Source organism: Balaenoptera borealis, assembly GCF_965194805.1.
Source record: "Balaenoptera borealis genome assembly, chromosome: 4".
Classification (NCBI taxonomy): domain Eukaryota; kingdom Metazoa; phylum Chordata; class Mammalia; order Artiodactyla; family Balaenopteridae; genus Balaenoptera; species Balaenoptera borealis.
Window position 1 is genome coordinate 63,259,401 of NC_138861.1, and position 51,219 is coordinate 63,310,619.

General features: G+C 34.2%; 1 protein-coding gene across 1 annotated transcript; it reads right to left on the bottom strand.

Annotated features, from left to right (window-relative positions):
• Positions 1–12,141: 12,141 nt before the first annotated feature.
• LOC309628530 (alpha-S2-casein-like) lies at positions 12,142–42,818 on the bottom strand. Its single transcript, XM_082391618.1, has 11 exons — positions 25,097–42,818; positions 23,624–23,650; positions 22,820–22,843; positions 22,695–22,736; positions 20,732–20,755; positions 20,590–20,634; positions 18,762–19,004; positions 17,359–17,472; positions 15,884–15,907; positions 15,751–15,795; positions 12,142–14,853 (listed from the first exon to the last, which is right to left on the bottom strand). Exons 1-11 carry the CDS (start codon positions 25,145–25,147, stop codon positions 14,704–14,706), a joined length of 789 nt encoding a protein of 262 aa, XP_082247744.1. The 5' UTR covers positions 25,148–42,818; the 3' UTR covers positions 12,142–14,703.
• Positions 42,819–51,219: the final 8,401 nt, after the last annotated feature.

A 51,219-nucleotide genomic window follows, 5' to 3' on the forward strand; every position in this document is an offset into this window, starting at 1 on the left:
TACATAATATCTTGAACTAATTCCCTAATCAATATCCTTTTATCTTATATAAGAGTAAAACAAATAAAAGCCCCAAAGAATATAGCTGTAGACAGGGTTTAACTCAACATTTAAGCCTTTTAATTTCCTTGGCAAAGCTGCTGTTAAGAGGCATCATCAACAGTACTAAAAGCTATCAAGTTTGGTCTTCAATTCTACTTTAAGTACTGATGTCACCTCAGTAGAAATTCTGGTTTGGCTGACAGTCAAATAAATCCTTGCCATTCTCCTGTCCAGTGAATATTTATAACAGTAAAATTGGAACAGCTTTACAAAGGGATAAAGGAATAAGAGCTTGGAATGAGTGTAACCAATGAGCTGGTTGACCAGTGCCTTTCTTCCCAGGACAGTGTGTAATGACAAGTGGGAGGCAAGGCTGGGGCAGGGGAGGAGGTGGGGACAGGAGATTTGAGATCTAAATTGTCTCTTTGTTTATTTGTTTTCTAAAGCAGTGGTTCTCAGTGTGGGGTAAGAATGGCAGTTGAATAAATAACATACAAAATGATCTGTGAGAACTTTAAAAATGGTTTCTTTCACCCATAACTCAACCCCCTTCCCCCTATGGAAGTTTCTTCCCTATATTGACCTCTATTATTTTAGGATATTCAAGTCATAATCCATTTGGATCAATGTCAGGAAGAACTGTCCAAAAGTTGCCTGAGTTTCTTACACAGGGTATGAGTTCCTAATTTCAGAGATCTTAGGCACAGACTAGCAGTATTTCTTCATACCCCACTTTGTGAATTTCATATAGTAAAAATATATCCAAAAGTGGGTTCAGAAGATGACATCTATATAATTCATGATTTTAAAATCTCATGATCACGTATGACTTACAGAAGCAAATGCATGGTACTCTCTTCTCTTGAAAATTTCATTTCTTTACCTAAAAAACAAAACAAAACAAACAAACAACAACAACAGCAAAATGATAAAATGTACTTCATTTCCTAGTATTGGACCTATCTTTTCTGGGTAATCTTTATTCCTTAAGAAGTTGTGCCCTGGTGATTTCTTCAAACTCATATTTAGAATCCTCTAAGCCATCAGACTTAGCTTTTGGAAACAAAGAACTGGTCCAATTACTCAGTGAAGGTCCTTTATAAATTCCTTTGGCTACAGGAAACAGTCTAAGATATTTAGCAGTGTTTTCAAGGCCCTCTTTTATCAATTTCTTTTTATCCATACTTTCTTAAATTTCTCTCTACCTTCGTGTGAGTCATGAACTACAGGTATGTATATACTGGTAGAAGGAGAGTGCTTTGTGTCAAAGAAACCTACTGAAGAAACATGTTAATGTGTGGAGTATTGGAAAATAAGGATGGCTCTTCAGACTTCTCTGGAGTCGTTCCAAGCAACCATTTAACTTGGTCCTGATCCCTATCAGAACAAGGGAACAAGAAGGAAAGTTGGTACCCCCTTCTAGGAAACAACTACTAGGAGTATTCAATTAGTAACAATATACTTTAGAAATTATTCACTGTTGGATTTAAGCTCTCATTTGTTTGTCTGAACCCTGGGCAGAGGGTTCAGAGTATCTTCAAAGTACTTTGGAATCCCACTTTCCCTTTTATAAAATAGGCACATTTACTAAAACTTGGGGACAAAGTGCTTCTATATGTTTTTCAAAAAATCATTGTTTTTAAAAAGTTTAGAGAACTATTCTTTAGGTCAATATGAGTAACAGAAACAGGATATACCCCCTTGCCTGAAACAAATTTTAAAAATAACAGAAATATCAGAAGCAACAGTTCCTCAAGATCTAAACATCAAGTTATGAAGAACAGCAATCCCTAAGAGACAGGAAGCAAAGGAGATGAACCCTATGATTGTCCTATCTTACTGCCTGGATTGTTTCCAGGACTTAGTGAAGGGAGATGGACCTGGGTGCCCAGGAAGACCAAGATAGCTGAAATTCACAGGGCAGAGAATCTGAAGGAAAAAGGGGAACAAAGACATAGATACAAAGATCTAAAAAGGTTAGCCTATGTTCATAGCAGCATTATTTACAATAGCCAAGATATGGAAACAATGCACGTGTCCATCAATAGAGGAATGGATAAAGATGTGATATATATATATATATATATATATATATATATATATATATATACACACACACACACACACACACAATTGAATATTACTTAGCCATAATCAAGAATGAAATTCTCCCATCTGCAACAACGTGAATGGACGTAGGAGTATTATGCTTAGTGAAATAAGTCAGACAGAGAAAGACAAATACTCTATGTTATCACTTATATATGGGATCTAAAAATTAAAACAAATGAATGTATATAACAAAACAGAAAAAGACTTACAATTATAGAGAACAAACTAGTGGTTATCAATGGGGAGAAGGAAGGGAGGAGGGGCAAGATAGGGGTATGGGATTAGGAGATACAAGCTACTATGTATAAAATAGATAAGCAAAAAAATATATTGTACAGCACAGGGAAATATAGCCACTGTTTTGTAATAACTTTTTTTTTCTTTCTACTTTTTTTTCTTATTAGTTATCTATTTTATACATATTAGTGTCTATGGAGTATAATCTATAAAAATATCAAATCACTATGATGTATACCTAAAACTAATATATCATAAATCAACTATACTTTAATATAAATAAATAGTTAGTAAATAAATAAATAAATAAATAAATAGGTTATCCTAAGATTTTCGACCAAGTATATATTATTCATATGAAGATACTACCTCAGGTCAGGTAAAGAACCACCTGAAAGGACAAAATGGAACAATATATAGTGCTCACACAGGGCAGGAAAAAGTTTTTGATCACATAAGCCAGAGTAAAAAAAGCTCAGAATTCACAGGGCACTCAGAATAGTTTGATCTCTGCAATGGGAAAAATTAGCCTTAGATCAAAATGTTTCCCTGTTTCTGTTTACTAAAGGTGAAAATCACAGTAACCTAATGGTATCCTAGAATAAAAGCTTTCCCCTAATGTCAGAAACAAGGCAGGGCTGTCCATCTAATCACTTTTATTTAATATTGGACTGTGCAATTTAAGCCAGTACAGTATGCAATATATAATTGGATATAAATAAATGGCATCAAGTTTGGAAATTAAAATGTTCATCAGCAAATGAATGGGTAAAAAATTATGATAACATCCATATAATCTAATACTACTTTCCAAAAAAAATAAAAAGACTGAACTATTGATATGCATAACTACATGGATAAATCTCAAAATAATTGTGCTGAGTGAAAGAAGCCAGACATGAAAAAGTATATACAGTATGATTCTACCTATATCAAATTCTGGAAAATGCAAACCAATCTGTACTGACAGAAAATAGATCAAGGACAGGAAAAAAGGGGAGGGTGGGAATATTAAAAAAAAACAGGAGGAAACTTCTGGCTGTGGTGGATCTATTCATTATCCTGGTGATTTTTTTCATGGGTGTATATATATGTCAAAAACTTACCAAAATATACACTTTCAGTATTGGTAGTTTGCTGTATGTCATTGTATCTCAATAAAGCTGTTCAGAATATTTCAGCTGATACAGTATATGTTTGCTTGTGGAGAGACTGTGTTTCTTTCCTGCTCCTACACCTCTCACGATCACAGGATTAAGACTGAGGCAACCCACCTGGTCAAGAGAAGTAGAGGGCTGAGGTCCTGGGGCAGCTGCTGCAGGCTCTGCTTCATCAGGCTCTGTCACAGCAGGTGGCTCAATCTCTGGGCTAGTAGGTGGGTTTGTAGTAAGTGGGGCAAGAGGCTTAGGTACATGTGGATCGGCTGCAGTAGGTGCAGCTGTATCAGGTGGGAAATAAGGTCCCATAGGTCTTTTTGAGGGAGGAACAAGGCGGAAAGCCCAAGGAAGGAGAGGATGACGGGACAACCAAGAAGGTATGGGAAAACTAGGAATGTGGTAGAGGGGAGCTCCAGGAGCAGTGAGAACCCAGGGATATGAGGGTACTCCGGCATCACGGTCAGGATTCCCAGGGTAACTGGGGAACTTATTCCTTGTAGGATAGACAGGAAGAGCGAAATCACTGTCTGGCATGGGATAAGGAATATTCAGAGCTGGGTTAACTGGGTAACGACCGCCAGGATTGCCGCTGTAATCCTAAACGAGAGCAAAGAAGTCAGTTAAAGTTGATTACCTCTATCTTATCTCTACATTACTTATGTTATGACTGTGATGATGTACAATGAGTGAAGGTTATTTTTTAAAGAATTCCAATTTAGTCTCATTCTCAAGGCTAATGTGCTTACAACACTTACAAAATAAGAACTAATCATTTCTGAAGAAAATGGAATAAACCTCAATGTAGAAGGAAATATTTCGTGTGTCGGTGAATTGGAGTGTTATAAACTGCACAACATGCCAGCTAGGCCAGGACAACAATAGAAGAAAAGAAGATGCACAGCATAGGATCAGTCCTTCCAAGCCTCCTTATCTGCACAGCACACCTAGCTGGATGCCCTCAGGACCCGCTGAGTCTCTAAAGTGCCCCAGGGGTGCATTCACTTAGTTATACCTTTTCTAGGTGTCCTTCTGAATTCCTCCCACCCTTCCTCAAAGCTTCTACTCCTTCAAGGCTAGGCATCTTAAATTGCTATTAAGAAGGAAAGCAGACTGGATGTGGATGATGACTGCTGGCTTTTTTTTTTTTTTTTCCAATTGAGATATAATTGGCTATGGTGAACAATACTGTATTGTGTGTTTAACAGTTGCTAAGAGAGCAGATCTTAAACGTTTTCATCACGAGAAAAAAGTGTAACTATACGTGGTGATGGATGTTAACTAATGTGATGATCATTTCATAATATATACTATGGGCTTTTCATATTTAATTTTCCTGATAGTGTTTGTGTTTTTTTAGTGTTTGTGTTTTAAATGAGAAAATTCTAAATATTACTAATGCATTTACTATTACATTTCACATGATTATTTTTTGGTAGAAGGACCTCCTCATTTTCCTTTAATTTCTCTAGGTTTGTCTATTACACGTATGTAAAACTGTCAGGGAGCTCCAAGGTCACAACCTTATGTAAGAATTTATAGAAAATTAAGACATTTCTTAGTCTCACACACATGAAGTTTTATTTCCTATTATAACTTTGTCAGTTTTCTGAGCAAATTTGGTACATATTTGCTTATATATTAAGACTCTAGATTCTTTGATTCATTGCATAGCCCAATTATAATTCAAGAAAGTAAAAATTTATATATCATAAATATCATTTAAAATATAATAAGCCTTGTTTAATATTTCTTATCATATGTTTATTTTAATGGTAACTGGTGGATGGAGCTATTTTCTTTTCATGTATTCCAAGTTAATCTGTCAGTAACATGCACTATTGATAAACATAGACCCAATTTTCATATTTGTTGGAAAATACTGCCTTTTTAAAATCAGCAATACATTTCTATGATATAAAACTTTATATAATTTTCATTTAAAAGTATTTACCTAATGAATTGGCAGTGAAATTGGGCAGGATATCAATATGAATAAAAAATTACAGTATGTGTAAATATAAATATGCTCATCCTTATAGATGCATTTTTAAATGAGACCATCACAGCAAGAAAAGATAACATGTTCTGAAATTACTTAGCTTTTCAGGGAAAAACTTAATAATACTGAATTATTTAACGTTATTAGGCAGAAAATGCTATTTTAAAAAGAAAATTAATAATATAGAATATATTTCTTAAAATATATGTATATTTCTTAAAATATAAACAAATATAGATATATTTTACCTCTTCACTGGATGAGACAAAATTCTAAAACAACAAAGAAAACAAAGTTGGTTTTAAGTTTCAGGCCCCTGAAAAAAATCTTTCTTTAGATCTCTACTGGCATTCAGAGTGACTATAAGTGCCAAAACTCTCTGAGTAACCTGGAATTTTCTTTCTTAAGCGATATAGTTGTTTGCCTTGTTTTCCTATGACTGTGTAGACCCAGTCCTGTTATTCTAAATACCTTATTACAAAGTAGATCGGCAATGACCGATTTTAATGTCCTACTGGTCCCAGCGTTTCTACACTCTCTTTAAATTTTCTTGTTCATAACTACTTATAAATACTTATGTACAGGGAACCAAATGTTTTGATTAATTCTGTGGCTAGTGACTTATTTACACCAGATATTTACATTAGATCATCATTTAGGTTTATCACAGAATCCCTAGGGACTAAACAAGGCTTTGCAATATAACTTCTCAATGAATGTAGATTTTTCCTCAGTAGCTTTGGGATATTTTGTTTTTCTTGATAGATTTTCAAGAATTTTTTTTTAAAAAGGATAAAATAAGTGCCTCCTCTGTGCTGTCCACATGCTAGATCTTAGGTATTGGAAAGAACAGACAAGGTTTCTTTGCTTGTATCTGGGTTACTGTTTCCCAGCTATCAAGCTTCTTCATTAAAATTTAATATTGTGTACCATATTCTTTCCAATTTTAGGTTGGTTTCCTGAATTACTGAGATAAAATATTTGCTCTTGGATCATATTGTCACCTGAAGGTATGGTGCATAATACACAAGTGATAGATGTTCCAGAGTGTTCACAGAGACAAATGTCAATGATTCATACTGTGACCAGAGAGCCCTAGATTCTTATGATTAAAATCTTAACTCTTATAAGAAATTCAAAGTAGTATCTCATATTGTTTTCATTTTTAAAATTATTTTCACAACCTTTCTACTTCTTCTCCATATATCTAATGGTATTTGGTTCAAACTGTGCACATCAGATCATATCTCTTGGCCTTTCCTTGCTAGATTGTCATGTTTATCTACTGCATGCTTGTGGATAGATACAAGTATCATTTTATTAGCATGCTCCTGTCATCAGAATTGAGGCAAAAATGACAAAGAACTAAAAAAATTCTAATATCAGTCAAGTGATGAATGTTTTGGTGTCCTGTGTAGAGATAATTTATGAGTATTTGCTGCACAGAAGTCATCTAACATTTTGGGACATACTTCTCCTGCTGGTGGTTCCTAGGTCATGCTTTCTTCTGCTCTAATCTTTCATACAGGCAAAGCCTTCCCAGATTCATCATTTAGTTTGCTGAAGTAAACTTAGTACAATACTGTCATAAAATTTTATAGAGGCATGAGGAGGAAACCTGGGTATAGCAAAAATTTTATCACACTCTAAAGGGAGTACACTTACTTAATGCTTCTGCTCATTTAAAAGAAATAAAGACCTTACAGTAAATATGTTTAACACAAATATATTTATACTCCACAAATATTTTTCTATCAAATAAGAAGAGATTAATAGCATTAATATTTTAACAGCAATAGTTGTCACAAAATTGCCTTGTAAAAAATCAGAGTTTTAAAACATAAAATATACTTTAAGGTAAAAACAAATACATTTATACACAGATGAAAAAAAAGTTTTACCTCATCAATGAAGTAGAAACACTTCTAAAACAAAAGGAAAAAAATTAATTCACTATGGTTATTCATTTGAAAACATCTGTACCCAGATTTTATTACTGAAGAATTTGTACAACTGTATTATTAATATAGTTAATTTCTTCTTGAAATATAAATCACTAGTATAAATTATTTTTTTATTATTGTTATCATCATCATATGTTTTTAACATAGACCATTGTCTCAGGAAATTTTATACTGGCTGATAGATTTTGGTTTGTAATTTTCTACATGTACATAAATCTTACCATCTGAAAAATCATTGTCTTTTTCATATATCTTGTTTTGCTGTTTTCTTTCACCTCTCAGGTTTTGTTTGCATTTGTGTGTGTGTTTGTGTGTATATATGTGGTTTGTAGCCACCTCTTAACAGTTGCAGAAGGACCATACGTCCACTTGTTTTCCAGTTAAGCTTCAATATCTTTTATGAATTTCTCACAGATTATACAATAGAGCATGAGATAAGAATGACAAGATAGTGTAGGAAACTCATCATTTACTATTTTAGCAATTAGAATTTAATTCAGGTGATTTTAGGAGATTGGAAGATATCTTGAAATTTGCACAGGGTGCTAATTAGTAGTATCAGTCAATAATCAGATAATAATAGTTAATAATAACAAGTAGCATTTGAGCTCCTACTGTATCCTAGGTGCTCTGTTAAGTACTTTATATAATTATCATATTTAATCTTCAAAGCCATCCTATGTAGTAGATGTCATAATTTTCTCTTTTTCCAAAAGAGGATATTTAGCTCACTTGTTGGCTAGGATTAAGAATTTTCCATCAGCTATTTCTTACATTAGAGGCTCATCTATTTATAATACACTGGTAGTCATTATGTCCATTTACTTTAACTCCATCAAGTATTCCTTGTGACTCTACATAAATACCTCCAGCAGTGGGACTTCACTGCCAGAGGAAGCCTAATCCAGTTTTCTATAATTTGAAGACATAACCAGTGAAGATCATCTACATGGAATTCTGGTTCCCTTTAATTTTATCTTTCTCCAGCCCACTGCATTTCTGAATTCACTTCTTCTCCTTGCTGTTTATTCATTTTCAGATTACACAACTTTTTAAATTCAGACTTTTAAAAATTTCTTTTGAAAAGTTTGGCACAGCAAACCACATGCCCATTAACATATCTCTCTGCTGCATCATTATCAACACTATAATAATTTATATCATTAACACGAATCCCTGTCTATAATTAATTGTTGGGTATATTATTGCTGTAATTTAAAAAGTCCATTTACTCACCCTTGCAGAAGCGACACACACAATGCAGGCCCAAAATAAAAGCTTCATTTTGATTGACCCTATGAACATTAATATTATAAATTGGTTGTTTCAGAAAATATACAATATATTTTGTACTTCTCTTCTAGAGAGTGACAAAAGAATGTATGGCTTTATTAGTCTGACTAGGAAGACCCTTCACATAAAATCTGGTCCCGCTATTTAACTACTGTCAGCATTACCTAACATAAATGACATCAAAGCCAAAACTATGTTTTTTGGCAGATGTCTTTCAACAACTAATTGGCTTCTGGCTAAACTTCCTTAAGTGGAAGTCACCTCATTTACTTACCTAGGGCTACACTTTGCAATTAATTTGTCTTGGAGGGCTTACCAGGAAATAAAATTGCTTAAAAGTAGCCATTCTATGGGTGCTTTATTGAGATTTTCTTTTTATAGATTCACCGGGAGATTGGTATCACCTACTGGGAAACATTTCAGGTCCTAAAGGTGTTTTCACCATGTGCTATTGCATAAAATTTTAGGAGCTATGATAAATGCTATGCTCCAGTTTAATTTACTGTAATAAAATATTAGGTCTGAAATATATGGAATTCATCCAAATACCAGATAATGTTTTAACACTGGGGACTCAAGTGAAGTTCTGCTTACATGTTACCCCTAATATTGCTTACAATTTAATTTGGGAAGCTAACCATATATAGAGAGTTTCAGAAGTCAATTGGGTATGTCTGTCTAATATTGGGGGACAGCAATTTAGAGCTGAAGTTATCTAGATAATTAGGAGTTGATTTTAATCAGCTGATTGTATGTGGCAATTAAAATGTTTAAAGTGGATAAGATCATTTAGGAAAAAATATGTTGAATTTGAAAAGAAGTGGCTGAGGTCAGAGCCCTAGAGAACATCAATGTTTGTGCAGGAGAAAGAAAAGAAGTCCTGCAAAATACCTATAAAAAGTAGCTAGATAAAGACCGTTATAAGAATTACCAGGAAGTAAATATCAACAGGTCCAAATAGAATGATGCCCCTGGGGACAACTTATTCTTTTTCTACTAAAATTTCCTGATCTGCAAAGTATAATATTAATAGCTATTAGAAATATAAGAGTAATATTAATAATTGTAAGGATAATTGAGACAAATATATAAATTACCCTGCACATAGCTGTTCAATTGGTTTTAGATATGATAATCATCATTATTACTTTGCCCCACTGAACATTATTGAAAAGGATAGATTACAGAGGAAAATTTAAAAAGCACCAAAAATGCTGTTAGCTTTGAACTAGAGGAAGATCACCACATCCCTTGAGACTTGAAGGAGACAGTTAAAGTTACATTCAGAGTTAGATCAAGTTATTGAAGTGTCATACTAGGGAGGTGGATAGTGTTTAGACTTGATGGACACAATATTTGTCAATAAAGTAGAAAGGCAAATTTTTTTCCAGTGAGATAATTGGAAGTTTAGGGAGTGTTGAAGGAGGCAGCTAACTCTAATGCCAACAAGACAAAGTCTGACAAGTAGTCTTTGGTGACCAACAATGTTAGAAAACAAACTTACTTTAATGCTCAGCTCCTTGCATGGAGTGGCAATAGAAATTTAGTTCCTGGTTGGATTTTTTCCAGTAGGATTAAGTGCAGAGGTGCAAAAACTTACATGAGTTATCAAGATGATATTTTAAAAAATCAAGGGTGAATTCTGAGCTGTGCAAGAAAGGAAGTGAGGCGAATAAGAAATAGAGAGAGTGGAATGTAATCAGAGTGTTAAGGGATGGAGTGTTCTACGAAGACAAAGAAAAATTCTCTTAGCGTCTACCTCTTACCCTTTCAAAATATATGGCATATGTTACCTCCTTCTGAAAACCCCTTCAGTGTTCAGCTTGAATAAGAAGTGAGCCTAAAGAGGGCTTGGATAGAATGGAATACAATGAGAGGGTTAAAGGATTGGAGTATTCTACCGTGTCAAAGACAAAGTCTCCAATTTTCAAATCTTTTCACCAAAGGTACATATCATATAATGTCACTCCCCTGTGAAAACTCCTCCAATGTCTTCCCATCATAAGCAGATGCTTAACACAAATTTCTAAGCTCAAATAATTTTCATCTTTATCCCTTCCTCCTAAATCCACTTTCCTTTATCTTTCCCTATCCCTTTGTCTTCTTGGACATGTCACCCCCTTCGAGTTTTCCCTTACATTCCATGCATGAAGCCACTTATTTGCTTTTCCTGTTTCTCCATTTGTTGATACCATTAATGGGGGGCCTTGGAAGGTTTATGTTCTCAATGCCTGACTCCCTACTTTAGTGTGACAATGTGACCTGGGAGAGGAAGATTGAGGGCTCTGGTGAAGGTTTGGGATTAATGCTGTGGCAGATTAAATAAATAAATCAAAAGTTGGTAAAACAATGGTTGAATAGTACTGTAAACCTAGCTGTGTTTGGAAAATATAATTTATAGTGTTCAAGGTTATCCATTATGAGAAGTAAAATTGCATTACCCAGAAAGTGTACAGTTATTTTGGTGGTAGCCAAGCTGGTTTAAAGTGATTGTTAAAGGACTGCTAATATTATCATCCATAGCCTAGTGAGCCAGTATGAACAATGGAAATGATGATTACACACCAAAGAGTGCACTTGAAATTTTATTTTCAGAGGAAAAGAAATGTAGTTCTGCAACCCAGAAAGAGTAGGGAAAGCATTTTAAATAATCATCAGCTAAGTTTTATGAAACCACCATACAAACCCAGGATATTCAACATGAACTAACAGGGAGAATATAAATAATTCAGGAAATATTCTGCACAGTCTTCCTTTCCGTCAACACTTCTGTCTTATTAGTGGGCCTCTCCAAACATGTTGGCAGTATGAAGTAAAGTGGTAGATAAGAAAATATAGAACATAGATTTTCCAGTCAAGCCTAAAAAGCAAAAGATAATACTATATTATCTATTAGATTTATATTCAAGAAATAATGTATGCTTGTATACAGAACCCACACATACCCATCCATCCTATTCTAGCAGAATGTTGTTATTTATAATGATTATTAGTTAATATTTTTTAGTGCCCAACATGACACCTAGCACATAGTAAGGTTTTTTTTTTGTTTTTTGTTTTAATTTTATTTATTTATTTATTTTTGGCTGTGTTGGGTCTTCGTTTCTGTGCGAGGGCTTTCTCTAGTGGCGGCGAGCGGGGACCACTCTTCATCGCGGTGCGCGGGCCTCTCACTGTCGCGGCCTCTCGTTGCGAAGCACGGCTCCAGACGCGCAGGCTCAGTAGTTTGTGGCTCTGCGGCATGTGGGATCTTCCCAGACCAGGGCTCGAACCCGTGTCCCCTGCATCGGCAGGCAGACTCTCAACCACTGCGCCACCAGGGAAGCCCCATAGTAAGGTTTTAATAACTATTTGTGGAACAATTTAATGAACGAGTGAAAATTGATAGCCAGGTTCTTCAATCCAGCATATAAAAGTAATATTTATATTTATTCATTAAGTGGTAAATATTTACATTTTCAGCCAGTTTTGAAGGAAAATTTATTCTTGTTTTCTAAATAGTTTATTAGACATCAAATGCTTTCTACATTTAAAACCCTTTTATCTAATTGAAATCTAGGTTTTAGGAAAAAAAATTCATTATGCATAATGACCTTGGGTTGATACTTTAAGAAACTGCTTAAAATTATTAAATTCTTTAAAATCTATTGTGCATATTTTGGTTTCTCTATTTCTTTTGTAATTTTCCTGCCAATTCAATACCTTTTGACTTTTTTTTTCTCTGCCATTGCTTTGCTTAGTCTAGTTCTAATTATCTGAAAGACTTAGTTTATGACTTAAGTCTGATGCATCACTTGACCTTTTTGTACTACCAGATACTTCTCATGCCTCTAATTTAGCATCTGGCACCTCGTATTGCCATTCCTATGTCTTTGTCTAGAATAGAGCTTAATGAGGATAAGTTTGTTACCTTATTTCTGTCTCCCTCATGTCTCTCACAGTATAGAACACATGATCAGCTTTTTAAAAGTGTAAAATAAATGTATAAATAACTATAGCAATGGAAATACTGCTATTTATAAAATACAGCTTAATTTCAGCTCTTATTCATAATAGTTATTATTTTTCTCACATAAAATCATTTTGTGAAGTTGTCTGACCCCTTTTCATCATTTGGAGAGCCAAAATGACATGACAAAGCAAATCATGTTTGTGACAATGTACTTAAAGCCAAAAAATACCCTAGCTGGACTTTAGGTGTAGTTTGGCATCAATAGTGGTGTGTTGGAGTCCTAGAGCTGGAAATCTGTGTTAGAGTCTTGGCTCTTCCACTTTTGCAGGGTGATTATGAACAATTTTTTTAACTTCCATGGGCCTCAGTTTCCTTATCTCAAATTGGCTGATAATATTAACCACCTCCTCGGTTTTTTGTGAATATGAAATTTGTTAATATAGGCAAAGGGCTTAGAATTGTGACTAGCATTGTAAGGCCTCAGTAAATTACTACCACTGTTATTACTCATTTCTCTGAAACCTACTTTGTCTCACTGCAGGACATATAAAAGGAACAAGAAGATAACTTGAGTGAGACAGAATTCCAAGACTGGAGATGACCTATATACTGCAAGGACAAGGTAAGAAAAAGAAAAGGTGACTGCACAAAAAAGCAATATTGTTGTATATTCGTTTCCTTGGCCCTTCATCATGGCTTTAAAGCAATGGTTAAAATGTCAAAGAGAGCCACTAAGAAAAGTAGGTTTTTTGTGTTTAAAACAGTGGTGATTTTTCCAGAGAAAATAATGCAGAGAATTTGTTTTAAACTAGCTTGTGTAAGAAAACTCTCTTCCACCAAACTGAAATTCTGAGTCTGAACTCGAAGGTGATAAGTTAACATCCCTGTGACCATTACACTTGTGACAATTTCCACCCAGAGCTGTTGCTTCTGGCTGAATGTGTTATCAGCTATAGAGAAACTTTCCTATAATTTATTTTCAAAATATTTATAAGATGCATGCAAATACACAGATCACTTACATTTGTGAATCGAAAAGGTGTAAGCAAAATTTAAAATATTTCATAAACCAAGTATGACTTAATTAAAGTTGAAACTCTATTAACAACATTATGCATTCTTCATACAAAACTCCTATTTATTATTTAAATTATAAGCCTAAAGATACTTACCATAATCAAGTGGAAGCAGTTAATTCAAGAATCTTAAAGGTATCTCTTTAAAAGAGAAAGGAATAATATATTTTAGCTGTGTGCTTATAATAAAAAACAAAAAGAATATTTACCACTCCATGGAAATATTTAGAGCATCATTTTGGCATCTCATATTCAAACTACAGATGCTAAATTCTTATTTTCTCTTATCATGGGGCAGATATCTTTAAATGCTACATTTATATCTAATAAATTAAATCATATTTAAAAAATCCTGATAAATGAAGTGACTTGACCAAAGTCAAAAGCTTATTTATGTCAGGGCTTCTGATTCCAATCCTATATTTTTATGTTAAACTGTCAGTTCTCTGGGTGCAATTTCCTGCTCTCCCACTTATTCCTAATGTTAAAAAAGTTTACTAAGTCACATTTTAAAAAAAATGAAATAAAGGAGAAGTGTTAATTAGAGCTTTGTCAGGCTACTTTTTGGAATTTCAGATACTTTTGTGGAATGGAAGTCATATTCTCTATGCTGACCCACCTTGAAGAATTGCTATAGGAATAAACTGAAATATTATAAGCAAACACTTAAGAAATTTAAATCTAATGTAAACACAATTTATCATTATAATTATTTCTGCTTATTGTAACTATATTTGTACTATATGATTAATTTAATTTAATTTAATTTCCAGCCTAGAATTTTTACTTAATTTTGTTTCAGCTTCTCCTTGAGAGCTTGTTGGAATTTAATTTCCCTATCTTATTTTTACTATAAAAGATAACCCGGTTTTTAAAATTGAAAATAAAAGGGAGAACTCACCAGATAGGGGATAACATTTGTCTTAACGTGATTCCACGGCTTCATAGTTTTCTGATACTGAGAAATAGTCTTGAGATACTGGGGCCAGGTTAATTTCTGATAATATTGGTTGATTTTGTTCTAGAAAAAATTATAATTTTTCCATTATCCGATGTGTCAGAGCACACTTGGACATAACCAAATAAACTAAAGCTTTATTTATTTGGATAAATTCTAAATGATACCAAACAGACTTAAGCAAAGGAGAGGTTATTCACATAAAATTAACTCTATGTTTACATTCATAAAATAAACTGTAGGATTAAGAATATTCTTTGGTTATTTCAGACCCCAATGCCAAAATACTTAAGCAGAAAAAAAAAAAAGAGAAAAGAAAAAAAAGGTGTGTGTAAGAAGGCAAGGGGATAATTTCTTAATTTACTAAATAAGTGTCTCAGATTGTGGCTTCTTTTCCATGTCTGGTGGAAACACCCTTGTCCTTAGAGTCATATAGAATATGTGATTTATCTTAGAAGAATCTGTGACACTGAGTCAATTGTTAATCTCTGAGTGTCACTTACCTTGTAGAAGTAAATGAATTAACATAGAGAGAGCACTTGGTATAGTGCCTGTCACCTATTAACAAATATCCCTTTCCTCTGTGTTGTATTTTGAACCATCTATATGGGTCCAACTATAGATTATTATAGAGATTAAAATTGGAATTAAACACAGTGGCATCTGCCTTCAGGATAATTTCCTGTTTTCACAAAATGAAAAATCAATGGATTTTTAGAATACCTGGGGAATAATGGTTGGGTGGATACATGGCAATGATCCAATTAGTACAATGGGAGAATGTTTTTGTAATAGTTTTGACAAAGTATAGGGAAAACTTTTATAAAAATTAGACTTTATTAAAAATAGCGGTTTTCTGTTTTTTTTTTTGTTTTGTTTTTTGTTTTTTGAGAGGATCACAGTTCAGCAGTGTCCAAGCTGAGACTGGTTGCGCTACAAAGGCTTGCATGGAAAATTTACCAGAAATTTTAGGTGATTCTTTTCTTCTTCAGTCAATGTAGTTTTCTGTTAATAATAAAAATAAACTGCGATAAATACAAAAGAAAATATGGGATAATATGTAATTAATTTTGTTTGAATGGAAATTACTTACCTTAGTGAGTACTTCCGTTGATTCCTTAGGGAAAGAAAATGAGAATCAGCTTGACTTAGATAGCCCACGAGTAATTTTGTCTATATCATTATAGTAGAGAACTAGAACTAATTATTTTAATAATTCAAGGCCAAACCACTGTTACCAAAAAAGAAAGTTCTACTTTATAGGAATTTATTATGGATTTAATGAGTTTAAATATTCATTATCAGAGCATTCTCTGTGTCCATATGATATTTGACTGAAAATATGTTTTGAATTTTCCATTTACCTATATTGTTCATATAATGTCAAATTCTCATGGAGTATATGCCGATGCAAAGGTGGGGGAGAGAGAGAGAGAGAGAAAGGAGAAAAATTAAACTAATCAGGCTGTTGAGGTATGTGGCAGAGCCTGCATGCCCTTTCTGGGAAGACCATTGTTTTCTTTTTTTTAGTGCCCGGGTACCCCCAATTTGAGAGAAAGGGTAAAGCATGCTTCCTCCTTCCTTGAGGAGGAAGATGTTGGGCTGTGCCTCAGGCCACAAGACTGTGGGTCACAATCCATGCTTCATCCTCTCCCAGGAAGTTTTCCTATTGTGCTTACGCACTTGGCTCATTGTAACACAGCAAGTGTTCTTGTACCTGTGATTTACACAACTCATAACCCAATCCAGTATTCAACCCCTTAAACAGCGAGAGAGACTCAGGGTAGAACTATGGTGAAGGCAATTGACAGGATGTTGATTTGGCTTTGGCTTATTTTAAAAATGCCTATTACCAATGAACCAGAGTCCAGCTGAACATTATCAAAAGCATGGGATAAAACAGCTACTCTTGGCTATGTATCTACTTCATTTCACACCTCTAAAATGACTCTGTGTATATTTCTTACATGTGTTTTTCATGTCTACTGGCTATTTTGATGTGGCTCTGTTAAAAAATTATCAATACCAAATTTACTTAAAATAATTAACAGCAGAAAAGTACAGTATTTCTCAATAAACTAGTTGTTTTCTATTAAAAGTACCATTCTCCTCACTATATGAGCTACTAGAAGATTCCTTGAAAAATAAAAAAAAGTAGTCAAAATCTGGAGACCAGGATAATTGAATCCTTAGCAGTATGTTTTTGATATTTGTGGAATTAAAGATCTTTCTCATATTACAAAAAGGATATTAGTATGACAGGTAAAAAAGAAAAAGTAAAATTTCCAGTTCAAAAAATAGTAAAAGTTTTATTAAAAAAAAGAAAGAGGCAGTGGAAACTATATAAAAATTATGTGGAAAGTCTGGCTTACATGGAAGGATTAATTGAAAGAATTCAGGGCAATTGAGAGAAACAAATTAAAAGGTGGAGAGAAATTATATTTTTAAGTAACTTACAAATATAACTCTATTTTATTAAAAGCAGAACATTTCAGATAGACCTAACTATTCATATTAATTTTTGAAAATATGAACTAAATAGAGCTTCATATAGAAATAATACCTTACCATATCAACAGTCTTCTTTGGATTTTCCTTAAAAAAATTTAATAAAGAATTAGATATTTTATTCTCACTGTATTGGTTATACATAATTTCATCTTGAATATATGCAGAAAACCCCTCTTTTATAAAGAAGAATAATTAATTTTATTTTTATTGTGTTTTAAATCGCTGTTGTATCCCAAAGATCTAAGATCATGTAAGGACATAATACTTGCTAAATACATATTTCTTAAGTGAGTGATGAATGACATATCTTATCAATGAACCAATAAAAATATAAATACATTTTATCTGACTGGATGCATAGCCACATTGTTTCCTGCTTATATTTATGCAAAATAAGTAATATTTACTTTATAACCATAACAAACTAAAAAGTAATTTCTTAACTATATTTAATATAAGTGGTTTTGACTTACTTCCTGAGAGGAGCTGGCAGATTCCTTAAAAAAAATTGAAATGATGCATTTAATCTTACTTGTAAAATTGTTATTTCTCTTTTCTGAACTTTTTTAGTCATTATTAAGTAGGAGTAAAACTAGGCAATTTCTTGTGTGATGTGAAAATGTATTTAATCATGTGTGATATGCCGGAAGACGTTTGGATAACGGCAGTTTGTATGGATCTGGATGAATTAGAGTTCTTATTTCAGAATGATACATTGGATTCCTCCCACTCTGTTTATAAAATGTAAGATCTACACCATGTCTTCTGGTGTGATAGCAATATTAATGGTGATCTTTAAAAAAGAAGTAGTATTAAGATTTTTGGCAAGGTCTACTAGCACAGATCTAATCTTTGTATCCTTGGATGTGTACATTTTTGTTCTGCCTTCCCCAGATTTTTCTTAGAGATCTGAAGATCCGATTTTCCTATATTATGTAAATCTAGATTTATTGCTTAAAAACTACATCAAAGACTGTCTAGTACAGTGTATAGTAAGTGTATAATATCTTGCTAGTTACCAAGGTATTGCCTTTATAGTAAAATGCCTTACCTCACTGGTAGAGAGATGCTGTCTTCTCTGAAACCAAAAAAAGTGTCAAGAAAACTTTTGTTATTTATTCCTCATATGAGAAAAAGTTCCTTAAGACAGACTGTTTTATGAAACAAAATGGTAGAGAATACTTGGAACTTGGGCAAGTTACTTCACTTCCTTGTATTTTCTTAACAATACAATATTTTTATTACATAAAATTAATGATTACTATCCCCTCCTATATTAGAGACTTGTATGAGGAGCCAAGCAAAATGATGTAGGAACATACACTTAGGACAATTCAAATTAAATTACTTATTTGTCACTATGGTTACTATTGTTATTTGTTACTACATTTGGGCTATTTTTTGTTTGCTATTTAATCTCTGGACTACAAGATTTTATTCTCATTTGTTCTGCTTTCTCAGTTAAAACTTGTTGGGGACATTTTGTCTCTAGCTATTTTACATATATTTATCCTGAACTCATCCCTCACCAAAAACAAAAAGAAAAACAAACAAACAACAAATAAAAAAGCAGCACTCACCGCAGTGGGAATAAAGGGCACGGCACTTCTCTTAACTTGACCCCATGGGTCCATAACAGTTGGACCTTGATATAGAGCCTGGATATATTGGGGGAACTTCTGATAAAACTGACTGATTTTGCTCTAGAGAGAAAGAAAATTATCAATATTTACTCCAATGCTGAATTTCCTCCTTGTGTCAAAAGCAGATTTTGAAAGAACCAAGTTACTTAGAACTTTATTGAATTAGATAATTTATAAATGGTGGCAAATTTACCTAACAAGCATAGTTTAGTAACATAACATTTACTGTAACTGTTCCTACATTTATAATAAATTGCAAAATTAAAGAAATTGTCTGATTATTAAGGCCTCCAGAACAATATCTATGTGGAAAAAACAAAAATATGTATAAGAAAGGAAAGGAACATTTCTTGAATTAGAAGGTAAGTGTCTGTCATTTTCTTTTCCATGTATGTAAGAAGTCTGGTCTTTGGAGTCAGATAGAACCGAACTTTAATTCCCTTAATCCTGGGTATTGGAATCCATGACCCTGCTCAAACTGCTTAATTTATCTGAGCATTATTTACCATGTAGGATTATATCTGTTAAAATATAAAATATATAGCAGTTTTCATAGTGCCTGCTATGTCTATCTATCTATCTATCTACTATCTATCTATCAGGCTCAGTAAATAGTCTAGTAAATTCCAGAGCCTTTGATCTGACTCTGATGATTTTTTTAGAGATTAAATATAAAGCCACAGTGGCATCTTCACTCAGGAGAATTTTAATTTCATAGAGATTTGAAAATAAATGGGCATGTAGAATGTCGATTGGTCTTTAGAATTGCCTGGGAATAACTATTGGATGAATTCAGAATTACCTTAAAAGAGTGGTACAAAAGGAAAATGCTACTAGAAGCATTTTGGCAAAGTTAAGAATGGCCTTTCTAGCAGTCAGAATTTCCTAAAAAGAGAGGTCTTATCTGGGGAGTCCCAATTTTTAAGTATTCAAAGAAAGACTGTTTCTGTTCTAAAGGTTTTAGCAGGTATGTCTGCTCTGTGTAGGGATATGATAACAATAATTGTTATCTTCTTTTTACATGCACCTAACTACTGTGCTCCAAGCATTTTTTGCATAATTGAAATACATATCATCTAACGTAATTCCACAGGGTCAATATAACTATCTTCATTTTTAGTTGAGGAAACTGTAGCTTGGAAGGTTAAGTAATGATTTGTGAAGTTGTGGTTGGAGTACAAGTTGCTAACTCCAAAGCAGGTGCTCTTTCCTTGTGCACACAGCAAGCTTCTCTAGTCCACAGAGGATGGGTTACATGACCTCCTATATATGGCCTGGAAACCTTTACACTTGTGATATCTTTCTATGACACTGTTGTCAAACAGAAGTTGAGTGGACAAAAATGTGATACCTCAACTACACTGGTATCTCACTTACACCATTTAAACTTGAAACACATTTTCTAAAGTTTGTAATTCCTTCAAAATCAGTTGGATAATTGCTCAACACTCATTTTTCTTAAACTATAAATCCACAAGTTTGATAAGATAATAGCTGGAAATTAAAGTAACAAAAAATATATTACTTACTATAAATTGGGGGTAAATAACTCACTGGGATGGAATGAGTTGTGTGAACATTTGGGAGAAGAAACAGCAATACTATCATGGTTTACTTGAAATTATAATTTGTATGAGAAATTTACCAGTTGTTTCAGGTGTTGCTTATCTTCCACAGTAACCTTAACTTTCTGTTAAGAAAACAAAAGCACTTGCTATAAAAATACACAAAAAGAAAACAGGGCTGGGTGATATGAATTTCATTTTGTTTGAATGAAAATTACTTACCTCCCTGGGAACTTCAGCGGTTTCCTTAGGGGAAGAAAAGAAGAATTAACTTAACTTGCATGATTTAGCCTTAGAGTTGTACTAGAGTAGAAGGGGCAGTTAATTAAATATATTTATGGCCCAAGCTATTACTACTGAGAAATTACGTTATTTATTACAGATTAAATAAATTATTGAGAGCCCTCACTCTATCAAATTAATAACATGTGACTGAAAATATGTTTCATTTTAAAGTTTTCATCAATTCTATGTTATTCATATAATATCAGATGCCTAGGGAGTGTAGACAGGTGACAAAAATATTACAAAGTAGGACTAGTGAGGTGTGTTGCAAACTAAATCCTGCAAACCCTTTCTACAGGACACAATTGTTATTTATGAGAGGCCGCCATTGGCTCTCCGTTTGAGACAGACCTGAAGCTTAGAGAAACAGTAAAGCAGGCTTCCTAGACACTAAGTAGGAAGTCTTCAGGCTATGCCGCAGGACACAAGGCTCCGGGCCATGGCTATGCTTCTTCCTTTCCAGACACTTTTTCCCATTGTGCTCATTGCTTGGCTATTTCTACCACAGCATGTCTTTATTATACTAGTGACTATTCCCTCTTTCACCCCCCTTAAACAAGAGGTTCTCAAATTTTAAAGTGCATAAGCATGCCCAGGTGATGCTGATACTGCTAGCTGAAGGGTAGCACTTTGAGAAACACTGCCCTAAGCAATATTGAGAGGTTTTTCAGGCTAAAACTACATTGAAGGTGAATGGTAGGTTCTTGATTTGACACTGGCTTGATTTAAAATGTACTTTCCTCTGGAGTCAGATACCTGATATCTCTGTCAAAGAGCACCAATGTACATTGTAAGAGTTTTGTATGAATTATAATAGAATTTTCTATTTGGTGATAAACATACAACCAGTGGTATTTATCATTGTTTATTCTATTTATTGTTGTATCCCCAGAGACTATCGTATTTATTATTGTATTCCTAGAGGCTAAGGTAGTGTTGGGGACATAGTTCTTGTTGAATAAATGCTTTGTCAAGGGAATGAATGAATGCACAAGATAATTTTAGGCAAGGCATGGATAAGTTTTCTTTCTCATTTTAATAGTCCTTACTTATTTTATTAGGAAAAATAAATCACTAGCCCAACTAACATGCTTTTGGAAGTAAATATATATTGTTTCTGTGATAAACAAATTGATTGAGTCAATTTTAAGAAAATATTGCAATAGAAAAATAATTTTATAAAGAAGAAAATAAGTTTGAGACTTCAGGAATGAAAACCATTAAAAGACAAGTTCTTCATTCCTCATAGAATCTGGGAATCAAATGTATTTGTTGATTCATGCGAAGATATATTTTCTTCATTTGAATTAGTCATAGAATTAAGAGAAGACGGTATACTTTTGGTCTCATTCTTTAAAGATAATCTTGGTTTTCAAATTTGATTGACTTGAAATATTTTTTCCAAATCCAGGTTAATTTCAATGTGGTTCTAATACTATATTTTACTTCACATTGTACTACCGATGTGAAATCAATATATACCTCACAGAATGTGGAACAAATGTTCTCCTAAAAGAAAACAAAACCAAAAGGATATAGCATTTACTGAAATCCAGGGTAATATTCTTGAGCATAAAGTGATAGCAAAGAAAATATAATTTTTTGAACAAAAGGGTACAGAATTAAGGAAGAAAAGTAAAGGTGATGAACCTTTAACAAGAAATTCTTTCTAAGATATTCTGCTTTAACACTGTGGCTCAAAAATGGCTCACAAGTCTTTTCCTGGAATTCCTTTCATGTTAGTCCATAGCATTTTGGCAAAACAATGAAAACATCACCATTTTCACAATCATAATTAAAAATAATACTCTTTTTGGCTGAATGAGAAAGTGACCCATGTTTGATAGAAAAAGCAATCTCATCAGTCGAAGATTAACAGACTAAAGTAATCAGGATTTACCTTGCTGGGATGAAGGACCACATTCTTTCCCTGCTTATGTTTCTACAAAGTAAATAAATTCATTTTATAACTTTGATTAAAAAAAGAAAGTTAAAATATATTTAATTTACGAATTTAGGACTTACTTCCTGGGACATGCTGATAGATTCCTTAGAAAGAGAAAGACAATATTACTTATTTACCTAGACTGAATTCATTCTAGTGTAATAAAATATCAATCTACAACCATTATCCATTGGGTAGATAACGTATTAGTTTTTACCTGAATTACACAACAAAGTTAGCCTAAGTTTCACTCCCTCTACATAATTATTATATTTCAGACAACTAACTAATTTCACATTGTGCTTTGGTTTATGAATAACTGAATCAAAAGCTCTCCAAAATATCATCCACAGAGAAGAAAGAAAATATTTCCTATTTCCTCTGTACAATTTCCAATGTTCTTTTTTTAATTGTTATCATGTTTTTTCTTTTGTCTTTTTAAAAGAGATTAAATACATCACAGGAAAACAAGAAAATGCTTAGGTGACCTTGGAGTTGTCTGTGGGCATCTGTTATGGCCAGGAAGTCATTTGGAAAGTAACATTTAACATAGTTCCAGAAAAGGTTGAGTCCTCATTGCAGAAACATAGAATGGATTCCTGTCATTGTACTCACAAAATGTTCATCACGACTTGTGAACAAACATCATTAATATTGAGAGGACTTTAGAAAAAAATGCACAAATCTAATCTTGGTGATTTGAATGTGTAGATTTTTTGGTCTTTACTCCTCCATATCTACTTTTTTTTTATGGCTTCACTTCTAATTGTCTCTGAGTGTAGTTCTAGACTCACTGGTGAAAAACTATTTTAAGGACAAGAGTTTAGGGCATATTATGTTTTTACTAAGTGAAAGGATTTTATGTTGACACCAAAGTGTCTTACCTCACTGGAGGAGACATGTTCCATCTCCTATAAAAGAAACAAAAACAAATACAAGTTTCAGTTTTATGGTATATTTAAATTGCCAAGCTATCTCACTATTTTTGTTGTTTTGTTTTGTTTTTATTGTTCTTGTTTTGATGGCAAGAGACTTTTAGAAATTTGTTTCTGGAAATGTGTAGTGTTTAGTTGAATTTTTTCATTATTATTGTAATATTATATGCTATAATATTAATAAGCAAATCATTCTGTACTTCAAATGAATCCTTTTTATGGCTTAATGTATTTATTGCTTTTAGGAAGTGTTGGGTTCTTAGTTTTTAAGTATTTGATATTAATCCTGTCACAGTTTAAAATATAATATGATGTATGTGCAGATGTGCTACAGAATCTTAAAATATTATAATACCATCACATTTTGTTTTATTTCATTTATGTTAATTGCTAGATTTAATTAATCTTAAGGGAAAGACTGACAATTACTGATTTAGAGAGAAAAGGAGAAGAGTAGTTAAGACTAGGAGATTGTAAACAGAAGAAAGAAACAATGAAGCTTGATGTAAGACTTATCACTGAAGCATTATTACTATATTTTTCTGTTTGCCTAACTAGAATTCTTACTCTGGCTATGCTCTTGGATTGGCTCTAAACTTAATAACAAAAACTTTTCAAGATTGATGTGTGAGATGTGGTAATGCAAAGGAGGCAAAGAACTCTGGTTACCCTGATGATATAGCGCACTTGTAGGGAGTGAGACCCTCGGTATGGGAGAGGGATTCGCAGCTCAGGCTGCAGGGTAAGGGAAAAACTGAGTTACTCCTGAGGAAGTTAATAGATTATGTGCCTGTGTCTTCAAAGCACTTCACTTGAAGAATCTAGTCCTTCTTTATCATCGTGCGATATGAATATTATTATTACATTCTCACTAGAAGAATACGATGCTTTGAGAAGTTAAGGGATGACTTTGCATTAGGTTATCTGGCAAGTAATTTTCAAAGTTAGCACTCTTCAACACATGCTTGTTTCCTGTCTAAACGTCATATTTGCGGAGATACTGTAGTCAAGAATGACGGAATTCTGACATGTGCTTGAGAGATGGTTTGGAATCTACATTTTACCTGTCGCTCTCCTGAACTTTGAAAGATGTCCGTGTTATGGTTTAATATGTTTCTAACTTTTAGGAAGTGGTTCTTGGAGTGAAAATAGTTCCCCAGTAAATTCAAACAGATATGGAAGAAAGTGTATGCCTTTTAACCTAGGACTAAAACCTTTCCAACCCTACAAGGAGAACACTTTATAAAAAGTATTTTTGTCCACCTTGATATCTTGTGTAAGGTGAGGCCAACGCCATCTTTGATTATAGGTTTTAAAGGTCACACTTCCTTGCTGCCTACCCCTGCCGTTGTCTGCATAAAAGATTCACTATTCTTACATTCAGGTAATAATAGATACTCATAAATATCTTATTATACTTACATGCTTTGCAAGAGCAACAGCCAAAAGGCAGGTAAAAAGGATGAACTTCATGTTTACTTGGTCCTGTGAAATAGATATGGAGCTAATCAATAATAGTTTTACTCTCCTTAAAATCACATATTTCCTCGTTAATTATGTGTTAATTTATCTTTGTACCAGATAATTAGGAAAGGGAAATGAAGACTGATAAAAGCAGATTCACTGAGAAACACATGGATATGAATATGGTGAGTTTTTTATAAGGAGAAATTAACACAACATAATGAAAAATCTTAGTTTCTAAATTGTGGAAGTTCTTTTTGGGATAGCAAGTTAGTAGAATAATTGACCCTATGTATAAATGGTTAATTTATTTATTAATTTACTCACTTATTCAATGAATACCTGCTACCCTGTGTCAGGTACCATTCTAGACATGAAGATACAGTGGTGAAAATAATAAATTATGCTTATACTAATAAGGCCATATAATTTACAATTCTTCTTTAATCTTGTGGAGAATCACTATCAGAAATGCAAAATCATTTTGAAATCAGATTTCAGGTGAGGCAAAAAGAGCCTGGCTCCCTCATAAGGGGAAGAATTAGCAGGTGGAAATAACACTGTGATGGGTACAAGGAGGCCTGCTGATCCCAGCTCAGCCTGGGACAGGCTGCTGAACCTTGAGCAAGTCACTGAACATCACTGAACCTCACTTTGAATATCTAGCAAAAGAGAGGTTTAACTAAAAAGATTTGATTAATAAGATCCCCTCCAGCTCCATCTCTAATACTGTGACTACATATAAGTCCCCCAGGTTTGCTGACCACATGTCAATTCAACTTTTCCAGTGGATAAACAGAGAACTGAAAAGTGGAATAAAGTTATTCTAATGCCTTTTTGACATGTAACAGTGTTTTACTCTGTAGATCTACAAATATGAAATTAATTATTCTTAAAGGGCAAGATTTTATTTGACTCAAACTGTTAAATTTACTGGTGATCTTTACCTATGCACATCTAGAGAATGTTTATGCACGGGAATTATTCTCTATCTTAAGATTTGCATTGCCTGATTTTGTTATTAATTTCTCATTCCTACTAAAGAATCTCAGATATGTTTGTTTACTCTTACAGGATGAGGCATATGACACTCACTTTAGAAGCATTTCATAATGAGTATGTTTTAAAATAAGATTAGATATATATTAAATTTTATAATTTAAAATTTTGAAATAAGTTTATTATATATAGCCATTTACCTCAATTTTACTTAAGACATTTTATTTTCCATGGATGAAAGAAATGGGAACATGGGCAAATGTTAACTAAAAGTTAAAGAAATGCTTTTAGCATGTTGATAAATGAGAACCATAGAAATAGTTTTAGTTACTAAGCAACTGCTATTGCCAGACATTGTGCTAGGTATGTTGTAAATTCTTTCTCTAGTCTCTGGAACCATTTTGTTAGGTACATGAGTCTGATTAACAGATGAAGAAAATGATTCCGGAGGTCATACATCAAATACGCAGTGCCCTGGATTTCCCAAAGCCTCATTATGACGAGCTCATCCTTAAAATAAGATTGTGGCATTTCATCATAAGACAGAGCACTATAATAGTTTCCAGTGTCTATATGCTGATTATATTCAGAAGCACTGAAAAGGAGATAAATCAGTAGCTATGTTAGTTACCAATGTCCCAAAGAATCTTAAGGTACACTGACATTAGTTTCTTTAAAAATACTTTTTAGAACAATGTTATTAGGTTTTACAATATTACAAGTTATATAGAATAACAAAGAAGATAAATGAAAGTATTACCTTGTTTCCTAAAAGGAAGACAAGTAGTCCAGACAGCGGGAGATCTATGATGGGTTATCACAGTGCTATTTAAACCTTGTTCCTCCATCACATGGTAATTCTGTGGTTTGAAATTCCTAAACAGAATTCAAATTCTAAGAAGTCATGAAGATTAGAATTGTTTTTCCATCCAATTTTTGTACCACATAGTCCAAGGAGTGCTTCCACTCAGGTTGATTTAGAACATGATAACAGGTAAGGGGGAGTTTACAATGTATAGTGATTATCTATACTTCATGTTTGTGTAGCTCACCTCTTCCATGTACTAGTTGGGTGGTTCAGGGTAAGTTCTTTTGTTTGTTTGTTTTCCTGGAAGTACCTCAGTGCCTCTTCTAATCTAAAATATTTTAAATAAATATCTCAAATGACATTTTGGATATGTTCACTAAAATTTCATTAATATGTGAAAAAATACATTTTCCATATTCATTGCTTATCATTTACCAACACTAAAAATATGGTTAGCCATATGCAAGTCTATGTGATATACTGGAAAACTCAGCTCTCCTACTAGTTAGCAGTAACTTTCATAAGCATTTACTTTCTTAACTTTTCTCAGTATTTTCTGAATCTTTAAAATAATAATATTCATATTGAATCCATTTTATAAAATTGTAATGATTAGAAATAATTTATGTAAAGTGAATTGGTATCTACATGGCACCTACTTTTTCAGAAATCACAGAATTAAATGGCTATAATAACCAGGCAGGTAACCTAATTGCCTGAAGTAGGTCTAGGTTTAAGGAGAAGAATGTATCACAGCGACTGTAATGTGGTCTTCCTGCAAGTGCAAGTCTGGAAATGCTCAGCTCCAGTCAATTTTGACATGTAATATATATGCCCCATTGTTGCCAAATCTTCCACTTTTTAGGCTAGTCTAAGTGTCTTATTATTTATTCAGAACATTTTTGTATATTGATTGTCAATAAGTTAAAACTATTTAAAAATATTGTGTCTGAAGACAGAACCCATGTGCAGTTAGATTTTGCCCAAGTGCTGCCAATCTGAGATCTTTGGAGAGAATGTTAGTTTCTAGATGCATGTAATTATTGAAAAATGAATCATTTTGGAAAACCACATATTCTGGTTAACCAAAGCATTAATGTTTAGGCATCAAGTTATTAAAATTCCTAAGTTTCCATAGAAATCTTTGTGAAATTTACTACAGTGTGACTGCATTCTTAAAACTAAAGAAAACCAATTATTACACATGGTATTTAAGAGCTTAAAGCTGTTTCCCCCATAGGATTATGTTTCATGAACCTGCTCTTTTTAAATCTGTTTCTGATTTCTATGTCTCCTTTGCTGCTGCTTAGCAATCATCTTGTTTTTATGGAATTATTTAAATCACTTTGTCCTTCGGAGGAGAAGAAATCTGGCTTTTCATCTTTGCATATTTGCTGTTTAAGTTGGCCTGACACTTGGTGGATACTTAGTAAACACTTTAATTTCCCTTAACAATCAGGACTACTTGCCTTAAGAAGCCACAGTTTTCCATTGCTTTTAACTTTTGAGAGCGTGAAAATCAGACAACCATGCTTGTTCACTTCTGTGACTCTCCAGTAACTGTTTTATGAGTAGCTTCTCTATGAGATGTGGGTCCACCTGCTTCTCTCTCATCCTCTAAGCACTTACCTATATGTTTATCTCCTTTTCCTCTTGCAGTTTTATTTGCTTCATTTGTACTTGCTCCTTTGCTTAGCTTACAACATCCTGAATTCGCCTTCATTCTACAGATACCATTTCATCATTCTGTCACTAACTGGACACCACACCCATTTTTTTCCTTTCACTCTCCACCAAACTTTTTGGAAGTCTTCATACTTGTGACTTATTCTTCCTAACCTCTTCAGTCTATTGTTTCTGTGCCAGTTTATCTTCCACTGCTTAGATAACTACAGTTTCTAATAGATCTTGTAACCTCTCATCTGTTATCTCCAAAATACATTTTCCATAAATTCCACAAATATTTCCTTTCTATAATCGATGTAATAAGTAATTTTACTGAATCAAAACATTTCTATGTTTTTTTATACTGTCGAGAGTAATGTTCAAGATATTTAACATAGAATTCAAAGTCATTCAAAATCTTCCCAGGAGATTTTTCTGGCCTCATTTCCTGACATGTCGTATTCCTCATTCACAATCTTTCCAGGGCACCATGAAATGTCCCATGATCCTTCTGACTGGAAATGCCCTTCTATCACATTATCTGCCTTGCAAATGCCCAAGTGTTCCTGAAGATACAGTTGAAATTTGAGCCATCTGTGAAAAGATTTCCCAAATCTTTGATGTACTTGAACTTGTTAATATATGCTATGAATGAAATATTTGGACAGTTGTTGAAGTTGGAAATGTAGTTAAGATATAATCAGTGAATAATTCTTGAGTGTTTGCCAGGAATTATTCTAAGCATCTAGGAGAAAGCCATAAACAAAAGAGAAATCTCTGCTTTCATGGGGCTTATATTTCAACTGGCTGAGAGAGATGGACCCATGATAAGTAAGACATTGTTGGTTTGATTATGATGCATGCTAAGGAAAAAACTGGAGAAAGAGGATAGGAAGTATTAGTAGGGATGGGGTGGTCACTGTGAGACAGTGTGGCCAGGAAATGTCTCCATGAGCAAAAGAGTAAAAACTTGAAGGAAGTAAACCTTGTACTGTAGATCGTTCAGGAAGAACTCATCTGCAAAGGCCCTGATTTATGAGTATTCCTGGCAAGTTTGAAAATTTTTGGATAAACCAGCATGGTTGAAAAATAGTGAATTTGGTGGAAACAAAGTCAAAGGGACAAATGGGACCAATAAGGCAAAGTTCTTAGGTATTGAAAAGACTTTAGGAAACAGTTACACTGACTGGAAAGTGATGTCAAGTAGAAGATAGCTTGGGATTACCTACTAAAAAGTAGACTGAAAGGGTCAAGGGAAGAAATATGATCAATTTGGAGCCTATTGTAATCATCTAGACATGTGTTTATGCCAGCAGAGGGTATGGTGAGAAATTGTAATATTCTAGATATACTTTGAAACATAGAGAAGATAGAATTTAATAGATTAAAGGTGAGGTGTGAGAGAAAGGAAAAGGTCAACAATTACTCCAAATTTTTGGTCTGATCACCTGGAATAATGTAGTTACTACCTACTGATATGACAAATACTGAGAGAGGAGATAGTTTAGGGGAAAACTATTAGGAGCTTAGTTTTTTTCCCCCTTATTTTATTTAATTTTTAATTTTTAAATTTTTATTTTACATGGGAGTTACAATGTTGTGTTATTTTAGGTGTACAGCAAAGTGATTCAGTTATATATACATATATATCTATTCTTTTAGGAGCTTAGTTTTATAAAAGTTAAATTTGAAGTTCCAGTTAGAAATTTAATTGGAATATAGAATAAACAGTGTACAACAGTACTAATCTACCTAATGGGATTGATGAAGATTATTAAAGAACAGACTACAGGCAAAGCCCTAATCAGTGTTACCTACCATCATGATTTCAGCCTTTTCGGATGCTACTGATGTACAAATAATATGAGAACATAAAAAAAAGGAAGATCTTACCACCAGTTAGAAATAAAAGGCCTGGAGTAGATAAGTTCTGTAGGATACAAGTAAATAAATAAAGAAAGGAAATCCTAAAATATAGGAAGTCCCATATTATTTCAATGGGTATATATCTGTTGTCATAAATTAATACATTACAATGACTATATTGATAGTTCATCAAGACACTTACTTATATACAGAACTGTCCGTAAGTATAAGAATCAGGTAGTCCAGAAAGAAAATAATGTATGGGGGGAGTTTGTGAAAAGTTGAGGGAATTGAGAGTTAGGTCATAAGCAAACAAAAAGGCCAACAGACCTCTGAGGATGGAAATGAAACTTGAACACAGGTTCATAAGAGCTAGAAATAATTCAAGAATTGTTAATTATCATTAAAAAATGTTACTAGTTGATTAGTGAATATTGGCTCATTGAAAACGTGGAATCTTTCAGTAGTTTCTAAGTCTAAAATGAAGTGGTCTCTGGCAGAAAAAAACATTAGCTATGTAAGCTGTGAAGAATGACTTATGAGAAATGTATCTAACCATTTTTTCTAAAAAGAAGTTTAATTCAATATATTTTATACGCTTTGAGAAATCCATGAATGCAGTCTTATGAAAACTTAAAACATACACAGTTATTTCTATCTTTAATGTCAAAATGTTACTTTATTACACAGAAAAAAACCCTTTAAACTAAATGTCTGCTATCTATTGGAAGAGCTATATGCATGTGTAGTACAGGCATAATATAATGCCTGGGAAGCATACATACTAATTTCAAAATCCTGATTACCTCTGAGGAGCTAGGGACGGGAATGGAATTGAGTGGGGACAATGAAGCTTCAGTTGTAGTGACAAAATTTATTTTCTTTTCATTAACTAAAGTCTTTTAATAAATTAAAATATTATTTATGAGTGATGAAATACACATATTTTAAGTGTATAGGTGGATCCGTTACCATGGTTGAAGTGTGTTACTTTCCTATTACCCCATGAAGTTTCCTCCTACCCTTTCCCACTTGATCACCCCTCTCAGAAACCATCACTCATCTGAATTGATCAATAATTCGTGTTTTTTTGTTTTAGAGCATCTTTTGTATATAATCATAGAGCATATGCTGTGTGGTGTCTAGCTTTTGTCTCATGGCATAATGTTTTTGAGATTTATCCAGGTTGTAATTATTGCTGAGTTGTCTATTGTAAGAATGTATACACTTTGTTTATGCCTCTCCTCTAGAAGGACACCATGGCTATTTCTAGTTTGGGACTATCATGAATAAAGATATTATAATATTATTTGTACAAGGATTTTTGAAGACTTTTTCTTTTTTTAATCTCTGATAAGGCAGAGGAATGGTATGGCTGTATCATACGGTAGATGCACATTGAATATTTACATAGACTGTCAAATAATTTCCTAAGGTAAAAATTAAAATGATCACGGTGTCACTATCATGATTAAACATAGAATTGATACAGATCATTGGATAATTTGTATATTAAACAAACGATTTCTATTTAAAGACGTCATAAAACTAGTGATGAACATATTAAAATAAAGATGTTTCCCAGTTTCAAAAAACAAGAATTTCTTAAATTCAGTATTTGCTTTGCTGATAGGCTTATTAAACTGCTTATTTTTCTTCTTTTCTGTTATCCCCCCCTTTCTTTTCCATGCCATATGAGGTGGTAAATGATAGTTTCATAACTCATTTGTAATTTTAAACTCAGAATAGAGCATGTGTTAGTATTTGGAGTGTTGCCACTAATTGTGTATGACTTTCCCAGTAACTAGATACAAGGAATACCTGAGGTAGAAGGTTCTCTAATTTTACCAGAAGTGGAAGGGAGGTCCAGGGAAGTCTTGTGATGAGTATAAAGACACAGTTGGACTCATGCCAGGAAACACTGACTTTTATTCCAGTGATTTTTTATATTCAAGAGTACTCTGTAACCCCACTTCTTTACTGAGCAATCTTTTTCAATTTTGATTTTGAGCCAAGTACATCTCAGTGTGCATGTATGAGAGTATATTTGGTCACCTTTAGGAAATTTTGGAATCTAACTTGAGCAAAATATTCATGTGACAAAAATTTAATAGACAACATATAGGTTAATACTAATGTAGTTTAGAACACAAATATATTAGATATTGTTAATGTAATTAATAAGAATTAGAACTCATCAATGTAGTTAATAAGAGTTTATCTTCTAAATTTTCTCATGTACTTATAGATCTATCAAGCACCAGGATAAGAATAAAGGTAGTGAATAGAAACTTGATTTTGAGTCCTGATAAAGTAGATATGGTAAAGTAGTAACCATTCATTCCTTGTTAAACTTGTACTGATCATTCTATGTGCTAATGCATTGGGATACTAATGATATACAGAAAATTAAGATTATATTCCTGGATTTCAGGAGCTTATTTTCTAATAAACTTATACAAGATACTTTAACCAAAAGGTTGTGATGAGAATATATTCAAACGTCAAAATATTATGACAATATTGAATATGTTCATATCACCCCAACTGGGTAAGGATCAGAGTAAATGTAGTATTAGGTCCTACAATATGAGGGGAGTTACAGAAGGAAGGAGGTGAAGAAGGCTGAACAGACAGGAAAATGAGAGAGAGGGTAGCAGGGTGAGGAGCAAAAAGTTTGAGTACAAGAGAAAGAGAGGCAAGAGTTGAGGGTGAAGGCCCCCACGGGGCTAAATATTTTATGTCTCCTTGTGGGGGCTAAGAGCGGCATGTAAGACTTTAAGCCAACATGTGACATGGGAAGAACTGCATTTTAGATTAATCACCATGGCATTAATACAGAGAACGATTAGCTGTGGAGCAAAACAGCAGACAAGATGGCCATATATGAGGGTGTGCAGAAGAATGGAGTACAATTATAAGGGCTCATTTGTAGAAAATGGCACTAAGGATGATAATTAAGGAACAGATTGAAGAAATGTTTAAAAGAAGACGTGACAGACTATTAAACAACCAATCAAAAAATGCAGGATATTTTGTGTGTCTGCCATGAGAAATGGAATTGGAGAAAACGATTAAATTCTTCCTACCATTTTATTAAAAACAAAATAAGAGCTTAATCTGGCACCATTTGCTATAATGCCCTAGCTCAATTGTATGCAAGTGAATTCAGAGCCAGTGCAGTTAAATATAAACTATATTTGAATTATACATATCAAAACTAAAATATATTGTGAGGAATATTTAATAATTACAGAATTTATAAAACTCATATTTTACCAAATTGAAAAATGTAAGAGAAATGATATATTTCTCCTGAATTGTTTTCTGTCAATAACAGTAAAATAATGCAGAACCATATGGAACCCAAAAATGAAATAATACATTTCTGCTACAAAATTTTAATCATCAAACACATGAAGAAGTAATAGTGACTCCTATGTTGTTTTACTTGTCTTTTATTTGACAGTTTCCCTTATTTATTCATGTCAAGAACATTGGATGTTATTCAGAATATGAAATATTTAAGGCCTCTTAATGAAGTCTTCCAACATGCAGGCAGTGTACAGAACTTTCAACCATGTCAAGATAAAAGCAAAGATGCACAGTGTTATTTTATACCAGAATTATATTAAAATTAGAATAAGAAAGAGGTGTAGAGAAAGTGATCTTTTCCAGACAAAAAATCAAATTTGCTGGCTTTGGAAAAACATATCCAAAGGATACAATTAAAAATTTTTGAAAAAATTAAAATTTCCTTCTTTTTAAACAACTGAGATGTTAAATGAAAAGACTGAATAGGATAGGGATGAATAATTGATGTGAGTATTACTTATGCAAAGTATTTTTACTGATAGAACTAAAAATGCAAAAAGGAGGCAAAACTTAGAATAAAATAACTTAGAAAAGTTCATGTCAACCTTAAAAACAATAAATAATTTTGCAAAAAGACCATTTTGTTAGCAAAGAGATAACATGTACATAAATTCTGAATTTACCTTGAAGTTAAAAATATAATTAATCAGAAAAAAAGAAGTAAAGCTGTCACTGCTTGCAGATGACATGATACCATATATAGAGAATCCTAAAGATGCTACCATAAATCTACTAATCAATGAATTTGGTAAAGTAACAGGATGCAAAATTAATGCACAGAAATCGCTTGCATTCATATACACTAATGATGAAAAATCTGAAAGAGAAATTAAGGAAACACTCCCATTTACCACTGAAACAAAAAGAATAAAATACCTAGGAATAAACCTACCTAAGGAGACAAAAGACCTCTATGCAGAAAACTATAAGACAATGATGAAAGAAATTAAAGATGATACAAACAGATGGAGAGATATACCATGTTCTTGGATTGGAAGAATCAATATTGTGAAAATGACTATACTACCCAAAGCAATCTACAGATGCAATGCAATCCCTATCAAACTACCAATTGCACTTTTCACAGAACAAAAAATTTCACAATTTGCATGGAAACACAAAAGACCCCGAATGGCCAAAGCAATCTTGAGAAAGAAAAACGGAGCTGGAGGAATCAGGCTCCCTGACTTCAGACTATACTATAAAGCTACAGTAATCAAGACAGTATGGTACTGGCACAAAAACAGAAATATAGATCAATGGTACAGGATAGAAAGCCCAGAGATAAACCCACACACATATGGTCACCTTATGTTTGATAAAAGAAGCAAGAATATACAGTGGAGAAAAGGCAGCCTCTTCAATAAGTGGTGCTGGGAAAAATGGACAGCTACATGTAAAAGAATGAAATTAGAACACTTCTTAACACCATACACAAAAATAAACTCAAAATGGATTAAAGACCTAAATGGAAGGCCAGACACTATAAAACTCTTAGGGGAAAACATACGCAGAACACTCTATGACATACATCACAGCAAGATCCTTTTTGACCCTCCTCCTAGAAAAATGGAAATAAAAACAAAATAAAGAAATGGGACCTAATGAAACTTAAATGCTTTTGCACAGCAAAGAAAACTATAAACAAGACGAAAAGACAACCCTCAGAATGGGAGAAAATATTTGCAAACGAATCAACGGACAAAGGATTAGTCTCCAAAATTTACAAGCAGCTCATGCAGCTCAATACCCAAAAAACAAACAACCCAATCCAAAAATGGGCAGAAGACCGACACAGACATTTCTCCAAAGAAGGTATACAGTTTGCCAACAAACACAGGAAGGGATGCTCAACATCACTAATCATTAGAAAAATGCAAATCAAAACTACAGTGAGGTATCCCCTCTCACCAGTCAGAATGGCCATCATCAAAAAATCTGCAAACAGGGCTTCCCTGGTGGTGCAGTGGTTGGGAGTCTGCCTGCCAGTGCGGGGGACACAGGTTCGAGCCCTGGTCTGGGAAGATCCCACATGCTGTGGAGCAACTAGGCCCGTGAGCCACAATTACTGAGCCTGCGCATCTAGAGCCTGTGCTCCACAACGGGAGAGGCCACGATAATGAGAGGCCTGTGCATCGCAATGAAGAGTGGCCCCCACTTGCCACAACTAGAGAGAGCCCTCACACAGAAACGAAGACCCAACACAGCCATAAATAAATAAATAAATAAATAAATATTTTTTAAAAATTAAAAAATATATATATATACAAACAATAAATGCCGGAGAGGGTGTGGAGAAAAGGGAACCCTCTTGCATTTTTGTAGGAATGTAAATTGATACAGCCACTATGGAGAACAGTATGGAGGTTCCTTAAAAAACTAAAAATAGAACTACCATACGACCCAGCAATCCCACTACTGGGCATACACACTGAGAAAACCATAATTCAAAAAGAGTCATGCACCACAATGTTCATTGCAGCTCTATTTACAATAGTCAGGACATGGAAGCAACCTAAGTGTCCATCGACAGATGAATGGATAAAGAAGATGTGACACATATCTACAATGGAATATTACTCAGCCATAAAAAGAAATGAAATTGAGTTATTTGTAGTGAGGTGTATGGGCTTAGAGACTGTCATACAGAGTGAAGTAAGTCAGAAAGAGAAAAACAAATACCATATGCTAACACATATATACAGAATCTAAAAAAAAAAAGGTTCTGAAGAACCTCAGGGCAGGACAGGAATAAAGGCGCAGACGTAGAGAATGGACTTGAGGACACGGGAAGGGGGAAGGGGAGCTGGGACAAAGTGAGAGAGTGGCATGGACATATATATACTACCAAACGTAAAATAGATAGCTAGTGGGAAGCAGCCGCATAGCACAGGGAGATCAGCTCGGTGCTTTGTGTTCACCTAGAGGGGTGGGATAGGGAGGTTTGGAGGGAGATGCAAGAGGGAGGGGATATGGGGATATATGTATACCTATAGCTGACTCAGTTTGTTATACAGCAGAAACTAACACACCATTGTAAAGCAATTATACTCCAATAAAGATGTTAAAAAAATAATTAAAAAACCCCACAAAACAAAGAAAAGAAAACAAATATCCTCCATCTCTCCTTCTGCATCTTTTGATTTAGCTGTTTGAATTCATCTACTTACTATATTAGTAAGAATTTTGGAGATCTTATCACATTGATATGACATGTCAAAATAACATGAGATACCAGGGATGCATTTTATTAAGAGAAATGTTAAATAAATGAAATTTTCTATCTTATTTTGTCAATATAACATACACTGTAACATATAACATATGGTCAATTCAACATACAGTAAGGACTTCATTACCTTCCAAAAGGGTCAGAAAATTGAAACTGACCACATTGTACGTGTGTTTCAGCAACCTCTATGATCCTTTAGGCATATATTGTACTTAATATAATTAGAATTTCAATATTCTTTAGACCAAGGCAATTATTTACCAAAGATATATGTTTTCTTAGAAGATAACTGTCTTTATCATGTTGGCATTATGAGTTTCCATCTAAACGCTACTAGTACCCAAGACTTTTGGGTCTTTACCCAGTGTATCATAAATAAATAACTCAATGTGAACTTTAAGGAATCATTATATAAATATGTTTCAGAGATAAGTATGGATTCTCTTATCTAATAAATACTCAGAGAGGAAAATATTCTTACACTATACCACATTATCTGGGAAATACATACGTTATATTGTTTCCATTTCTGATGATATTTCTGTTAAAGAACAGATTAACATTTTAATACTTGTTTAATTTTCAAGTTTTCCCGTGAAGGAAATTGTCTTACCTCTTGGGATGATCAGCTCTCCGTGAAAAAAGAAAAGAGGAAAATAGTTAACATTTTACTTTTACAATTCTAGATTGAACGTTAATATGTATTTAGCTGCCACAATTTTGATTAAACAAAGAGGTAAAGTTTTAGGTAATTGATATACTAAACTAATTTTTTTGTTTGTTGAACAACATCTTTAATATGAGTGAAGAGAAGCCATTTACTATAATTAATTTGCTACATTCAAATATCAATTCACTCTGGAAAAAATTCTTTTTTGTGTGAAAGGAGACAAATCTATCTCTGTGAAAGGGAGAAGGACATTGAAAACTTAAAGTTTGGATTTGCTCAAGTCAAATGTTTTTTTACATGGATATGTTCAAGTAGTTCAAAATCTACTTACATTCATATATTAATTGCGTTGATAGGGTCTGGTATAATGTTTTTCTATTTTCTTCTTAGATTTTTATTTTTCCCACGTCTATTCTTTTATAAAAGATAATCTGTTACTGTGATGTCATAACCAATTTGTTTTTGAAACGTCCACTACAACTTGTTGGATTAGTAGAAGTATTATTAGCTCTTGAAGAATATCTCAGTAACTAGACACAAAGAATACCAAAGTGAAAGGTACCATTGTTTTTACAGAAGAAGAAACAAATTTAGAGGGAGGAAGAGGAAAGTAATTCAGAGTGGTCGGTTTTACCTAGTGACACCGAGCAATAAATGACAATACGGGGAACCCCTGACATTCGGTAGATATAGAGTTTTTAATATTTAATTGTCTTTATTAGCATCTCAGACTCACATCTTTATGAAGCTATTTAAAAAATTTAATTTTTACATTAAGATTATTACACTTCCATGTCTCTGTGTGTTTAGTGTTTGTGTGTGTGTATTCAAGATTTATTTTAAGTCCTTAATGAATCTATGTAGCTTAATTCAAGGAAAGTGTTCATATAAATATATGAAAATTTCTAAAGCCATGTTCAGGTAAATGCACATATAGGCCAAAACACATAAATTAAGAGAGACTCTTTGGCTAATTCCTGAGAACGTATTCTTCAAAATTCAAAATTGTAAGTATACTTACAATCATGGCAAACATGAGAGCCATAATAAAGGCAAAGGCAAAGACAAAGGTCTTCATATTTAGTAGAGTCCTATGAAAGCATACGTGAAAAATCAGTAGCACATTCACTCCTGCATTTACAAACCAGATATTTATTGATCAAACTATGTTCCAAAGCCTTGTGAAACAGATTAGAAATACAAAGACAAGTGAAACACATTGCCTGACATCATGGAACTTAGAAACTAGTAGGGATCTTGATAAGTAAAGATAAGTGCTGCAATATGGAAATACTAAAGTGCTATAAACATGCAGAAAATGAACGTCTTAGACCGAGAGAATGGAGGTATTAAAGATAATAAAAAGATAAGATGTGTTATATTTTATAGGATAAGTGGGTAAATAAAATGTTGGTGGCCTACAAAGAAACAAAAATGAGAGAACTTGAAAGAAGTGAATAGTTCAGCCTGTAAGAAGGACTAAAAAAGGAGACAGGCTGACCACTTAGATTGTTGTGAAATTGTAGGGAACTTTTATAACGACATCTGGGAACATAATTAAGGCAGAGTTTAAGAGATGTTTAGAAGGTAGAATGACAAGAAACAGGGACTGATTTTATAATAGATTTAGTGAAAATGAGCCAGGTTTCTGGCGTGAGATGTATAGATGGTGCAACCCTGGTATTAGAAAATTAATGATACTATGTAGAGAAAAATCAAACTGAAAAAAAGTTTCAGGAAAAATGTTCGTAGTTATTCTGAAAATTGAATTGAAATAATTTTCAAATAATTTTATGAACAAAATTAACCTAATTTGGGACTCTGATATGTTTTTATAATTCAGTATATGCAAGTGAACTCAATTATGTTGCTGTTGAAAAAGAAGTAAAGCAGATTATTTCTGAATTATAAATATCTAAATAAAAATCCTTCCCAAATATGAGGTAAATAATGGGTAAAGACTCTTTTTTATCATTTATAGTCATCAGGTTTTGCAGAACATTACAGCAACATCTTTTGCCTAATGATAAGATAAACTATTCTTCTGCTAAATAACACTAAATCTCTAACATGGGAATCAAAACTGGAGATTGATGGTATTTCTCTTTTTCCTTATCTGATGATTTCGCTTCATTGGTTTAATTCAGGACTGTGGTGTTAGACAAACTATGAAAATTATATATTTCTTGGTGAACTTTTTCTATCATTTACTAGTTAAAACAACTGTTCATTCATGTTATGGTATAAAAACAATGCAACTATTAGTGTTGTTTATACAAACTAATTTTATTTAAAGTAGAGGATTGAGGGAAATTCACAGAAATTAATATTCTATAGATAGATAGACAATTTAAGGGTTATGAGAAAATGCTTCTCAAATAACACAATAATAGAAGTTTGAAATAGTAAAAACTTTTTTTATCAGCCAAAACCAAATCACAGAGGAAATGAAAATATATTAAATAAAATGAATTATGAAAATTAAATAGTCTTTTATACAGTGTTAATTACACAGAAAAAGGGACTTATTTTGAATTATGAAAAGGATGACTAAAAGTAATGAAAATGGATTAGTGATGGGAATAAAGTAACTTTGAAAAAGGTTACTGAAACCTTTGAAACAATGAACACATTTGCAAAAAGAGAGTTTATGTTACTCAAGAGATAATTTTCTTATAAAAATGTAAACTTCAACTCTAGGTCAAAGGTAAAAGTAATTATTAATAATGTGGATATCATATATTTAGTCAATAAAATAAAAAGGCTACTAGGATACCCCACCAACAGAGAAAATGGAGCACATCACCTCCATTTTCCACAACATTACCCCCAAACAGAATAAAAATGTATATGTGACACATTTTTGGACAAGCTAAAGGCTGTGAAAGTACAGGCACTCAATTGTCTTTTTTTTTTTTTGAAATCAGACTTTTATTCAAATCTTAATTTTACTACTTACCAGTGGTTGACTTTTTTTTTTTTTAACATCCTCATTGGAGTGTAAATGCTTTACAATGGTGTGTTAGTTTCTGCTTTATAACAACGTGAATCAGTTATACATATACATATGTCCCCATATCTCTTCCCTCTTGCGTCTCCCTCCCTTCAACCCTCCCTATCTCACCCCTCTAGGTGGTCACAAAGCACCGAGCTGATCTCCCTGTACTATGCGGCTGCTTCCCACTAGCTATCTATTTTACGTTTGGTAGTGTATATATGTCCATGCCACTCACTTTGTCCCAGCTTACCCTTCCCCCTCCCTGTATCCCAAGTCCTTTCTCTAGTAGGTCTGGGTCTTTATTCCCGTCTTGCCCCAAGGTTCTTCATGACCATTTTTTTTTTTTTTTTAGATTCCATATATACGTGTTAGCATACGATATTTGTTTATCTCTTTCTGACTTACTTCACTCTATATGACAGACTCTATGTGCATCCACCTCACTACAAATAACGCAATTTCATTTCTTTTTATGGCTGAGTAATATTCCATTGTATATATGTGCCACTTCTTCTTTATCTATTCATCTGTCAATGGACACTTCGGTTGTTTCCATGTCCTGGCTATTGTAAATAGAGCTGCAATGAACATTTTGGTACATGACTCTTTTTGAATTATGGTTTTCTCAGTGTGTATGCCCAGTAGTGGGATTGCTGAGTCATATGGTAGTTCTATTTTTAGTTTTTTAAGGAACCTACATATTGTTCACCATAGTGGCAGTATCAATTTACATTCCCACCAACAGTGCAAGAGGGTTGCCTTTTCTCCACACCCTCTCCAGCATTTATTGTTTGTAGATATTTTGATGATGGCCATTCTGACCAGTGTGAGATGATATCTCATTGTAGTTTTGATTTGCATTTCTCTAATGATTAATGATGTTGAGCATTCTTTCATGTGTCTGTTGGCAATCTGTATATCTTCTTTGGAGAAATGTCTATTTAGGTCTTCTGCCCATTTTTGGATTGGGTTGTTTGTTTTTTTGATATTGAGCTGCATGAGCTGCTTGTAAGCTTTGGAGATTAATCCTTTGTCAGTTGCTTCATTTGCAAATATTTTATCCCAATCTGAAGGTTGTCTTTTCATCTTGTTTATGGTTTCCTTTGTTGTGCAAAAGCATTTAAGTTTCATTAGGTCCCATTTGTTTATTTCTGTTTTTATTTCCATTTCTCTAGGAGGTGGGTCAAACAGGATCTTGCTGTGATTTATGTCATAGAGTGTTCTGCCTATGTTTTCCTGTAAGAGTTTCATGGTGTCTGGCCTTACATTTAGGTCTTTAATTCATTTTGAGTTTATTTTTGTGTATGGTGTTAGGGAGTGTTCTAATTTCATTCTTTTACATGTAGCTGTCCAGTTTTTCCAGCACCACTTATTGAAGAGGCTGTCTTTTCTCCACTGTATATTATTGCTTCCTTTATCAAAGATAAGGTGACCATATGTGTGTGGGTTTATCTCTGGGCTTTCTATCCTGTTCCATTGATCTGTATTTCTGTTTTTGTGCCAGTACCATACTTTCTTGATTACTGTAGCTTTGTAGTATAGTCTGAAGTCAGGCAGCCTGATTCCTCCAGCTCCATGTTAATTTCTCAATATTGCTTTGGCTATTCAGGGTCTTTTGTGTTTCCATACAAATTGTGAAAATTTTTGTTCTAGTTCTGTGAAAAATGCCAATGTTAGTTTGATAGGGATTCCAATGAATCTATAGATTGCTTTGGGTAGTATAGTCATTTTCAGAGTGTTGATTCTTCCAATCCAAGAACATGGTATATCTCTCCATCTATTTGTATCATCTTTAATTTCTTTCATCAGTGTCTTGTAATTTTCTGCATACAGGTATTTTGTCTCCTTAAGTAGGTTTATTCTTAGGTATTTTATTCTTTTTGTTGCAATGGTAAATGGGAGTATTTCCTTAATTTCTCTATCAGATTTTTCATCATTAGTGTATAGGAATGCAAGAGATTTCTGTGCATTGAATTTGTATCCTGCTACTTAACCAAATTCATTGATTAGCTCTAGTAGTTTTCGGGTACATCTTTAGGATTCTCTGTGTATAGTATTATGTCATCTGCAAACAGTGATAGCTTGACTTCTTTTCCAATTTGGATTCCTTTTATTTCTTTTTCTTCTCTGATTGCTGTGGCTAAAACTTCCAAAGCTATGTTGAATAATAGTGGTGAGAGTGGACCTCCTTGTCTTGTTCCTGATCTTAATGGAAATGGTTTCAGTTTTTCACCATTGAGGACGATGGTGGCTGTGGGTTTGTCATATATGGCCTTTATTATGCAGAGGAAAGTTCCCTCTATGCCTACTTTATGGAGAGTTTTTATCATAAATCAGTGTTGAATTTTGTCAAAAGTTTTCTCTGCATCTATTGAGATGATCATATGGTTTTTCTCCTTCAATTTGTTAATATGGTGTATCACATTGATTGATTTGTGTATATTGAAGGATCCTTGCATTCCTGGGATAAACACCACTTGATCATGGTGTATGATCCTTTTAATGTGCTGTTGGATTCTGTTTGCTAGTATTTTGTTGAGGATTTTTGTACCTATGTTCATCAATGATATTGGCCTGTAGTTTTCTTTCTTTGTGACATCTTTGTCTGATTTTGGTATCAGAGTGATGTTGGCCTCATAGAATGAGTTTGGGAGCGTTCCTCCCTCTGCTCTATTTTGGAAGAGTTTGAGAAGGATAGGTGTTAGCTCTTCTCTAAATGTTTGATAGAATTCACCTGTGAAGCCATCTGGTCCTGAGCTTTTGTTTGTTGGAAGATTTTTCATCGCAGTTTCAAGTTCAGTGCTTGTGATTGGTCTGTTCATATTTTCTATTTCTTCCTGGTTCAGTCTCAGAAGGTTGTGCGTTTCTAAGAATTTGTCCATTTCTTCCAGGTTGTCCATTTTATTGGCATATAGTTGCTTGTAGTAATCTCTCATGATCCTTTGTATTTCTGCAGTGTCAGTTGTTACTTCTCCATTTTCGTTTCTAATTCTATTGATTTGAGTCTTCTCCCTTTTTTTCTTGATGAGTCTGGCTAATGGTTTATCAATTTTTTTTCATCTTCTCAAACAACCAGCTTTTAGCTTTATTGATCTTTGCTATCGTTTCCTTAATTTCTTTTTCATTTATTTCTGCACTGATCTTTATGATTGCTTTCCTTCTGCTAGCTTTGGGGTTTTTTTGTTCTTCTTTCTCTAATTGCTTTAGGTGTAAGGTTAGGTGGTTTATTTGAGATGTTTCTTGTTTCTTGAGGTAGGATTGTAATGCTATAAACTTCCCTCTTAGAACTGTTTTTGCTGCATCCCATAGGTTTTGGGTCATCGTGTTTTCATTGTCATTTGTTTCTAGGTATTTTTTGATTTCCTCTTTGATTTCTGTAGTGATCTCTTGCTTATTAAGTAGTGTATTGTTTAGCCTCCATGTGTTTGTATTTTTTACAGATTTTTTCCTGTAATTGATATCTAATCTCATAGTGTTGTGGTCAGAAAAGATACTTGATACGATTTCAATTTTCTTAAATGTACCAAGGCTTGATTTGTGACCCAAGATATGATCTATCCTGGAGAATGTTCCATGAGCACTTGAGAAGAAAGTGTATTCTGTTGTTTTTGGATGGAATGTCCTATAAATATCAATGAATTCCATCTTGTTTAGTGTATCATTTAAAGCTTGTGTTTCCTTATTTATTTTTATTTTGGATGATCTGGCCACTGGTGAAAGTGTGGTGTTAAAGTCCCCTACTATGATTGTGTTACTGTCAATTTCCCCTTTTACGGCTGTTAGTATTTGCCTTATGTATTGAGGTGCTGCTATGTTGGGTGAATGAATATTTACAATTGTTATATCTTCTTCTTGGATTGATCCCTTGATCATTATGTAGTGTCCTTCTTTGTCTCTTGTAATAGTCTTTGTTTTAAAGTCTATTTTGCCTGATAAGAGAATTGCTACTCTAGCTTTCTTTTGATTTCCATTTGCATGGAATATCTTTTTCCTTCCCCTCACTTTCAGTCTGTATGTGTCCCTAGGTCTGAAGTGGGTCTCTTGTAGACAGCATATATATGGGTCTTGTTTCTGTATCCATTCAGCCAGTCTATGTCTTTTGGTTGGAGCATTTAATCCATTTACATTTAAGGTAATTATTGATATGTATGTTCCTATGACCATTTTCTTAATTGTTTTGGGTTTGTTATTGTAGGTCTTTTCCTTCTCTTGTGTTTCCTGCCTAGAGAAGTTTTTTGCACTTCTTGTAAAGATGGTTTGGTGGTGCTGAATTCTCTTAGCTTTTGCTTGTCTGTAAAGGTTTTAATTTCTCCATCAAGTCTGAATGAGATCCTTGCTGGGTAGAGTCATCTTGGTTGTCGGTTTTTCTCCTTCATCACATTAAATATTTCCTGCCACGCCCTTCTGGCTTGCAGAGTTTCTGCTGAAAGATCAGCTGTTAACCTTATGGGTATTCCCCTGTGTTTTATTTGTTGTTTTTCCCTTGGTGCTTTTAATAGTTTGTCTTTGTATTTAATATTTGATAGTTTGATTAATATGTGTCTTGGCATGTTTCTCCTTGAATTTATCCTATATGGGACTCTCTGTGCTTCCTGGACTTGATTAACTATTTTCTTTCCCATATTAGGGAAGTTTTCAACTATAATCTCTTCAAATATTTTCTCAGTCCCTTTCTTTTCTCTTCTTCTGGGACCCATATAATTCGAATGTTGGTGTGTTGAGTGTTTTCCCTGAAGTCTCTGAGACTGTCCTCAATTCTATTCATTGTTTCTTCTGCTCTGCAGTAGTTATTTCCACTATTTTATCTTCCAGGTCACTTATCCGTTCTTCTGCCTCAGTTATTCTGCTACTGATCCCTTCTAGAGAGTTTTTAATTTCATTTATTGTGCTGTTCATCACTGTTTGTTTGCTCTTTAGTTCTTCTAGGTCCTTGTTAAACGTTTCTTGTATTTTCTCCATTCTATTTCCAAGATTTTGGATCATCTTTACTATCATTACTCTGAATTCTTTTTCAGGTAGACTGCCTATTTCCTCTTCATTTGTCAGGTCTGGTGGGTTTTTGTCTTACTCCTTCTTCTGCTGTGTGTTTCTCTGTCTTCTCATTTTGCTTCACTTATTCTGTTTGGGGTCTCCTTTTCACAAGCTGCAGGTTCATAGTTCCTGTTGTTTTTTTTTTGTTTTTTTTTTAAATTTTTATTTATTTATTTTATTTTATTTTTGGCTGTGTTGTGTCTTCGTTTCTGTGCGAGGGCTTTCTCTAGTTGTGGCAAGAGGGGGCCACTCTTCATCGCGGTGCGCGGGCCTCTCACCGTCGTGGCCTCTCTCGTTGCGGAGCACAGGCTCCAGACGCGCAGGCTCAGTAGTTGTGGCTCACGGGCCCAGTTGCTCCGCGGCATGTGGGATCTTCCCAGACCAGGGTTCGAACCCGCGTTCCCTGCATTGGCAGGCAGACTCTCAACCACTGCGCCACCAGGGAAGCCCGTTCCTGTTGTTTTTGGTGTCTGTCCCCAGTGGCTAAAGTTGGTTCAGTGGGTTGTGTAGGCTTCCTGGTGGAGGGGACTAGTGCCTGTGTTCTGGTGGATGAGGCTGGATCTTGTCTTTTTGGTGGGCAGGTCCACATCTGGTGGTATGTTTTGGGGTGTCTGTGGCCTTATTAGGATTTTAGGCAGCCTCTCTGCTAATGGATGGGGTTGTGTTCCTGTCTTACTACTCGTTTGGCATAAGGTGTCCAGCACTGTAGCTTGCTGGTCGTTGAGTGGAGCTGGGTCTTGGCGTTGAGATGGAGATCTCTGGGAGATTTTCACCATTTGATATTACATGGAGCTGGGAGGTCTCTTGTGGACCAGTGACCTGAACATGGCTTTCCCACCTCAGAGGCACAGCCCTGATGCCTGGCTGGAGCTCCAGGAGCCTGTCATCCCCACGGCTCAGAATAAAAGGGAGGAAATAAAGAAGGAAAGAAAGAAGAAGATAAAATAAATAAAATGATGTAAAATAAAATAAAGTCATTAAAATAAAAAGTAAAAAATAATTATTAAAAAATTTTTTTTAAAGTAATAAAAAAAAACGAAAGAAAGAAAGAAGAGAGTAACCAAATCAAAAAACAAATCCACCAATGATTACAAGTACTAAAAACTATTAAAAGAAAAAAAAAAAAACCAACGGACAGACAGAACCCTAGGACAAATGGTAAAAGCAAAGTTATACAGACAAAATCACACACAGAAGCATACACATACACACTCACAAAAAGAGAAAGAGGAAAAAAATATATATATCGTTGCTCCCAAAGTCCACGTCCTCAATTTGGGATGATTCGTTGTCTATTCAGGTATTCCACAGATGCAGGTACATCAAGTTGACTGTGGAGATTTAATCCGCTGCTCCTGAGGCTGCTGGGAGAGATTTCCCTTTCTCTTCTTTGTTCGCACAGCTCCGGCGGTTCAGCTTTGGATTTGGCCCTGCCTCTGTGTGTAGGTCGCCAGAGGGCGTTTGTTCTTTGCTCAGACAGAACGGGGTTAAAGGAGCAGCTGCTTCAGGGGCTCTGGCTCACTCAGGCCGCGGGGAGGGAGGGGTACGGATGTGGGGCGAGCCTGCGGCGGCAGAGGCCAGCATGACGTTGCAGCAGCCTGAGGTGGCCGTATGTTCTCCCGGGGAAGTTGTCCCTGGATCACGGGACCCTGGCAGTGGCGGGCTGCACAGGCTCCCGGGAGGGGTGGTGTGGATAGTGACCTGTGCTCGCACACAGGCTTCTTGGTGGCGGCAGCAGCAGCCTTAGCGTCTCATGCCCGTCTCTGGGGTCCGCGCTGATAGCCGCGGCTCGCACCCGTCTCTGGAGCTCGTTTAGGTGGCACTCTGAATCCCCTCTCCTCGCGCACCAGGAAACAAAGAGGCAAGAAAAAGTCTCTTGCCTCTTCAGCAGCTCCAGACTTTTCCCCGGACTCCCTCCCGGCTAGCTGTGGCGCACTAGCCCCTTCAGGCTGTGTTCACGCCGCCAACCCCAGTCCTCTCCCTGGGATCCGACCTCCGAAGCCCGAGCCTCAGCTCCCAGCCCCCGCCCTCCCCGCCGGGTGAGCAGACAAGCCTCTCGGGCTGGTGAGTGCCGGTCAGCACCGATCCTCTGTGTGGGAATCTCTCCGCTTTGCCCTCCGTACCCCTGTGGCTGCGCTCTCCTCCGTGGCTTCGAAGCTTCCCCCCTCTGCCACCCGCAGTCTCCACCTGCGAAGGGGCTTCCTAGTGTGTGGAAACCTTTTCTCCTTCACAGCTCCCTCCCACTGGTGCAGGTCCTGTCCCTATTCTTTCGTCTCTGTTATTTCTTTTTTCTTTTGCCCTACCCAGGTACGTGGGGTTTCTTGCCTTTTGGGAGGTCTGAGGTCTTCTGCCAGCGTTCAGTGGGTGTTCTGTAGGAGTTGGTCCTCATGTAGTTGTATTTCTGATGTACTTGTGGGGAGGAAGGTGATCTCCGCGTCTTACTCTTCCGCCATCTTGCAGCTCCTCCCCTCAATTTTCTATCTTAAGATTTGCATTAATAAATAATTTCCAAGTAGTAAGCTGCATAATTTCTCTTTTTCATATAGTATATTTGTTGCATAGTTTTGATATAAATAAATAAATTTACTTATATTTAAGTAGACAGATTAAAATGGTATTTTCCCTAACATTGCACATTCAAGTTAAATTTCATATAACAAAGGACACTTTTATTAAAACATCTTTAATATTGTGTGACATTTAATGATGTGAGATAAGCTTATTCACCACAGCTGTTCTCAATATGTTATAATTAGGAATTTTCTTTAGATTAATGAAATAAATTGTATCATAAAAAATTAAATGAGAAACAAATTTTCTTAAAATGTAGGTTTAAAAAATAAAACAGAAGATCTACTAATCACTCAGCATCTGCTATTTTCACTCTGCTAGGTATGTTATGTGTATTTTCTGCACCAGAGTAATGTAAGGTGAATAATTTTTTTTCTATTTTACAGATGAAGATTTTCCTGAGTTTCTATAATCTTCATTTTGAATGCCCTGATCAAAAGGCAAGGTCTGAGCACATAATAATAAAGTAAAACCAATATAATAAACTGTTTCTAGTGTCTAAATGTCAGTTTCATCAAGAAAAACCTGGTAAAAAAATGGTAAATAAGAGTCTTGGGCTAATTAGAAGAAACCTTCTTTAAAACATTTTATTATCTTTTAAAATACTGTTTGTATTTTTTTCTGAATAATATTATTTGTTGTACAGTTATTCTTCATAGGTAAGAAGTATGAGAGAAAGGATATATGAAAATATTACCTTGTTTTGTAAAACAAAGAAAAGTCCAGACAGTGAATGTGCTGAGATAGTTTATCTTAATACTATTTAAACCTTGTTTTCTCCATCATGTGGTAATTCCGTGGTTTAATATACAAGTAACCTATGTGAATTCTAAGAAGAACTCACTGTGATCACATGTTGTTTTTCTGACCAATTTTTGTACCCACATATTCTAAGGAGTATTTCATACAGGATGATTTAGAACATGATTAGAGGAAATGAAGCAGTTATTACGTGTATTGATTATTAACATTCTGTTTTTACATAGCCTCACCTCTGCCATGGTCTAGTTTTTTGGTTCAAGGAAGTTCTTAAGTCTTTCCTAGTCTCATTTTCTCATGTGCATAAATTTAGTTGGCTACAGGCAAAAAGAATTTCACAGATCTGTTTTCTATTTTCTTTGAACACGTATCTGAAAAACATTTGGATATGTAATAAAATTGCATTATTATAAAAATAAATGTGCTTCATAATTTGAATGAATGAAGAACTGAAGCTTGGTAGCCATCTATCAAATATAAAAACTTGGTCTACCTGAATGACAAGCCACACAATGTAATGACTCATATCCAGTACTTATTAGCACTATAAACTGAGTAGATAAGTTTTGTCTTCAGGTTTTTCATCTGTAAGATGGTGTCAATTAAATATATGCGTGTGTGTGTGTTTTTGCAAAGTTTAACAATAGTGTATGTAATAGAAAATATTATTTTTTAGGTGGAAGATGCTAAATCAGAAAATATTTACAAATTCAAATAACCGTAGAGACCAACCAAGTGATTTAAATGAATAAAACAGCACTAGACATAAAAAAGGTAAGATAAAATATGGATTATGGCCTCCTAGAAAGTTCAAGCCTGGGTCAAAGGAAGCAGTCAATATTCAGCTCCAGCCAGTTTTTGACACAGAAAAATTAATACTCTGTATTACCAGATTCTTCAAATTATTTTAGGAGATAAATCAGAAGTCTGGATTTTTTAAAATGTGAATTCTTTTGATATTTACAGGCTATCAACAAAATTGAAACATGCCTTAAAATATCTTATTCACCAAAAAAACACATTGAAGGGCTGGGTTTGCTAAAATAAAGAGATCACAAATGTGATTCTGTGTTACTGGAGCATGAATCATTCTGGCAAGCTAAGTGGAATCAACTTAAAAATTAACTTTTAAGCATAATGATATTTTTAAAATTTCCTAATTATTTTATGTAGAAGAATTTTAAAAATTTACCACACCTTACTACATTCTGAAACACTAAATATAATCAATATATATATATATGTTATTTACAGTCATTGACTAATTTAAAGTAGTTCAGCACCATAAAATTATTTTCCTGAAATTGCTATTTCTTCCTGTTTCTGATTATTATGTCTCCTATTAACCATATTGTTTTGCTTATGCATTTTTATGACTGCTTATCAGTCATAATGTTTTGTATGGATCTATTTAAAGAGCTTTGTTTCCTGAGGGCAAGATATCTGATCTGTTTTAGTCATTTTTGCATCTCCATCCATTAGCGTGGGGGCTTCACGACCATGCTTGTTCATTTCTCTCTCTCCAGAGAAGCTCTGAATCAGTCATTTGTCTTGGGTAGATCTGCTCTTAAGGTCTCTTACATGATCATCACCCTTCTATTTTATCCTTTTTCTCTCTTACATCTTTGCTTTATTTCCAGTGGTCTTTCTTTAGCCTAGACAAACCATCAGTTTTGCCCCATCCTATATTCTACAAATACTATCTCATAATTTCCTGTCTCTTCAGCTACATCACCAGTTTTCTCCTACCAGTTACCATCAAATGCTTAGATGAACAACCGAAAAGATTTACATTTGTGGATTTTGCTCCATAACTTGTACATTCAACTTTCACCTCATTCACGTCTTTTCTTCTTTCTTAGGTAACTGTAATTTGTTTCCTAATTGGTCTTTCCACTTCTAACCTGACATTTTTCTAGGTCATTATCCACATTATTCTCAGAATTATTTTGCAAAAACTGTTGTGACAAGCCATTTTACTGCAAAAACTATTTTAATGGTTTCATATTACATATGGAATAATATCCAAGGTCTTAACACAGCATTCAAGACCATTTCACAGCTTTCTGGGGAGATATTTCTGGCCTTACTTCTTGCCTCTCCTTAT

Bases quoted from the DNA above. Each gene is read 5' to 3' on its own strand.
- LOC309628530 (XM_082391618.1), bottom strand. From the start codon at position 25,147: ATGAAGTTCATCCTTTTTACCTGCCTTTTGGCTGTTGCTCTTGCAAAG. The intron at 17,473-18,761 runs TGAGAAAGCAGA...TTTATAAAAGAG, and splicing joins TGTCCCCAACAAGTTTTAAC to GGGTTTTCTGCATATATTCA. The intron at 15,908-17,358 runs GTAAGGTATTAT...TCTTTCCCTAAG, and splicing joins CAAAGAAGACTGTTGATATG to GAATCAACGGAAGTACTCAC.